Here is a 72,089-nt window from a genome sequence, read left to right as displayed (position 1 = left end):
GTGTGGCGATGACACAGACTGCACAACACCGCAGTGAGATGATCCAACCTGAACGACCAGACCTCACCTACCGGGCTGTGGCAGGACTCCAAGGGGAGAAGATCGGCACAGAAGGTAGATTCCTGGTGTCCGTGGCAGAACCTAAGGAGAAAAACATCACCGCAGCCTACCTCGCGGAGGGAGAGACGATGGCGCCCGCACAACGAGGTGAAGAATCTGGAATCAAGATGGCCATGATCAGACCACAAAGGGCAGTGTTGCGGGAGCAACACGTGTTACCGAGCGGCAAACCGGATTGGGATAAAGATTGCAAGGCCCTCTTAAAGGCGACCAGCAACCCAAGACAATTAAAGGGACAGTTCCACTCTAGGCACAGCGATGCCAGTGATATTAAAGATAAAAGTGCAGTAAATGAATGCAGGTATACAAATGTAATGTTAAATGGTGATGCCAGAAAAGCTAATGGGAAAAATGGAACGAATGCTTCTAAAAGTGATGTAAGTAACAAGTTTGTACCTTTTGAATAGTGGGAGACACCCAGGTCCAGCGGGCTACCTGATCATGCAGCCTGTGCTTTCGGGACCAATGTGATGCCCCAGGAAGGGCTCACACACACCCAGTGGGAGCAGACCCACTGCAGGGACAGCGGTCAATAGGCAGCACAGCCACCATCACTGGCAACCTGCCCCAGATCGGCCCTACCCCCCCCTGGCCACCAGGGCCAGTACCCTCCAGCTTTCTTGATGGAACCTGTGATGACCAGACTTCCACCACCAATGGAGGACAAGGAGCCCACACCGCCCTGTGGCCCTACCCACCACCAAACGCCACCACCTACCCATTGCACTAGCTTCACCAGTATGGAATCCTCCAACAGTGACACCCAGAGGGTCTTTGTACGGGGGGGAATGGATGAGTGCAGCCACGAGCACAGGGATCACACCTGGCACCCACACAACCCTCACCACAACCTCCCACAGCCCACTACTGATCACCTCCTCATCTCATGGCAATAAGGACTTGGGAAAGGCTGTTGTACTGTAACACTAAACCTGAATGTACCTTCACCCTGTATATACCATACCTGTACACCAGAGGGTGCTGCTGCTGGAGACCTAAGGGTCACCTGTACACTGCAGGTAACCAAGTATAAAAGGGAGCTCACCCCTTGGTGTCCTCACTCTAGGTGCTACAATAAAGGACTACAGTCTGTACAGTTCAAGTGCCATACCCCTGCCTCGTGGAGTCAATAAGAGAGTGCTTGCATACACAATACCTAGGGCCATTTACAATGATCATCTGGGAAGAGGGCTTTTTGGGATGATTGCATCCTCTTCAATTAATGTGCTGAACATTATGTTCAACACTTACATGCCTTTTAAGTGAGTTATTGGGTGATACAATGCCACTATTGTAGGTTTTCCTGATAGGATGCTCAGTTTCACATTAAGGTAGCACTTCCTAGCACTAAGAATGCACAATACGTAAAGCTGTGTGCTCCTATAAGTGTATTGAAATGGAAATTTAATTTAATGCACCATTAGTGCGCAAAGAGTACGTTAATTCCCTAAGTAAGTTTAAGTAATAATTACTCTCCTACAATGTAATATACTCATATTGACTATTGACAGCAGTTCTAATGCCTAATTTAAAAATTGTTATGCACTTCTATCCAGAAATTAGACTGCTCACTACAACCTCAGCCATAAAACTGATCAACTTTTCTTATATGTAATTATCCTTTTGATTACAGACTGCACATGGTGAAGGGAGATGTAATAATTAAATATTTTATTTAAATAATGAAGGAAAAAGATGATTGATGGCTATATTAAAAATGCCTTGAACAGAGATTTAAATAATATAATTTAAAATGGATTAACAAATTTTGCTTCATTCATAGCCAATGTTTCAACATCTACAAATATTCCTTGAAGGATTATGATATATAGCATTCCAAAATGTGGATGGTGCAAATATTATTGCTGCCATTAACATTAGCAGCTTGTATTTACATTTCAGACTGAAATACAACACGCCTTTGAGCTAAAGCTATCCAGTAACTATGTAACATAATATATAAATTTGAATAACATGTGCAAAATACTTATGTCTCTTCCACAAGACATTGTGCAATACAATTATACATTGCCAATTTAAACATATGATTGCCCATCAGATGAATTTCTGTTCCCTGCTGTACCATCATGCTATAATTAATACACCAGATTTAGTGCATCTCCGAGCAGCAGCATCAAGAATAGTGTTGCATTTTCCTGTAAAAATGTTGTCCAGACAACCTTTACCCACTTAGGCCATAAATGGAACAGTCCAGTACAACTATGGACAGAGATAGATAACTAACCATAATTTCCTGCATAGGGTTAATTTTTATTAATATTTATGTTTCAACAAACTGGACATTTAAATTGTTATTAATATGTATAAGCTGTTAAATCAGAATGATTTTTTTCCTGTTATTGTTAGCACACTCACAGGAACACATAAATTGACTCACAGTACTCGGTTTTATTTTCCTGTTACCCAGTATGTTGTTCAGTGGTAAATAATTTCTGTCATTCAGTTTTTTGAAGGCAAATGTCTAAGTTCAAGAGTTATTATTGTCTTTATATTCAATTTTTCAAAATGAATGTTTTTTTAAAAATTCTTGTAACCAGGTATATATTAGGATGGACACACTGAATGGAGTCTTGTAGCTTGTGTAAAATTACTTTTTTATTCCACAATTTTACTTCTAACTTTTCCCAGAAGATATCGATTCATACTAGAGTGCAATTCCATGAACACCAATAGCCTCCTTGCACCTTACAGTAACCATTCTTCTTATGTGGGCATCAGCAATCACTGTCACTGTATTGTTACCATACCATTTTCTTACCAATTCAAAGTGATTTTGGAAGCATATTGATAATGAAGTGGCAGTCTAACTCAGGAGTCAGTTCAATACTCTGAATCTCAAGCAAACAAAAACCAAGCAATGCAAGATGAATGGAGGAACAAGAAATCTGACATTAATGATAGAAGAGAGTCCATACTACTACGTGTTCTCTCCTAGCATTAACATTTATATAGTGATGAGAGATTATTTGCAAAGATAAGGTTGTCTGTGGGAACATTATGGGTCTACTAGTTATGTGATCTTCAGGTCAGGGTCTTATAACTGTAGTTTAGTGCCACAATTGTAGGGATATTTAACCACAGCAGAAGACAGCAGAATTCCACTCAACCCCATCTGGACATGCCAAATTTATGCTATGAATATAGATTGGAATTTGATGTTAAGGAAGGTACTGGCAGAGCTATTTCTACCATATCAGGTCGCTACAACATATAACTGAAGCAGTGCCCATTTATATGAATAACCAAAGGTGCCAACAGAGATTGGGTTAAAATATACAACTTTCTCTTAATAGAAATTGATCAGTGGAGAATCAAAGCATTTTCTCTCATTTTTAGATCCACGGTGTCAGCTGTGGCACTCTCACCTCTGAGTCAGAAGGATGTGGGTTCAAGTCCCACTCCAGAGACTTGAGTACAAATATCTAGGCTGACACTTCGGTGCAAAAAAACTCTCTGCTTCCCATGGCAGTTGGTAATTATTTCGCCATTCACACCCTATCTAGACTCATCTTTTTCTAACTTCTGCCATTACCATCTCAAGTTGGCCCATCATCCCTTTTGCCTCTCAAATCTGCCCTGTCTTCCACCCTATCACAGACCTTCCCTTATATTCTTTCCTCCCCTCCCCCTTTCAGTGCTCCTTAAGAATCTGTTAATTTCGGACGTTTCCTCTTCTGATGAAGGGTCACAGACCCGAAACATTAACTCTGTTTCTCTCCACAGATGCTGCCTGACCCGCTGAGATTCCCAGCATTTTCTGTTTTTATTTCAGATTCCAGCCTCCATAGTTTGTTGCTTTTGTACATTGCCTTATGTAGCCTCCACCCACTTTCCCCTTTGCCGCCTCGCATAAACCCACAGAAACAGCTATGAATACTGTATTTCACAAATATCACTAATTTATGAATGGAGATGATAAGACGATGTGATAAGAATGCGTCTGCATAATCATAAATATCTTAATAATTGATCCCCAGAACCTTCCATTCAAGTATTTTCACGAGACAGTTGGATTTACAATATAAACTCAATGTCAAAGCAAACGAAAGTTCCATTTCCCAACAAACTGCTTTGCCATTTAATTTGCTTACATTTTTCTAACAATTTTGTAAAACAAAATGCAAAAATCGTTTAATTCCTGCCATAATTAACAGGTTTTGCCGGAACGCAATAAATACCACGCTTTCTGCACTTGGTCTATGCGAAATTTCAGGCGGCGGGAAAACATTTTTTGTATTTTCATTTATACAATAAACCCCAGATAAATGCCAGATATTGATGTAAATCAATGTAAAGGCCCTGCTTTTGCTTTCAAATCTAGGGTAGCAATTAAAACATTACTGAACTTCTATACTGTAAACTATTTTTTGGAGGAGCGAATATACTGACATTTATTTGCGGTCTGTGCTGACCATCTTAGCCACCAGCCTAAATTACAGATTCAATCCGTCAAAGAATTTGCGCTTGATAAAAATTGCCACGTTAGCCTTACGTGGTCAGTAATGGAGACATTTGATGAGGACTGGATTATCGGCTTAATAATTCCACTCAAAACTACTGACATTGCTTCTCTAATTTTATCCTGATGTGAGAACACGAGAGTTAACGCAATAAGCAAATCTGCTCGTCAGGCTTTTGAAATACCAAATAGGGACTGGACCTGCTACGCGGGCAAAAATTCCGTGTATATAGGTTGTCCCACAGCCCCTCGGACGCTTTCTAGCGTCCAACCATCGAGTCTCTTCGTTATTGATTTTCTTCACGGTAATTAGGGTATTAATGATAGTATAGTAACTCTCTGAATTATATTTATGATATTGTGGATTAGTTATTCAGACATCCCACCGTCTTTAACATGTTGGAACGTTATTGTTTTATATTTGTAATTATAGACTGGAATGTAACAAACCATTATTGTTTTGAGACTGACTTGCATAAAATGAAATGATTTTGTATACGGTATTTCTAAAGACCGCCTTTCACTCTCAGTAATGATATACGGAAAGTTCACCTATCTTTTTTTCTTTTGTTACAGTTGCTGTACACATCTTTTTCGTTGGGCAGAATCAATCAAGGTAAGGGATGCTAATTCAGCCGATCCTAAACTACATTGCTTAAAGAGAAAACAAACTTTAATAGATCACCTTAAAATTAAATTTGATCGAAAATGCTAACTATTTAACATAAGAAGTAAAGCTCAACTGCATGTTAATTAGTCATTATTGACTGGCACACTGGTTATCATCCAAGATCTTACCACAAGCAGCTGGTTCAGAAACGATGTGCCGAAACCTCCCTTGGGAGCCGGCGCCTCACAACTTGAGCCGCCTCGGGGAAATCCCTTCCGTGCCTTTCAGTTCTGCGTGGAGGGGTTTCCTGTATGGGCTGCTCTTGCATAGTCTCCACCTTGCCATCCTCGTCTGCCGTCCGGACACGTCATGGTGCACCATCTTGCCATCCGGAGGAGGCGGGGGTCCCTGATGGAGTGCACTCTACGCGGAAGTCCTCCCACTATTTATCGGGGACTTGGCCTGGAGGGTGGTGCACGGAGCAATCCCGTGCAATAAATTTTTAAGCCGGTACACGGGCTCCCAGGCCGCCTGCAATTTCTGCGGTCTGGAGGAGTCTGTGTTCCATGTTTTTATGGAATGTGCGAGGTTGCAACCCCTATTCCACTATTTAAAGGGGCTTCTACTCAAATTCTGGTTGCACTTCAGTCCCACACTCTTGATCTTTGGGCACCCTGTGCGGAAGGGAGCGGGTAGGTCCGAAGGCCTCCTCGTAGGACTGCTCCTGGGCACGGCGAAGGGTGCCATCAGCCGGTCCAGGCAGTGGGGGGTTAAGGGGGTCATTCAGCCCGACTGCCTGCTTCTCTTCCGCGCTTACATCCGAGCCAGGGTGTCCCTGGAGATGGAGCACGCGGTGTCCACCGGTACGCTCGCGGCCTTCCGTGCGAGTTGGGCACCGGAGCGGCTGGAGTGCATCACCACCCCCGGCAACCAAATTTTAATTTGATTTTACATGTTTTAAAGTTTAATTTGTTTTTTATTGCCAGTTTTAGTGTCCCCCAGTCAGGTGCACTTGTATAATTTGCCTCACAGTGCCCTAAAAAAAAACACAAAAAAACCCACAGTATCATATATCAATTTCAGTGACATCTGATCACGACACAGTTATGTATCCAGCTGCTCGAGGTTTTCCTACATTTACATTGATGCAGAAGTTGCAGTGTAATGGACGCACGAATCACTTCCCTGTTCCGAAAAGTCTTAAAATTACATCAATATTTAAATACGTTAGTCAAGGAATGATTACATTGAAAGTTAGTGTTAACACGATATTCTCCGCCCCACCGCGTTTTTTGTTGCGTTTGCAACATTATTAAAGCAAACTATTATACAGTACACAATTGTATGGATTTTCCAAATTTAAAATCATGTTCCACTTTGTAGTTAATTAGTTAATAGAAAAGAATGGGGGCGAGTAAAGCTGCACCGCTTTATAAAAATCAGGAGTATAGACAAAGGGAACACAGTGGATGTGCTGTATATTTGAAAGTTCTAAAAGTATTTTATAAAGTAGTACACAAGTTATCTGTGATGATTAAGGCCCACAGCATTAAAGATATTTGGCAGCATGGGCAGTGGGACTGATAAAGCATTAAAGAACAGATGGTAAGAGTAAACATGTTTAACAGATTGGCAAGATGTTAAGTGATGCGCACTAGGCTTTTATGTAGGGATTTTCCAAACACATAAATAATGTTGGCATAATTATGGAGGGATTAACAATGATGAAGACTATAAATGAGTGGATCCTGACAAATGGTGAGGGAGAATGCAGAAGACCGCAGAGGAACAGGGACATGTTAAAATAATTAACAGATATGTCACAAATACACTACCAATATAGACAAAAGTGAAGTACAGTAGTACATATTAGGGAGGTGAGGGAGACAGATAATGGAATTATAACCTAAGGATTAAAATTCTGAATGGAGTTATAGATCTTTAAAAGCTGGGTTGTCGAAAGAGAAACCATAAAATGAACAAATGGGTAGTTTGGTTTTGTATATGGAGCATTGTAATAATGAAATGACAAATCTCTATGGGCCATTGATTAGGCCCCAATTATTTGCAGTATTGAATATTAGAGCCCTGGGAAATATGCAACATAATTTACTAGAATGATTGCAGGGATTAGAGATATAATTATGAGGAGAAATATAAAAATCTGGGACAGGTACTCATTCGAACAGAAAAGGTTAAGAGGGATCTAATGAAAGTCTTTGAGGGTTTGACAGGGTTTGAGAAGCTAATAGTGAAAAATTATTTCCACTGGTCTGTGATTGAGTAATAAGGAGGCATACATTTTGAATGAATACTAACAGTATAAAGGGAGAGGTTAGAAAAATATTTTTTCCACAATTTAAAAACATATAGAACACATTATAGCAGGTCAATCAGAACATTTAAGATGGAATTAGATAAACACTTGATGAGAAAAAAACTAAAGGATGCTAAAGCAAAGAGTGAGGAAATTGAATTACAGAAGATAGCTCCCAGTGCAGAGCTGACACTAGCATTGGCACTATTTGAGCTGAATGAATCTTTGTACTGAAATTTCTATGATTCTAAACCAAAGCCATAGGGTTTCAGAAGTGGTAGAGTTTGGGACAGCTGTAGCATTTCTGGAAGTCTAATAAGGTGAGACTAGAATGTTAGAACCAACAATTGGATGCTAAGATTTACAACTGAGGTGGCTCCAGAGTTATTTATCAATGACACATGAAATTGTTCTATCTGAATGTGAAAAAAATGAACTTGTGTTGCTAGATGTAAGAAATTGACACCAAATGTCACACAAAACAGCCGCGATTTCGCCAACCGTGGCAAGTCCGGGACGGCTGAGGTCTTTAGCGAGGTTCCTGCCCGCTGTTGGCTGTAGCCCGCTCTCTTCAAGCAATTTTACGATATGGGGCTTGTTAAGCCTGCCCAGCGAGGTTACCGGCCAATTAAAAGGAAGCAGATCTGATGACATCATTTGATGGCGCGTCATTAGCTGGATTCCTTAAAAACTGACAAACACGGCATAGTGGTGCGTGGCTACACCCAGGCTCTCCCATGACTCCCTTCAGATGCTTAATCAAGGGAGTCACAGCATGCAAGAAGTTCTCTTCCCTTAATGGGCGGAAGAGACCATCGCAGCCTGGTTTCACATTACACAGGAGGACACACGCAGGGATGTGGTCAGGAGGACCAGTCTGGAGTGACACAAACCTTTTAACGATCTCAGTAGACTACGAAATGGTACTGCAAAGCCACACTCAAACTCATCCTGCTGTGCCACTCATCACATTCCCATTACTCTGCCTTCCTTACCCTACTCCTGCACATGCTTACTCACACCAACTTACCTTGCAACTCCACCAACCCTTTCTCTCTATCTACATTGTCACTTCCCCATTTCACTAGTCACTCCTCACACTCACCCTCATCCTAGTCCAATCATACCAACAAACAACACACAAGGGTAGGGACTTTGGTCTTTTAGCCAATATTCATGTAAAGTTTCTGTTAATGTGTTGTCAAACATTGAAATCTTTATTTTCACCACTTTGACTTCCTAGACAGATCTGTGTGCACTTCTAGAAATGGCTTAGTGAGTTGTAGTGAATGGGGAGACATAAGGGTATCCCCGCAATGAAGATTGTGAAAGGAATGGTTTGGGCATTGCAGGGATGCATTTTGGTGCTGGTGTGGGGTGGTGCTAACCTGACGTATCATGTGGCAGCCAGGGTATACAGCATCAACTGAAGTAAATTTGTCCATGGTGATGCCATCCCTGGCCTCCTGGGCAGCACAGTGGTCAGGTGCTGATGTCCTGTGTCCTGTGCAGCATCAGATGATTGTGGAGAAGGTTGGTGTTGTTGTTGGTGCTGCTGGTGTGCCTGGTGATGTTGGTGTGCCTGGTGATGTTGGTGTTGGGGCTGATCGTGATGGGATTGTGAGCACCAAGGTGAGACTTTTTCAAGGGCACAATGCTGATGGAATATATGGCAGCTGAAGTCAAGATGACAGAAGTGACCTGACAAGGAGGTGACAGGGCATAGAGAGTTTACCCCAAATACTTCCAACCTGCATAAAGCTCAGAAGTGTATTCAAAATCCTTAAGGCTCCAGCTCCTAAGATTGGGCCCGGCCCCTGGGAAACTAATGTGGAGGCGGGTCGACAGCGGGCTCCCAACCCGCTGTCAATCATTTCCATTTTGACAGCTGACCCGCCTCCAAACTCGCCCTCTCAGCACCGGTAACATTCCGGTACACATCTTTTCAACAGTAAAGCTATCAGTTCCAAACAGATGAGTTGCCTGGATAGAACTCCATAAGGCACAAGTATTTTTGTGGCCCATACAGTGGTTGTCTGAAGTGTTCATTGGGTAATCAAACCGGGGCAAACATCTTTGCCATTGTCAAAGATTACCTACATTCAATATTGATGAATGGCTATTTAATTTAATGTTGGTTTGTTAGATAAGGCATTCTATTTTGTGATAGCTGTGTTGGTGGTCCATGCTACCCTGGAGAAGGATTGACGTGTAGGCTCCAACTTAATGTAGTGGCTTTAATAGACATCTGTTTCTTAAATCTTTGAGGAGTAGACAGGGTCATTGATTGCGTGGAATCCTTGATGATTGATAGCTCAGTAGTCTGGGAATTTTTCTTGCAGAATATTATTAGGGGCTAGTTGTCAGCCTGCCATCAGTTTTCAGTCTCAGAGCCAAAAGCTACAGATCTGCGTGTTTTTTCAGTACAAAGCAAAGGTGGGACATTAGATTCACATTGCAGTAAGTTAATCTTTGTTGATAGTCTATGTCTAGGGAAAAAATGAGTTCAAAATCCGTGTCTCAATTTGATAAAAGTGCACCCAGTCGGTCTTTGAAGGAGCGGAGAATCATGGGGTGGCACATGATACATTCCAGGAGCCATAGTACTGCGTAAGGGTTCTTTGTTATGATCATTGAGTCTCGCTATTATTTAACTATTATTAGGCAGAAAAATGGGCACTCCTGATTGTATGGGATGTAAGGAATTTTACAGGACTGGCCAGTAATGGTGAACCTGAGAAAATATGTAGAGTAAAATCTCAAATATGGGACAAGGGACTTGAAAGTGTTTGTATAACTGTACCATAACAATACAGTCCTGTTTCCCTGTAGTCTGCAGTGAAATCTTAAATGTTTTATAATTTCGATTTTCCTGCAAATAGTGTTCCTTCTAGTGTTAGCTGTTAGAATTTAAAAAATATCCTCATATTTTCCTTCTTTCTTTTGCTAATTTTTCAGAATGGTAATGCAATTTTTATGCATGTATTTATGGTATCACAACAAAGAACAAACAGCAGATCCTTTTGGCTACAGTGTTCAAATTGATCATTATGAATGTATCTCCTGAACATTGTGTTTTACATGGAATATTGAAATCGAGACTGCCAGACTAATATTAATTCATTCTGAATTTGATGTGGCTAGAAATGAAAGTTAACTGTAAAATGAGTGGTGCACTATTTTTCATTCATAGTCACAAATCTTTAGAGTAAATATTTTTTTTATTCCGATACGGTGCACTACTAACTCCAATGATTATCAATTAATTAGCCTTGATGATTACGACCAATAGTATTTACCATGTTGAGAAATTGAAATTGAAATTGACTATCATAATTTGTATGTTTTATTGGTAGAACTTGTGCATTCTTAAATATACACATGATTAATCAATCATAATCAGTAACTTATTCCAAAATAAGACATATAAGCCAAAGAATTATGTGACAGGATTTTGTTGCCAAAATAATAGTGAGGCTAACAGTGCTCATTATTATAGAAATATAAATCGGCCTGCAACTTCCAGCAGCCACACATGCATATTAAGTGCATATATTCGGAAGTTGCTGTTCGAGATGCCCTGCCTCTCCAAAAACTACACTATAATGGTATCTCACCATTGAAATACATGAAATGGCATCAAGTTGCTGTACTTATCTGATATATACAAACTAAACTTGCTAGAAAAAGTGAGGACATATACAGTCCAATGTAAGTACCTTTAAACAGCATGATGTGTTTTAATTACTGTCAAAAAAAACCTTTCTGGCATTGAAAATTAACTAAGAAGTGTAGAGTCTTATTCCTTCAAATTTTTATTATTGTTGAAGATTAAAAAAAGACTTTTAAATAAGAACTATTTTTACTTTTTCTTTCTGTCTCTTGTATCTATCTCTCTTAATCCAATCTTTATTTTGTTTTCTGTACCAGATTTGACAATGAATTAAATATTCTAACTGACACTTCCTGGTTCAGAATCTGTGCTGCTTATTAACGATTCTTCAATCTGATTGGTTAACGAGTTACATAGTTGCTTTCCCTGTTCAGACAAGTTCCATTCATTCAATGCTGAACATAAAATCTGGCCCAATTACATAAATGATGAATGTTATCAATATATGAACATTATATACAGTGTCAATAACTGCCCCCCACCCACCACCTCCCCCCTCACCAAAAGTTAGAGCTGGTGCATTCCGGTATAAGAGAATTTTTAATGGCGCAATAAATCTTAAATACTGCCAGACAACCTCTCTGGCACTGAAAATGTAATTTCACAAGTGTGGAGTCTCATTCCTTCAGAATTTAATTATTGTTGGAGATTTTCTTTTTAATTAAAATAATGTTATTTTTACTTTTTCTGTCTGTCTCTTTTATCTCTCTCTCTCTTAATAACATCTTTCTTTCCCTCACTATATTTTGCTTTGTGTACATGATTTTACATTGAATTAAGTATTCTAATTTATACTTTCTGGTTTAGATTCTGCATGTTTCAGTGAGGATTCTTCTCTCTGATTGGTTGAAGAGACACGCTATTGCTTGCGCTGCTCACACATGCCGCTGTAACCCTATAGAGGACACTGTGCTGAAAAGAGTCTCTAGTAATCTAAGTTGCCACTAATTTTATTTATTATAAATCTTTTTTAACATGAATTGATAAATTCATAGACTGAGCAATGTTTATTTAATAGGCCTAATTATGTTCCCAATGGCGAACAAATAGAGTTTTGCACTGGAACTTACTGCAGAGAGCCAAAAAGCATAACACCCGATATCGGCCTTCTGGTACCTGTGTTCAAAAGGGCAAGCAACTGTATATCTCCTTAACCAATCAGCTTCAAGAATCATTAACGAGTAGCAAAGAATCTGAACCAGAAGTGTAAATTGGAATATTGAATTCAATGTCAAATCAGGTAGAGAAGTCAAAATAAAGAGAAGGAAAGAACAATTGGATTAAGAGAGGGAGATAAAAGAGACAGAATGAAAAAGTTATTTATTTAAATTTATCTGCAACAGTAATTAAAATATGAATGAAAGACTCCACACTTAAAAATGTAAATTTTTAGTACGAGAGAGGCTGTTTGGCAGTATTTAAGACTTACTACGTCGCTACGACATATCCTGAAATGGACAACCCCTCATATTTACTTGCAAGTTTAGTTCAAAGCTATGAGATAAGTACAACAACCTCAAGCCATTCAATATATTTGAAGCTTTTGGAGGAACAGGACATCTCATACATCAACCTTTTGATTTTCCACATTCAACTGTGTATGTGCGGTCACAGGAATTTGTTGTCTGATTTCCACATAAAATACAATGAGCGCAGTTAGCCTCACTGTTATTTCTGCAACAAAATCAGGCCCAAGGTGCTTAGAATTATTAATAAGTGTGGACTCTATTGACTGCCTATCTACACATGGTAAATGCTCAGTTGATGGTTATGGAACCTATCATGTTTATGCATCGAGTATGAGTATCAAAAATGTTCAAAAATATGAGTAGATGTTCAACTCTTAAAAATAAATAATGGAACTGATTATTGCAGACCCATATTCCATGTATGAGAGTTGAAGCAATACACAAATTTATTTAGTTTTTTCTGCTTTTACCCTTTAATAAGAGTGCAGAATTCCTTTGTGACACCACTGAGTCCGCCAATGAGTTGGAGGCGGGGTAGGACTTATGGCAGTATTTACAGCAGTCTATTTACTCAGCAAACAGCAAACTGAATCTAGTTAAAGTGTACACTACAATCATCTATTTCAACAAAATCTCTATTAACTACAGCAAACTGAACTTATGACCCAACCTACAGCAAAATTTTCCAATAAAAGATATCTCTCGAGCAAAATGCAATGAGTGGAGGATAGACGAACAATACAAATTATGTGTGTAAAATCAATCCCACCCACTTATAGGAGTGCGGTCACCAGGCGTAATTGACTGGGGAATTATCTCCATTTTGGCCAGCACATGTGAAAACTTACACTGTAACAGACAAGCCCTAAGTTTTTCTGGCAACTTTAATGGGTATATATCAGGTAAGTACAGCAACTTCATGCCATTGCATCTATATCAATGCCGAGTCCCTCGGCAAGTTACCATAATCGTGTAGCTTCTGGAGGAGCAGGGCAACTCAGACAGCAATTTCTGGAGTTCTGTGTTTAATTTCGCCCGTGCAAGCACCGGAAGTGTTGTCCAATTTACAGTTTAATAATAGTGTGCGCTGTTAACTTCACTGTTATTTCTACAGCAAAATCTGGCCCAATATGTATTACTTTTGTCTATTAGAAATAATATTTGCTAATTTTTCACTGCACTCGGAAAATCTTATGTGAAAATTTTCCTTAACCGAAAGGAATTCCACTCCCTCAGTGTGCATCTGGTGTGTGACTACAGGCAGCTTAGGTGAATTCTCGTTATTCTGGCAGTGGCCAGGAAGTGGAGGAACATGAAATGGAAGGGAGGCCAGAATGTAGACAGCCCCTTTCTGCCCGGGCTGTATGTGATCAAATAATGCATGAGTGATACAAGTAACCTCAACCACACCTCCCCATTCACCAACAATTCCACCCTCCTTACCTTTCCGCTATCACTGACCATTATATCATCCGAGTTCTGACACACAAAAATAAAAAACATCAAAGTGCAAATTCTAATCCAATCCAATTTTAGAAATTCAATCATGACATAATGCTTACTCAATAAACTAATCACCCTTGTGCATTCCCTTGTGCCTTCAATGTGCCTTTGCCTATCCTAGTGCTCCTACGAGGTGCTTCCCCAGTGGCTGTAGCATGGTTGATGGAAGGCTGCTGACCTTCAATTGAGAAAATTGCAGATGGCCTTGGAGGGCGACATCAAGCAGCTCTGGGCCTAGAAGGCCCAGCTTCAGTCTGCACCATCTTAGCATGGGCTGCAGCAATCTGGGCTGGTTGGCTGACAGGCAACAGCAAGTGCACTGGCAGAGTAGTGGGGTGAGAGTGGGAATACAATCATCCTGAGAGAGGACAGGAGGTTCGTGGTCCATGGAGCTACTGCCACTCTCCCAGGGCAACGCCTCAGCCATCCCACTGATCTGTTGGAGAACACATTGATGGACTACTCCCACTACAGCACTCAGACCTTTAATGGAAGCTGTTTGCGCTGCAGTGGAAGCTGTGACATCGGCCATCAGATGCTGCATTATGGTACGTTCCACAGGTGTGCTGATAGAGGTGACCACTCATTCCAGTTGGGCTCTAACTTCTGTGCAAAGCCCCGTGCCAAGTTGGTACTGGGCAACCCCATGCTCCTTGACATTGAGTACAGGCTTTCTGGCATACTTTCCAGAACACCAAGTATTTGGTTATGTACGCCCATCAGCCTTTGTCTGTAGCCTGGCCCATCAAAGTCCTCATCTGACTCCTCTGCAGCAGAACTAGTGTGCAAAATTGCCCCCTGATGGGCTGGCACCTTTACACTTGTGCCTGGTGTCTCACCACGTGCCGATCCCTCCTCTATCTTAGCCTCTGAAATATTTGTAATATCAGTCTCTGAGCTGCTAGCTACGAGTGTAAGATTGAGCGATGGTGTCTCTTCATCTTCACTGTCATCTTCATCTTCCTCCACTGACAGGTGTTCTGGAAAGCATGCCAGAAGGCCTGTACTCAATGTCAAGGGCATTCTGGGGGGAGAGGGTGAACAGCCAGAGGTCATGTCCACATCGGCACCAATGACCTAGTTAGGCTAGAGGGATGAGGTCCTGCAGGCAAAGTTTAGGGAGCTAGGAGAGAGATTAAAAAGCAGGACCTCAAAGGTAGTAATCTCTGGATTACTCCCAGTGCCACAAGCTAATGAGTACAAAAATAGGAGGATAGAGCAGATGAATACGTGGCTGGAGAGATGGCGCAGGCGGGAGGGCTTTAGTTTCCTGAGGCATTGGAACCACTTCTGGGGGAGGTGGGACCTGAACAAGCCAGACGGATTGCACCTCAACAGAGCCCGGACCAATATCTTCACGGGGGGGCTTGCTAGTGCTGTTGGGGATGGTTTAAACTAGCTTGGCAGGGGGATGGGAACCTGAAACTAGATTCAGTAGGAAGGGGAATAAAGCTGGAAATAGAAAACAAAAATAAAGAAAGTGAATTTGAAGGAGAGAGGAAACAAGCAGGAAAAAAGGGAAAAAAAAACTTAAAGGCATTTTGTCTAAATGCACGTAGCATTTGTAACAACATAGATGAGTTGATGTCACAAATTGAGACAAATGGATATGATCAGATAGCCATTAGAGATGTGATTGCACGGTGACCAGGACTGGGAATTAAATATTCAGGGGTACTTGACAATCTGGAAGGACAGACAGAAAGGAACAGGAGGTGGGGTAGCTCTATTGATAAAGGATGGAATCACTGCAATAGTAAGAAACGATATGGACTCAAATGATAAGGGTGTTCAAACAGTTTGGGTGGAGATAAGGAAAAATAAGGGGAAAAAGTCACTGGTGGCCGTAGTTTATAGGCCCCCTAACAGTAGCAACTCTGTTGCTCGGAGTATAAACCAGGAAATAGTGGGGGCTTGTAAAAAGGAACAGCAATAATCATGGGTGATTTTAACCTCCATATTGATTGGACAAATCAAATTGGTCAGGGTAGCCTTGAGGAGGAGTTCATAGAGTGTGTAAGGGATGGGTTCCTTGAGCAGTACATAACGGAACCAACCAGGGGGCAGGCTATCTTACATCTGGTCCTGTGTAATGAGACAGGATTAATAAACAATCTCCTAGTAAAGGATCCCCTCGGAATGAGTGATCATAGCATGATTGAATTTCAAATTCAGATGGAGGGTGAGAAAGTTGGATCTCTAACCAGCGGATTAAGCTTAAATGAAGGTATGAGGGCAGAGTTGGGTAAAGTGGACTGGGAAAATAGATTAAAGTGTAGGATGGTTGATGAACAATGGTGTACATGTAAGGAGATATTTCACAACTCTCAAGAAAAATATATTCCATGGAGGAGAAAAGGGTGTAAGAGAAAAGATAGCCACCCGTGGCTAACTGAAGAAATAAAGGATGGTATCCAATTAAACACAAGGGCATACAAAGTAACCAAAATTCATGGGAGGACAGAAGACTGAGAAGCTTTTAGAAGCCAGCAACGAACGACTAAAAAAATGATTAAGAAAGGGAAGATAGACTATGAAAGTAAACTAGCGCAAAATATAAAAACAGATAGCAAGAGTTTCTATAGGTATATAAAAAGGAAAAGGGTGGCTAAAGTAAATGTTGGTCCCTTAGAGGACGAGACCGGGGAATTAGTAATGGGGAACATGGAGATGGCAGAAACTCTGAACAAATATTTTGTATCAGTCTTTACGGTAGAGGACACTAACAATATTCCGACAGTGGATAGTCTAGGAGCTATTGGGGGGGGGGGGTGGGGGGGGGCGGGTGCGGGGGGAGGAACTGGACACAATCACAATCACCTAAGGAGGTAGTACTCAGTAAGATAATGGGACTAAAGGCAGATAAATGCCCTGGACCTGATGGCTTGCATCCTAGGGTCTTAAGAGAAGTAACGGCAGGGATTGTGGATGCTTTGGTTGTAATTTACCAAAATTCCCTGGATTCTGGGGAGGTCTCAGCAGATTGAAAAACTGCAAATGTAACACCCCTATTTATAAAAGGAGGCAGACAAAAAGCAGGAAACTATAGACCAGTTAGCCTAACATCTGTGGTTGGGAAAATGTTGGAGTCCATTATTAAAGAAGCAGTAGCAGGACATTTGGAAAAGCAAAATTCGGTCAGGCAGAGTCAGCATGGATTTATGAAGGGGAAGTCATGTTTGACAAATTTGCTGGAGTTCTTTGAGGATGTAACGAGCAGGGTGGATAAAGGGGAACCAGTGGATGTGGTGTATTTGGACTTCCAGAAGGCATTTGACAAGGTGCCACATAAAAGGTTACTGCACAAGATAAAATTTCACGGGGTTGAGGGTAATATATTAGCATGGATAGAGGATTGGCTAACTAACAGAGAACAGAGAGTCGTGATAAATGGTTCATTCTCTGGTTCGCAACCAGTAACTAGTGAGGTGCCATAGGGATCAGTGCTGGGACCCCAACTATTTACAATCTATACGAAGAAGGGACTGAGTGTAACATAGCCAAGTTTGCTGATGATACAAAGATGGGAGGAAAAGCAACGTGTGAGGAGGACACAAAAAATCTGCAAAAGGACATAGGCTAAGTGAGTGGGCAAAAATTTTGCAGATGGTGTATAATGCTGGAAAGTGTGAGGTCATGCACTTTGGCAGAAAAAAATCAAAGAGCAAGTTATTGTTTAAATGGAGAAAGATTGCAAAGTGCCGCAGTACAGCGAGACCTGGGGGTACTTGTGCATGAAACACAAAAGGATAGTATGCAGGTACAGCAAGTGGTCAGGAAGGCCAATGGTATCTTGGCCTTTATTGCAAAGGGGATGGATTTTAAAAGCAGGGAAGTCTTGCTGCAGCAGTATTGGTGAGGCCACATCTGGAATACTGCATGCAGTTTTGGTTTCCATATTTACGAAAGGATATACTTGCTTTGGAGGTAGTTCAGAGAAGGTTCACTAGGTTGATTCTGGGAATGAGTGGGTTGACTAATGAGAAAAGTTTGAGTAGGTTGGGCCTCTATTCATTGGAATTCAGAAGAATGAGAGGTGATGTTATCGAAACATATAAGATTATGAGAGGGCTTGACAAGGTGGATGCAGAGAGGATGTTTCCACTAATGGGGGAGACTAGAACTAGAGAGCATGATCTTAGAAAAGGGTCTGCCCATTTAAAACAGAGATGAGGAGAAATTTCTTCTCTGAGGGTTGTAAATCTGTGGAATTCACTGCCACAGAGAACTGTGGGGAGCTGGGACATTGAATAAAGTTAAGACAGAAATAGACAGTTTCTTAAACGAAAAGGGGTTAAGGGGTTATGGGGAGCAGGCGGGGAAGTGGAGCTGAGTCCATGATCGGATCAGCCATGATATTGAATGGCGGAGCAGGCTCGAGTGGCCGATTGGCTCCTCCTGTTTCTATTTCTTACGTTCGTATGTTCTTATGACTGATAAGTGCTATATATGTGGACTTGTATTTACTCTATACAGCCACCAGAGGGCTCATTCCCTGGAGTCCCTTGGGAGTACAGGTATTTAAGAAGGCTTCACAGTTTGGAGAGGCACTCTGGAGACCTGCAATAAAAGACTAAGGTCACACTTTACTTTGAGCTCACAGTGTTCAGTCTGACTCTTTCTCCATACACAACTGGCAACGAGATACAGATAGCGAACCCAAAGATGCAGAGAACAGTGGGCATCCTGAAGAAATTTTCAGAGGGAGATGATTGGGAAACTTTTGTGGAGCAACTCGACCAATATTTTGTGGCCAATGAGCTAGATGGGAAAGAGAGCGCTGCCAAATGTAGAGTGATCCTCCTCACCGTCTGTGGAGCATCAATATATGACCTCATGAAGAATCTACTCACTCCAGCGAAACCCACGGAGAAATCGTATGCCAATTTGTGCACACTGGTCCGAGAGCATTTGAACCCAAAGGAAAGCGCTCTGATGGCGAGGTACCAGTTCTACACCTACAAAAGGTCTGAAGGCCAGGAAGTGTCGAGTTATGTCGCCGAGCTGAGACGCCTTGCAGGACATTGCGAATTTGAAGGACATTTGGAGCACATGCTCAGAGATCTTTTCGTACTTGGCATTGGCCACTAAACCATACTTCACAAGCTTTTGACTGTAGAGACCCCAACCTTGAGTAAGGCCATAGCAATAGCCCAGGTGTTCATGCCACCAGTGACAATACTAAGCAAATCTCTCAGCACACAAGTACTGCTACAAGTACTGTGAACAAAGTGATGTTGTTTTCGAATCATAACGTACAGGGCAGGTCACACATACCTGCAGCTACACATCCGCAGATTTCTCAGAGTCCAACATCAAGGGTAATGAATGCAAGGCCATTAACACCTTATTGGCACTGTGGGAGTGATCATCATTTCCATTCATGCCGATTCAAAGGATACATTTGCAAGGGCTGTGGAACAATGGGACACCTCCAACGAGTGTGCAGGCGAGCTGCGAAGCCTGTTAAACCTGCAAACCACCACGTTGCAGAGGAGGACAGATCCACAGAGAATCACTATGAACCAGAGCCTCAGATAGAGGAGGCAGAGGTACATTGGGTGTACACATTCACCTCAAATTGTCCCCCGATAATGCTGAATGTTTAACGAAATGGAGCTGGATACGGACGCGAGCCAGTCCATCATGGACAAAAAGACTTTCGAAAGGTTGTGGTACAACAAGGCCTCAAGGCCAGTCTTAACTCCAGTTCGCACGAGACTAAGAACTTACACTAAAGAACTGATTCCTGTAATCGGCAGTGCTATCGTAAAGGTCTCCTATGATGGAGCGGTGCACAAGCTACCACTCTGGATGGTATCGGGCGATGGTCCCATGCCGCTTGGCAGGAGTTGGCTGGGAAATATACGCTGGAACTGGGATGACGTCCGAGCACTATCGCCCACTGACGACACTTCGTGTGCCCAGGTCTTAAACGAATTCCCTATGCTGTTCAAACCAGGCATCGGGAAATTCCAAGGGGAAAAAGTGCAGATCCAGCTAATTCCGGGTGCGCAACCCATCCATCACAAGGCGAGAGCAGTACCGTACATAATGAGAGAATAGGTAGAGATCGAGCTAGACCGGCTGCAACGAGAGGGCATCATTTTACCGATCGAGTTCAGCGAGTGGGCCAGTCCTATTGGCCCAGTCCTCAAGGGAGATGGCACCGTCAGAATCTGTGGCGATTACAAAGTAACTATCAATCGTTTCTCCCTGCAGGACCAATACCCACTACCAAAAGCCGACGACCTCTTTGCAACGCTGGCGGGAGAAGACATTCACGAAGCTGGATCTGACTTCAACCTACATGACGCAAGAACTGGAGGAATCAGCGAAGAACCTCACCTGCATCGACACGCACAAATGTCTTTTTGTTTATAACAGATGCCCATTTGGAATCCAATCAGCGGCAGCGATATTCCAGAGAAACATGGAAAGTTTACTGAAGTCGGTCCCGCACACCGTGGTCTTCCAGGACGACATCTTGGTCACAGGTCGGAACACAGTCAAGCACCTGAAGAACCTGGAGGAGGTTCTTAGTCAATTCAACCGCGTGGGGCTCAGGTTAAAACGCTCGAAGTGCGTTTTCCTGGCACCTGAAGTGGAGTTCCTGGGAAGGAGGATTGCGACGGATGGCATCAGGCCCACCAATGCGAAGACGGAGGCAATCGAGAATGCACCGAAGCCACAGAACGTGACGGAGCTGTGGTTGTTTCTGGGACTCTTGAACTACTTTGGTAACTTCACACCGGGTCTCAGCACCCTGCTAGAGCCACTACATGTCTTACTGCGCAAAAGGGGCGAATGGGTTTGGGGCAAAAGCCAAGAAAATGCCTTTGTAAAAGCGAGAAAATTGTTATGCTCAAACAAATTGCTTATGTTGTATGATCTATGTAAGCGTTTGGTACTAGCATGTGCTGCATTGTCATATGGCTTCGGGTGGGTATTGCAACAAGCTAATGCTTTCGGGAAACTGCAACCGGTTGCTTATGCATCCAGGAGTCTGACTAAGGCTGAAAAAGTCTACAGCATGATTGAAAAAGAAGTGTTAGCGTGTGTATATGGGGTAAAGAAAATGCATCAATACCTGTTTGGGCTAAAATTCGAATTGGAAACTGACCATAAGGCACTTATATCCCTGTTTTCCGAGAGTAAAGGGATAAATACCAACGTATTGGCCCGCATCCAGAGATGGGCACTCACGTTGTCCTCATACAACTACGCCATCCGCCACAGGCCAGGCACAGAAAACTGCACCGATGCCTTCAGTAGGCTGTCATTGCCCACCACGGGGGTGGAAATGGCACAGCCCGCAGATCTAGCCATGGTTATGGAAGCATTTGCGAGTGAACAATCACCCGTCACTGCCCGGTAGATCAAAATCTGGACAATCCAGGATCCCTTATTATCTCTAGTCAAAAGCTATGTGCTTCGCGGGAGCTGGTCCAATGTCCCAGTGGAAATACAGGATGAGATTAAGCCATTCCAGCGGCGCAAAGATGAAATGTCTATACAGGCAGACTGCCTTCTATGGGGCAATCGAGTAGTGGTCCTCAAGAAAGACAATGACCTCCACAGTACACACCCAGGCATCGTAATGATTAAAGCGATAGCCAGATCCCACGTGTGGTGGCCCGGTATCGATGCGGACTTAGAGTCTTGCATTCACAGATGTAATACATGCTCGCAGTTAAGCTCCTCTAAGTTTATGGTCTTGCCCCTCCAAACCGTGGTCTAGGATACATGTCAACTATGCAGGCCGTTCTTGGGCAAAATGTTCCTTGTGGTTGTAGACGAGTACTCCAAGTGCATTGAATGTGAGATAATGTCGGCTAGCACATTCGCTGCCACCCCTGAAAGCCTGCGGGCCATGCCACACACGGCTTACCCAATGTCCTGGTGAGCGACAATGGGCCATGTTTTACCAGTGCTGAGTTCAAAGAATTCATGTCCCGTAACGGGATCAGACATGTCACATCTGCCCCATTTAAACCAGCATCCAATGGTCAGGCAGAGAGAGCAGTGCAAATCATCAAGCAAGGCTTAAAGAGGGTAACTCAAGGCTCACTGCAGACTCGCCTATCCCAAGTCCTGCTTAGCTACCGCATGAGACCACACTCACTCACTGGGATCCCACCTGCTGAACTGCTCATGAAAAGAGCACTTAAGACAAGGCTCTCGTTAGTTCACCCTAATCTACATGAACAGGTAGAGAGCAGCCGGCATCAACAAAGTGCCTGCCATGATAGCGCAAATGTATCATGCGAGATTGAAGTCAATGATCCTGTATTTGTATTAAATTATGGACACGGTCCCAAGTGGCTTCCTGGCACTGTCGTGACTAAAGAGGGGAGCAAGGTGTTTCGGGTCAAACTTTCAAATGGACTCATTCATGGAAACACTTGGACCAAATCAAACTCAGATTCATGGACTATCCTGAGCAATCCACCTTGGACCCTACCTTTTTTGATCCCCCAACACACACACCAGTGGCAACCGACACCACGGTTGACCATGAAGCAGAACCCATCATCCACAGCAGTCCTGCAGGGCCCAACACATCAGGCAGCCCAGCAAAGCCAGCTGCATTGCAGCCCAGCGAGGGGCCCACAAATGATTCAACAACACCAGCTTTCACACCGAGACGATCAACCAGGGCAAGAAGGGCTCCAGATCGACTCACATTGTAAATAGTTACACTATTGACTTTGGTGGGGAATGTTGTTATATATGTGGGCTTGTATTTACTCTGTACAGCCACCAGAGGACTCATTCCCCGGAGTCCCAAGGGATTCCATAATCCCTTGGGAGCACAAGTGTTTATGAAGGCTTCACCGGTTGGAGAGGCACTCTGGAGACTTGCAATAAAAGACAAAGGTCACACTTTACTTTGAGCTCACATGCTCAGTCTGACTCTTTCTTCATACACAACAATAAGGATCCAGTTCTTGGCATATTAATTGAAAAAGGGACAAGGTTTGGGGTGTGGTGAGGGGAGTGGAGAAAGTAAGAATTGCGTGCTTACACCATCTACAGCTTGTGAATCAGAAGAGATTGTGGAATGAGGAAAAAGTGGAATGAGAGAAGGAGGATTAGGTATGCAGATACCCTCATCATCAATCCCTGCAGCCCCGCCATTGGCCACAGCCGAAATGATGCCTCTTCCCATGATGACCAGCAATGTCTCCTCCATGGGGGTTAAAACATGCAGGCGTGCTCTTCCTCCTCCAGTTCTTTCCTGCTGCCTGCTGTTATGCGCCACTTTCTCCTGCAAGAAAGAGGGAAGTGCATCAGTGAGTGTTCTGCAATGTGTTTGGGTGATGTGGTTGTCATGGTTGAATAGCTGCCAGTGTGTGGAAACTGTGAATTGTGTAAGGCTCACAACAGTGCTAAATGTGTGAATTGAAACTCCTACACAGCAAGTGAGCCCCAGGTGGGCAGAGGAAACATTTCAAGGACTACTCAAAGCCTCCTTGATAAAATGCAACATCCCCACCGACCCCTGGGAGTCCCTGGCCAAAGTGGAGGAAGAGCATCCGGGAATACACTACATAGGATAAAAAGTACAGAAATGGGACATTCAGCCCAACCAGTTCATGCCGGTGTTTAAGCTCCACTCGAGCCTCCTCCCGTCTTTCCTCATCCCTTCTCCCTCTTATGCTTGTCTAGCCTCCCCTTAACGCATCTATACTATTCGCTTCAACCACTCCCTGTGGTAGCGAGTTCCACATTCTCCACACTCTTCAGGTAAATAATTTTCTTCTGTATTCCCTTTTGGAATTCTTGGTGACTATCTTATATTGATGGCCTTTTGTTATGCTCTTCCCCACAAGTGGAAATATTCTCTCTGTATCCGCTCTATCAAAACCTTTCATAATTTTAAAGACATGTTAGGTCACCCCTCAACCACCTTTATTCAAGAGGAAAGAGCCCCAGCCTGTTTATCCTTTCCTGATATGTATACCCTCGCATTTCTGGTATCATCCTTGTAAATCTTCTCTGAAGATGCAAAATTCGATGCAGGTTTAGCATAACTTCCCTACTTTTCAATTCTATACCTTTAGAAATAAACCCTAGTGCTTGGTTTGCTTTTTTTAATGGCCTTGCTAACTTGTGTCGCTAACTTGTAACCTTTAGCGATTTGTGTATTTGTAATCCGAGATTCCTTTGTTTCTCTACCCCACCTAAACTCGCACCCTCCAAGTAATAAGTGACCTTTTTTATTCTTTTTATCAAAATGTAATAGCTATTTATCGGTGTTGAACTTTCTTTGCCAATTATATGCCCTTTCTGCAAGTTTAATAATGTCCTCCTGTAATTTGTTGCAATCCTCCTCAGTATTGACTCTTGCCCCCAATTTGGTGTCATCCACAAATTTAGAAATTGTGTTTTTGATTCGTTAATATAAATTGTGAACAGTGGTCCCAGCACTGATCCTTGTGGAATACCAGTACCCACCTTCTACTACTGTGAATAGTTACATTTTACCCCATTTCTACTTTCTGAATTCAAGCCAGCTAGCTATCCATTCTGCTACTTGTCCTCTTATGGCTTTATTCATCCATGGAGTCTCATTAGTGTTTAGTTTGTTCTTTCCTTTTAGTGGAATATATTGTTCCTGCACTCTGTTGAACTCTGTTTTAAATATTTCCCATTGCTGCTTTGCATCATTTTTTTGCCCACACACACCCAGCGTGTTACCCAGCCCAATTAGCTGGAGCGGGTCTGGTGACATAATTCATAGAAACATAGAAAATAGGTGCAGGAGTAGGCCATTCGGCCCTTCGAGCCTGCACCGCCATTCAATAAGATCATGGCTGATCATTCCTTCAATACCCCTTTCCTGCTTTCTCTCCATACCCCTTGATCCCCTTAACCGTAAGGGCCATATTTAACTCCCTCTTGAATATATCCAATGAACTGGCATCAACAACTCTCTGCGGCAGGGAATTCCACAGGTCAACAACTCTCTGATTGAAGAAGTTTCTCCTCATATCAGTCCTAAATGGCCTACCCCTTATCCTAAGACTATGTCCCCTGGCTCTGGACTTCCCCAACATCGAGAACCTTCTTCCCGCATCTAACCGATCCAGTCCCGTCAGAATCTTATATGTTTCTATGAGATCTCCTCTCATCCTTCTAAACACCAGTGAATAAAGGCCCAGTTGATCCAGTCTCTCCTCATATGACAGCCCAGCCATCCCTGGAATCAGTCTGGTGAACCTTCGCTGCACTCCCTCAATAGCAAGAACGTCCTTCCTCAGATTAGGAGACCAAAACTGAACACACTATTCCAGGTGAGGCCTCACTAAGGTACCCTGTACAACTGCAGTAAGACCTCCCTGCTCCTATATTCAAATCCCCTAGCTATGAAGGCCAACATACCATTTGCCTTCTTTACCGCCTGCTGTACCTGCGTGCCCACTTTCAGGGACTGATGAACCATGACACCCAGGTCTTGTTGCACCTCCCCTTTTTCTAGTCTGCCGCCATTCAGATAATATTCTGCCTTCGTGTTTTTGCCACCAAAATGGATAACCTCACATTTATCCACATTATACTGCATCTGCCATGTATTTGCCCACTCACCTAATCTGTCCAAGGCACCCTGCAGCCTCTTAGCGGCCTCCTCACAGCTCACACCGCCACCCAGTTTAGTGTCATCTGCAAACTTGGAGATATTACACTCTCTTCCTTCATCCAAATCGTTAATGTATATTGTAAAGAGCTGGGGTCCCAGCACTGAGCCCTGCGGCACCCCACTAGTAACTGCCTGCCATTCTGAAAAGGACCAGCTTATCCCGACTCTCTGCTTGCTGTCTGCCAACCAGTTCTCTATCCATATCAGTACATTACCCCCAATACCATGCGCTTTGATTTTGTACACCAATCTCTTGTGCGGGATCTTGTCAAAAGCCTTTTGAAAGTCCAAATACACCACATCCACTGGTTCTCCCTTGTCCACTCTACTAGTTACATCCTCAAAAAATTCCAGAAGATTCGTCAAGCATGATTTCCCTTTCATAAATCCATGCTGACTCGGTCCGATCCTGTCACTGCTTTCCAAATGGGCTGCTACTTCATCCTTAATGATTGATTCCAACATTTTGCCCACTACTGATGTCAGGCTAACCGATCTATAATTACCCACTTTCTCTCCCTCCTTTTTTAAAAAGTGGTGTTACATTAGCTACCCTCCAGTCCATAGGAACTGATCCAGAGTCGATAGATTGTTGGAATCTACATGTTTTAGAATCATGACATGTTTTAAGCTGGAATCTTTATAAATTTTAAGTTCAATCTAACATAGTGTGTGTTGAATCTTTACTGTAGAATAATTTCATAAAAGTTATATATGAGTGACAATTAAATATTGAAATAAAATTATCATTAAGTAATATGACTTCATCGACAAATGCGATCAAGAACATAATTTTAAAAGTACATTAATTATGAAGTTATTGGTGTGTAAGTCACAAACCATGGCTAGATTTTCCACTTTTGTGCTTATCGCCCAAAAATGGGCGTTATTTCCAGCGTGAGCGGTAAAAAAGGGGGCCTGGCTTCAGCGTCAGCCTGATTGTCTGGGCCGATGTCAGCATCCGCCTCCTCGTCCTCCTCTTCCTCTCTCTGGTGAGGTGGACTGTCAGACTCATCAGGCAATTCTTGTCCCCTCCTGATAGCCAAGTTGTGCAGCATGGAGCACACAACCACGAATTGAGCTAGCTGATCAGGGTGGTATTGGAGCTCGCCTCCTGAGTGGTCCACGCTGCTTAAGCACTCCAATGGTTTTCTCCACGATATTGCAAGTGGCTCTGTGGCTCTCATTGTATCACCTCTCGGTTTTAGTGTGGTGTCACGCAAGGGGGTCATCGACCAAATGGTGAGGGTATATCCTTTGTCACCAAGCATCCAGCATTGACCTTGTGGCTGATTGTTAAACAAGTCAGATACAGTGCTCTCACGCAGGATGTGAGCATCATGGATGCTGCCCAGAAATTGAACATTCACTGCCAGGATAATTTGCTGGTGGTCGAAAACCAGTTCGACATTCAGGGAGTGGAATCCCTTGTGGTTCCTGAAAACTCTGCATCCTGAAAAGGTGCCCGCATCGCGATGTGCATGCAGTTTATTGCACCCTGCACCTTGGGGAAGTTTGCAATTCTGGAGAATCCTAGAGCCCTCTCATTCTGTGCCTCCCTGGTCATAGGGAAGCTGAGCAAGTTCCTCCTGTGTGCGTACAGGGTTTCAGTGACCTGTCTAATGCAGCAATATGTGGCATGCTGAGAAAGTCCGCAAATGTCGCCAGTCCTGAAAAGAACCCGAGGCAAAGAATTACAGTGCCGCGGTGATTTTGACCTCGACAGACAATGCAGTACTGATGGTGCTGGCAGGCTGCAGATCTCCCCTTATCAGTTGGCATACCTCAGTGATAACCTCTTTGTGGAAGCGCAGTCTCCGAAGGCAGGTGGTGTTGGGCAAGTCGAGGTAAGACTGCTTCTCCCTGTACTTGCGGGGGGGGTGTAACGTCTGGTTCTCCTCATCAGTTTGGCACATCTTACATTGGGCACATAATGCTGTAGAGCCTACTTTTGGTGATCTCCAGACTGCTGCCTGTAATTAGTCATCAAGAGAGGGTGAGAAAGGACAGGCCCCATTGCAGTAGCTCTCTGTTTTCCACCGATTAGTCACAAACAATGAATGTTCTGACAAAGACACCTATTCAATTCCAATCGGTCACAGTATGGTCAAGATGTTTGTACAGATGTTCACATCAACTCCAACGACCTCCAGAGTACTTCCGAACTCCCCCGAGGTTGAAGCACAGCAACCTTTTAAAGGATGCGACGTGATGTAGAACATGGAGCACATAACGCCGTGATTAGTTCCGGTTAGTTTCACTTTTTCTGGGCGTTTTTTCAGGCAAGCGATATTGTGGCCGATATGTGTGCGAAGTGGTGAAAGTGACGCTGGACGATTTCATGGCCACTAGAATCGGTAAATATGCTCTTTACGACAAAAAAAAACTGGGCAGGCGGTATTATTGAATCTCGGCGTTAAATCAGTGCGGAAATTAACGCTAAGCGATATTATGGGCGTTGATTTTGCCCATTCTAATGATTCCGCCCAAAAAAAGTGGGCGGGCGGTATTATTTTTTCCTGCCGTTAAGCACATGGGGAAAGTAACGCTCGGTAATAAGTTTCCATTTTGTGGCTAAATGGGCGTTATCTGGGCGTTATATGTTATTTTTGCGGTAATATGGGAGTTAAGTGGACATTTAGCATGCAAAAAAATTGAAGGTTCTAGTCCATAGACTTTTATATCAGTAATTGTTACAAATAAAAGATGTATGTGTATAGATAATACATAAAAGTAATCATAATTTAAATGTAATTGTAATTGGTGGATTTACAATCTTATATAAGTTCAGCGGAAGAGCTGCGGAATCCCTGACTAACAGTGTAAGGGGTGCTTACAATGTGTTTCTGGGATTTATGCAGCTCTTCTGCTGAAGTTAACAATGGACATTTTTTATAGTGCAGATCAATTCACTGCAATTACTGTTGAGTTGGAAGGCAACAGTGAGAATGGCCGATGAAAAGTTAACATTTATCAGTAGCTTTTCAAGTAGTACAGAATCTCCATTAATCTGTTAGCTGATGTAATCAATGTGTTTTTATTTGGTTTGTTTTCCATGCTGTCAAGTAATCAGATGGCGCAATGGCTACGGAACTCACGCCTCAGGTTGACAGATGTGGTTCCCATGCTGCGTGAATCCCATGGCCATGCAGGGAAATTTAAAAGGTAGGGGGGGAAAGGCTCTTAAGTGCCTGTAAAGTATCTCATAATGATTTCAATTGGGTCCCCCTCCACTGCAGGTCGGGGCGGCTCTATGCTGACAGATGTGCCTGTGGGAAAGGCACGTGGGAGCGAATTGACACCGACTTCCCGATGCTCTGTCAAAAACTAACGTTTCCACCAAATGTGCCACCGATCACGCCCGCTGCCACCATGAAAAATTGAGCCCTGCATGTCTCACTGAGGATTCTTCAATCTGATTGATTGGAGAGCCTCACTGCTGCAATTCCTGCTCACATTTTCCACAGATTCCCTGTAGAGGGCACCTCACTGGATCAGATACCCGATGACAGCAAATCTCTGCTCTAATGCCCACAAAAACTCTATGAGCAGCTGTCAAATAGTAAACGGCAAGTGCCACTGCTGCCCACAAAATCAGGGCCATGTTCTTGGAGCAACACTTATTCCATTGACCTCTGTCATTACTTGTTAGCACTAGCTACTGAGCATGTGTCTGGAGGGTTTTTGGCCCCATCTGTCGATACACGACGTCTCTCTTTCCACCTTTTCTACCAAGACCTGAAGTACATTATCTGAAAACCTTGGTGCTTGCTTTCTCGCATGTTCAACTTGCTCAAAGTATCACAGCCCAGACTGACTTTTGATGAAACTCCCACCACTTCTTGCAGCCAGAATGCACCTCCCCTTTAAGAGGTACAGGCTGCCTTTAAGTAACTCACGATATTGGGACCCCTGCTGATGCGTGCAGCCAATAATCAGCCAGGGAGCACTAGCTGCATGCAGCAATCATTTAAAAGAGCATGCAGCACCAATATAACATGCTATCTGCAACGCAATGGGCTTAATTAATTGATCCCCTCGCCTGATTTTGCGAGTTACCCAATTTCTTCCCTCAGATACTTGAGCCCAAAATCTAGGCTGGCAATCCAGTGTAATACTGATGAAGTGCTGCCCTATCGGAGGTGCCATTTTTCTAATGAAATGTTAAACTGAGGCTACGTCTGCCCTCATGGTGGATGTAAAGGATTCCATGGCATTATTTTGAAGAAGAGTAGGGGAGTTTTCCAATGGCCAATATTTATCCCTCAACCAACATCACTAAAAATAACAGATTATCTGATCATTACCACATTACTGTTTGTGGAAGCTTGCTGTGTGCAAATTGGCTGCCGCATTTTTTATAGTGACTACTCTTCAAAAGTACTTAATTAGCTGTAAAATACTATGAGACAACCTGAGATCATGAAAGGTGCTACAGGTTGGACCTCCTTTATCCGGGACTCCCTTATCCGGCACCACCCCAAGTCCGGCATGATTCTGGCGGCTGGGGGCATATGCACAGAACGCGGCTGACATCCATCCCAACTTTGGGGCCGCGTCGGCACTTGGCCCGCTGGGGCCGTGCCAACACCCGCTGGGCCCACGCTGACACACGGCCCACCGAAACGTTGGACCCGCCCGGGGTGCCAACTTCCTCACCCCCGCCCCCGCCCACCCCCTTGGGCTATTGACCTCCTCACATCCGGAAAAATCCCGTATTCAGCATAGGCCAGGTCCTGAGGGTGCTGGATAAGGGAGATTCAACCTGTATATCAATACTAGTTTTTCTTTCAACAACGCTAAACTGAGTGCAAATTTGATGTGAAGGCCTGAATTGACTCCATTTTTTTCCAATGTCAAGTTGCACCCTGATCCAGTTATCAGTGTAAACAAATAAAAGAAAGATAGTTGCTATAACTATTTAGAATCATTGCAAAATATAAAGATTCCATGTTGAACATTGACATTGTTTAAACTTTCATTTGTTACATATGTAGCCTGCCAGAAACAACCCCTTCAACATAACTGTTCCTTTTTCAGAAAAAGTTTCTAAATTTACTCTTTACCTTGTTTTTGATGTTTCATTCAAAACAAAACTCCAGTTACTTTCTCTTTCCTAAAATGGCTGTCTTCGGGGTTTTTCTCAGTAATTTTCCATTGAAGCAGTGAGGTTTAAAAACTAGCTGGGCTTTTCCATTTCTGCACTTGCCCTTGATAATCACCCAATTCAATTAAATAAAGAGGAACATTTTGGGCTTAAGATTGCTGAAGTGGAAAAGCCCGATCAATAAGTCTTGGCATATTTTGTGAATGGCCAGAATTGCTGTTAATTATAATATATTTAATTATGCATGCTGGATGCTGCATCATACTAGCTTGTGTCTTTCAGATAATAGTAATAGATCTGAAAAGCTGCATGCCTTAAAGGCTTATGGTTTTCACAAATAAGCAGGTCCTGTGTTTCCTACATCTTCAGTTCTGATTTTTTTCTACTTATTAAATTTGAAATGCACACGTATATACATGTGATAGCAAAATAATCACTAGATCCAATGTTTTTGTACACATGCTAATTGATTTTGAGGGTTTTGCTGTAAGGATGTCATAGGACTTGGTATTTTTCAGTAAATAGATCTTCTGTGAAATTGCTCCTGATAAAGGACTAGATAGATTTTTGAAGAAAGATACTGCTTCTGACTCTGTGTTGAATTTTTAACTTGTATTTTGTGTAACTAGAAACAGGATCTGAGGGGTCAACGCACAAGTTCATAGACTTTCTATTGATGAAGTATTTTATATCAGCTCAGAGTGCAGACAGTTGGCTGGGAGAGCTTTATAAAATGCAAAGTGTTCAGGCAAAGAACAATATCGGAATTTTCCATTTGAAATGAGTGCGGATTTGCGAGCGGGTTGGTAGTTAAAAGCGCTGAAAATAACAGTGCATCGGGAAGCCGCCTTCATCCCGCTGACTTCCACCTTTAACTTGATGTGTTTCTCAGCATGCAGAGACCCGCTCAGGAGTGGCGGGCGACCTAATTCAAGTGTTTAAGAGCTCGTTAACTGACTATTAAAAGGCTGCAACATCACATTAAAAAGCATCATGGGTTTCCTGAACTTCATCTGTGAAAGCAAGGTGAGAGCTGATGTGCCATTGCGTGAGTTGAACATTGACAGTTGAAATAATCACATATATATTTACACTTGATACCTGTTTCATTGCTTAAGGGAAAGGTTCTTGCTGACACCATTTGCCCAGAGAATTTGTTTTCAGGAGTGTGCAGGTGATTTCTACAACCTCGGAAGCCACTCTCACTACTTTGTAACTTATGCATACTGCATTGGAGGATTGTGCCTCTGATCTCCACTTTGTCTGGCATTTATCAGATCAGCATGGATGCCGCTTATGCTGATTCACCTTGGAGCTCAGATTCGGACCAAGATAAGCCCCAGCAGCAACAACACCAGCAGCAGTAGCCTTCTCCTCACCGACCTGCTGCTCCACAGGAGAGAGGGGATGAGCACAGGGATGCACCTCACCAGGGGTGCTATCCACAAAACAGGATATATAGGCAGAGGATGAGCATCCTGAACATGACTCAACAGCAGTGCCTCAGGAGGCTCAGGCTATCGCATTAGGTCATGGCAGACATTTGTAGTTTGCTGGAAAAAAATCTACTGCCAATTGGACCTGATGAACATGCCTTACCAGTAACTGTCAAAGTCACCAATGCCCTCAACTTTTTTGCTTCAGGTTCCTTCCAGGAATCTGCAGCAGCCATTTCCAAGATCTTGCAATCAGCTGCACACAGATGCATCACCCAGGTGACCAATGCCATGTTTCACAAGTCAGACACTTATGTACATTTTGCCACTGATGAAACCAGTGTGACTGAACGAGCGCTCGGCTTTGCGGCTCTGGCTAGCTTCCCACATGTGCAGGGCATCATCGACTGCACACATGTGCCCAATAAGGCACCTTCAGATCACACAGGAGTATTTGTGAACTGGAAGGGCTTCCACTCCTTCAATGTGCAGCTTGTCTGCAACCACAAAAAGGTCATTTGCATGTGTATGCCCGGTTGCCAGGGAGCTATAATGACTCTTTTGTCCTGTGCCAATCCACCCTCCTTCAGCTTTTCTCACCTCTCACCAGACTAACCAACTGGTTGCTTGGAAACAAGGGCTATCAACTGAAGACATGGCTGTTGACACCATTGAGGAGGTCAAGCAGTGAGATCGAGGAGCTCTATACTCAGAGCCACATAATGACCAAATGTGTAATAGTGCATGCAGTTGGGATGTTGAAGATGTGCTTCAGATGCCTGGACAGATCTGGAGGAGCCCTTCAGTATGCACCAATCAGGATCTCCAGAATGATCGTTGTATACTGCACAACATAGCACAGCAGCAAGGATTGGAGCTGCAAGAGAAGCAAGGGGCAGAGCACAGAACCTCTTTGGAGGAGGAGGAGGAGCATGTGGAACATGAGGAGGAGGAGGAGGAAGGACCTGATGCGGAGATGGCACCAACAGCAGTGCACATTGCTGCCCAGGAGGCTTGGGATGGACTCATAATGGCATGATTTAGTTAAGTTGCACCAGTGCACCATACGACACCCAGATGCAAATTCACCCCACCTCCTAAAACCACAAAGCAATCCTAAAATGACCAAACTATCCCTGTCACACACACACACACACCCATTGCTCTAGTTTAAGTAATGTCTTACCATTCACCCCAACTGACAAGGCTACTTTCCAAGCAGCAGGTAAAAATGTCTATATATCCCATTGCAGCCTTCCTCACAGCTTACTTTCCCCTTGGCTTTGTATCATCAGCAAACTTGAATACAATACATTCAATCCCCTCATCTAAGATGTTGATATAGATTTTAAATAGCTGAGGCCCAAGCATTGACCTTGCAGTAGCCTGCCAATCCGAAACTGACCCATTTATTCCTACTCTGTTTTCTGTCTGTTAACCAATCCTCAATCCATGATAATATATTACTTCCAATCTCATGAGCTTTAATTTTGTGTAATAACCTCTTGTGTGGCACCTTATTGAATGCTTTTGGAAAATCCAAAATACACTACATCCATTGATCCCCCTCTATCTACCCTACTAGTTACAACCTCAGAAAACTCGAACAGATTTGTCAAACACAATTTCCCTTTCATAAATCCGTATTGACTCTGTCCAATCATATTATGATTTTCTAAGTGCCCTGTTACCGTGTCCCTAATAATAGCTTCTAACATTTTGCATACTACTGATGTCAGGCTAACTGACTTATATTTCCCTGTTTTCTCTTTCCCTCCTTTCTTGAATAGAGGGGTTACTTTTGCTACTTTCCAATCCACGTGGATCATTCTAAAATTTAGGGAATTCTGGAAGATCAAAACCCATCCATTATCTCTGTAGCCATGTCTTTTAAAACCTTAGGATATAGGCCATCAGTTCCAGGGAATTTGTTGGCTTTTAATCCTATTAATTTCTTCAATAATTTTTCTTTACTAATATTAATTACTGTAATGTCTTCATTCTCGCTAGATCCTTGGTTCTCCATTATTTCTGGAATTTTTTTGTGTCTTCTACCGTGAAGTCAGGTATAAAATATTAATTTAATGCCTCGCCCATTTTCTTATTCCCCATTATCATCTCTCCTGTCCCAGCCCATAAGGGACGCACATTTAATTTTGCTATTCTCTTCCTTTTTACATACCTGTAGAAGCTTTTACAATCTCCTTTTCTGTCTCTTTCTAGTTTATTCTCATTCTATTTTCTCTCGTTATCAATTATCCAACTGCAGCATGGCATGTCCAAGAAAACTAATGAAGGCGCTGAAACTATGCAAATCAGAGCACCAAGAAAATGCCGAGTATGTTGTAATAAAAATAAGAATTTGGTTTAGTACTGTATTTTGAGTGAGCTAATATCTTAAGTTATTTCAACAACTTTGGCTTCTGCACTTTGCAGGAACAAATCTTGTTTAGCATCTCAGGATGCAGCAGAGCACACTGAGGCTATGAATTCCAAATGCACTTCACTCGAAAAGACAAAACTGAGACAATGGGTTGAAGTGGTTGATCTTATGATCGATGTGGGCAAGTCTAATTCAGTTGCAGCAGAACTCTTGGCAAAAATACAGTGGGATTTTGAGAAAGTAATAGTACACATCTGTTTTCTAATAATACCAAAAGGGTCTTGCAAGGGTCTTGACTTTAAAACACCTGCCAATTTGAAAGGACATACTCCGGCAAATAAAAAGGCAGTGGATAATGACAGGGGCACCAGATTATCTGGCAAAAAAAATAGAAAATGAAGAAATGACTGAAAATAGTTTAAACTGGAAGCAACAAAACCTTCTGATACAACCTTGCATCTATCCTAACTATGCCATGTTAGATGGAGGGAATGTACCTATGACAATCTTTACTAATCTTGACTTTTTGTGAAAAAAGTTATCTTAACGATGTTTTGTTCTCCAAAGCTAACTTTGCTTAATGTTTCCAAGATAGTCATTAATGCAATTAATGTGTGTTCAGATTGTTAATAATGTTGCATCGCAAGCCTCCTGTATGATGGTTGCTTCTTTTTATTTGGCCATGTTCTCTCCATCGTGCAGTTATTGAATATAATGCCTTAAGCAGTGCTTTAAGCTGCTATATTATTTTCTATCACCATTATGACAATCAAGAATGAGTAATCCTTAATGTTTTTCATGCAAAGTATGTCTAATAATGGATACCGAGGATTGTACTTAATGAATTAATGCTACTCAATCACAAAAAATAAAACTGACAGCTTACCTAGAGAATATTCAGTGAAATATTCAAGCAAGTGGTTCAAATAGCAGCTTATATTTAACAGCCAAACCCTGAGTATAACATATATCTTAAATTTACAGCTGTTTAATTTTATTTATAATACAGTATATTGAAAATAGTGATGTTATTTAAAGGATCTCCAGGTAACTTTTCCCCCTTTTTATGATTTTTCACTGCTATGGCTGGGTGTCCAAGCCTGAAAAACCCAACAAGTTTGCTTTGGGCTCCCAACTTGATTAACCTCAGATGAGAATCTGAATGGGACTCAAATCTGCATCCATCCAAACTCTGCTACTGGTAGAACACTAAAACAGTGCATTCACCTTGAACTTTTAATAAATAGCATTGATGGAAGCTGGTTCCTTTAATGCTATCAATGTCTTCATTGAAGTAGTGCCACATGACATCGGATACTACACAGTACTGTGGTGTATCCTGTATAACTTGCAAGGTCTTGAGACAAAACATCAAAGTCATCTGCGTGTTATAACTTAGTTATGTTACTAAAAGCAAGCTTGTTGTTGAAGATAAAAATAACTCTGAGGAATCTTGCTGAATATCCAATGGTTCTGATTTCGTTGTTAATGTTCCTTATTCCGTTTTCACCATCAGAATCAGATTAACTCGTCACCTCTGTGGGATTTTGCTGTAAATAAACTGACTGCCATATTTGCCTCCATAACAGAATCTGCATTTTAAATCAATTAATTATGTGATGCACTTTCAGATGTTTCTGAGGTATATGATAAGGTGTTATATAAATTCATCTTTCTCTTCTGGCTTCATACTCTGAGGATATTGCTGGACGATCAAGTAAGTTCAGCTGAGGTTCACTGTTGAATATTTGTTTAAGCCATGCCTGAGTGGGTAGTACTCTCAACTCTGAGTCAGAAGGTTGTGTGTTCATAGTCCCAGTCTACACACTTGAGCACAAAAATCTAGCTGACACTCCAGTGCAGTACTGAGGGACTGCTGCACTGTCGAGGTGCCATCTTTTGGATGTGACGCTAAACCGTGGCCCCCTCTGCTCTCTCAGGTGGATGTAAAAAATCCCACGGCGCTATTTTGAAGAAAAGCAGGGTAGTTATCTTCGGTGCCTGGCCTATAGGTATCCCTCAATCAACATCACTTACAAAAACAGGTTAATTGATCATTACTGTTTGTGGGAGCTTGCTGTGCACAAATTGGCTGCCGCATCTCCTACATTCAACAGTGATTACACTTCAAAAAGTACTTCATTCATTGTAAAGTGCTTTGGGTCGTCCGGTGGTCGTGAAAGTCTTTCTTTCTTTCTATAATACATTTGCAATTGGACAGTAAAAGTTCTGACAGCATAGAAGCAGAAATTCAAGGAAAAACAGGCTAAACTAGAAGGAACTCAGAAAGAAGCCTGCACTCTGAGTCTTGAGATTGTTATATTGAAAACAAAATTTTACAGCGAATTTCTTAATTAACTTGAATCAATAGAGAACAAGAATCAGCCTTGTGTGTCTTTAACATTTCTGGTCATTTTAAAATTTGGTACTAAATGATTGCTGCAGTATATCTGTGCAATGCAGATATCATTGATAAAACAGAGATCTCTAATCTCAGCCTTTATATGTAGGTGACAAGTCTTAAAGAAGGCAGCTGAGCGGGACGAGAGTGAAATGCAGTCTGCTTTGGTGGAGGTAAAATTAATAATTATTTTTGGAGTAGATATTAAAAATTGTAAATTAGAACAATGAACACTTTTGTCGATACAAAGGGCTCAATTTTCCCCAATGCCGTTTTTTAGCATATTTCAAGAGTTACGCCCAATTTTTGGGGCCCGACTAATCCAAAAAAAATGTTAAAGTTTCCCTGTTCTAATTTTTTTAATTGGCGCCGCGCAGCATGTTCTTTAGCTTCGGGGGGGTGGAGACTAATGTCTGCGCCGAAAAAAGGATGCCCCCACTTCTGCGCATGCACGAAAATAAACACTTTTTTACGTGACTGCTATGGGCACACATGCCCAGTACATCTCCCCATCTGCATTCAGCCATTTTTAAAAGTTGTGTGTGAGAACTTTGAGTGGTGTGTGAAAACTTTAATTCTGAGTGGAAAAAATCAGAGCTGCAACATGCAACACGGCTCAAGGACCAAGAATTTCTCACAGGACAAAGTGACGGCCCTGGTTATTGTAATTGAGGCCAGATGGCATGAACTGGACACCAGTAAATGTCAAATAAAAGTTTCACCAAAAGAAATGTTGAAGAAACGCTGGAATCAACTTTCACAAGATTACTGTGCAATGGTGACCACCCCGTAGGTGGAGGCCAGTGCAAAAAGAAGTGGCCGGTCCTTGGTCAAGTAGTTACTGTAAGTAATATTTTTATTTATTCACTGGAATTGCAATTGTAAATGTGACCACCTGTATGTCCCACTCAGCAGAAAAACACCCTCTCCAAAAACTTTTATTTTCATCCTAGCAGAGGAAGGTGGCACATAACAAAAGGAAAAAAACTCGAACAGGAGGAGACCCGACAAATCTGCACCCACTGACACCCTTGGAAGACAGGGTCGCTGCTTTGATGGGTCCTGCCTGGAGAAAAGCAACCACCCCTGCACAAGCTGGGTCCACATTCGAGGGAGAGGGTAATTCCTGCAAATTTCAGAGTCTGGCTTGCTGAAAGTTAAGTACTAGCCATGCTTCGATTCATGGGGTTGTCACCGTCAGCTATGCTTCGGTTGATGCAATGTTCTATCATTCATCGTGGACCGTCAAATGAGCTTGCTGCCCGCGCTGTGTGAGCCGACTCATGCCACCCTGCCCCCTCCTCTGCTGCTAACCATTTGTCTGTTCTGTTATATGTTGCAGAACTTGAGGCCAACACTGACGAGGCTGAAGCCGATGCAGAAGAAAATTCACATGGGGGTGAGGGCGAGGGGCAGGGGGAAGTGGAGGATGAAGCCTCCACTGTTGTACTCACTCTGGAGGAGTGCCACCCATTAAGCTGCCAGCCCCTTTCCTGAGTGGTATGAGTGTTGGGACATTTCATGGTTTCACACAGTCCGAGGCTGGGTTCCAGTGGGGTGCAGTAAGCCACACCCAGGACCCCACCGTCTGACGCTGCGGGTCCCAGTGGGATGCAGCGAGCCACACTCAGGGTGACGAGGGGAAGGAGAGCTCGACAAAGCACTCCTGAGGTGCAGGATGTAACAGATGTGGTTCAGCTGATGGCAATGAGTGGGGAGAGCATTGACCTTACGCGATCACTCCTGGACACCATCAGTGGGGTGAATAATGAGGTATCAGGAGAAGTAACAACACTCTCACACTGTCCAGGCACATTAGGGATGGAATGTCGCGGGTAGCTGATACACTGTCGGTGAATATGAAGGAAGGAATGTTGCAGGTAGTTGAGACGCTGTCAGGGCACATGTGGGAGGTAGGTCAGAGGTAGCTGTTGCAATAAGGGAACATGCCCATTGACAGAATCAACTGCCACTCCCACTCCAATCCCCAGACCAATGTCTGAAGAGGCCCAAGCCAGGCCTTCCACATTACCGCCTGCCATGTCCCCCCTTCAAGAAGTGCACATTACCCAAGATGCTCGAAAGAATAAGCTTGGTACCAACCTGAGAAACGCTGCACCACCGCCTGTGGGCCATACCCTTTGTCACCCAGCAGCCAGCTCTGCCCTTCTGGCTGCTGCTGAAACATGGCAGATATAGTGCTCTCGTGTAAGATGAACACATCATGGGTGCTCCCAGGGTATCTCGCATCAACTGCCATGATGCGATACATGCCATCACGGACAAGCTGCACATTCATGGAGTGGAAGTCTTTTCTGTTCCTGTACATCTCGGAATCCTCCACAGATGCTCACAAAGTGATGTGGGTATCAATGCAGCCCTGTACCTTTGGGAAGCCAGCAATCCTGGAGAAGCCCACAGCCCTGTCACGCATTGCCTGGGCAGTCATGGGGAGCTTTATGTAGTCATTCCTCTGGGCATATAGTGCAACTGTCACCTGCCGAATGCAGATATGTGTTACATGTTGAGAATGGCGCACACATCCCCAGTTGTGGTCCAGATGCATAAAATGAAAGTGCAGCTGTAACTTTTACTTCAACTGACAAAGCAGTCCTCCTGATGCTTGTAGGGTGCAGGTCTGCTTTTACTAACTCACAGATCTCGTTTACAACTTCTTTGTGGAAACGCAGCCTTCTCACACAGTCTGCATCACTCAGTGCAGGTATGAATGCCTGTCTCGATATACCCGATGTGGGTAAGGCCTCCTGCCCATCATCCTACATGCTCTGAGGTTCCTCAGGTGATGTTGTCTAATCAATCTTCTCCTCTGCAGCACCATCATGCAGAAGGTTAGCACGAGGTATGGCATTGTCAATATTGCCCCCATAATTTAATTGCAGCTTTGCAAGAAGCTCAAAATAGCAGGACAAAGTACTCACACTCTTTCCTCTCTCTCTCTCTCTCTCTCTCTCTCTCTCTCCAAGGTGCACGCCCTAGTATGGACCACATCCTGGTCTGCGCATGCACAATAGGCTTGCTTAGAACAGGACGCGAGAGGCATTCAATTAAGACATTTGAGGCAACGAAGTCTAATGCAATTTTTAAATTTTTGGTGTTTTTCAAAGTACCACCTCACCACCGAACGTCTCCTCACCGGGCTCGAGGGTCGGAGCATCGGCTGGCAGAATTGCTCCCTCATCCGGACACAGGCTCAGCTTCAACCCCTCCCATTCCCCGGCTTCTTTTGAAGCTGCCATATAGCCTAAGGGTTCTCATCCCTTATATAAGTGGCTGGTAGTTCAGTTCGGCTTCCACACCACCAACCCCCACCCTCCCGGGCTTCTTTTGAAGCCGAGCCCCGAGCCCGTGTCTGGGCAAGGAAGCGATTCTACCAGCCGACGCTCTGACCCTTGAGCCTGGTGAGGAGACGTTCGGTGGTGGCATAGTACTTCGTAAAATATCAAAAATTAAAGAATTGCATTAGATTTCCATTTTCTCCCTTATGACTTTGAAGCAATTAAGATTTATGATGCATATTCTTTGCCTTCTTGACTCCCTCCAAAACTTCGTCTAAAAACAATGGCGTCTTTCTGTGCCGATTTTTTAATGTGCGCTGCTTTTTATTAAGTGCCCAGAAGGTTTTTTGGGAATAGTCACATAAGCCATCCTAGGAAAAATGTAAGTTGTCCAAACTTGCTTACATTTTTTTTTTAAGTGCCGCAGACATCAGGTTACAATGACGCAAAAAAAATCATAACCTAAAAAAATCGTACCTAACTGAATTACGCTGACACAGAAACATTGGGGAAACTTGGAGATTTTAATTTACTCCAAAAACAATGGTGCACACTAAAAAAACGGTGCAGATAATTGGGGAAAATTGAGCCCATAGTCAATAAGCAATCTAAGTATTAGAGTTAACCTGCCTGCAAAAATAGTTCCATGTGTTGTTTTTTTTAGTTCAATTTGTTCGACCTGAAAAGAATCAGTTCAAAATTACATTTACATCTGTTTTGCTTTAGAACAACAGATATATTTGTCGATTATATGGTCTGCTTGGTCACACATTTCAGTTTTGAGCCAGGTAAACCGCTGATAGTTTTGCAGTAGAAAATTATAAACTTTCATCACCTTTTTTCTCAAACATTCTCATGTCCTGAAGCCAACATTAGGATGTATTGATGATTGGGAAGAGCAGATGGTTTGATGTATGAAGTTCTCCTTGGCTACAGACAATGCTTTGACATTTCTTTGCATGTTCTTGAGTTTAATATGCCATAAATGAAGTTAAATAAAAGTGCTTAAAAGTCGGTGCAAATTGCTTGAAGTTGAATAATAAAGTTAAATAATAAATTGCTTAAACTGTTAAAGGATATTTCCAGACTTTTCAAACCCAATGTTATTTCACTGAAGAACCCAATCAAGTTAGACAGACATGATTTGCCTTTAACAAATCATGTTGGCTGTTATTTATCAACCCATGTATTTCCAAGTGACAATTATGTCTAGAAGTTTCACCACAACTGGTATTAGGCTGACTGACTTCTAGTTACCTGGTTTATCTCTATCCCCATTTTTAAACAGTAGTGTAACATTTGCAACACTCCAGTCCTCTGGCACCACTTCCATATCAAAGTAGGATTGAAAGAATGTGGCTATAACCTTCATTATTTCCACCATCACTTCCCTCAGCTTCCTGGGATGAATCCCATCTGGACGGGGTGATGTTTCTACTTTGAACACTGCCAACCATTTTAGTGTTTCCTCCTTATCTATTTTTATCCTATCCAATTGCTCCAACACCTCCTGCTTTACTGTAACACTGACAGTGCCCTCTTCTTTAGTGAAGACCAATGCAAAGTACTCATTAAATGCCTCAGCCATGCCACATTTGCCTCCACAAACCGATTTCCTTTTAGGTCCTTAATCTGTGCCAATTTTTCATTGACTATCCCTTTACTCTTTATATGTTTATTAAAGACTTAAGGATTCTCTTTTATGTTACCCACAATGAATGCGGCGGCCTATCCGGCAAAATTCAGCACCTCTGGGATTCTTTTCCAGCGGGGCGGAAGTGGATCATCATGGGGGCGAAAATGGGAGCGGACGCAGTGGCCGTCATTAATGGGGCGGAAGTGGGGGCGGGACAGAATGTCTGCAGCTGTCACCAATCAGCGCCGCGCTGATGACATCATCGCGCTGGCATGTCACTATGTCTCTCCCCTTCAGTTAGAGGTGAGAGCCACTGCGAACTCTGCATATATTTTAGTTAGATCCACTGGGCTATCAGGGAGGGGTTCAGCCGGGCCAGCACCCAAGAGAGGGTGCCAGGTGGTCTGTTGGCAGCCCGACCAAACCCGGGGGCATAATTTTTGGGTCGACCTGGCAGTCGTCCGACAAAAAATAACATAACGGCTATGGCAGTGTGCCCTCCCCTTCACATAGAGTTCACCGACAGCAAGAGCTGTTGGGGCACTGGCCAGCGACGGGGCAATTTCGCAAGGGCAATTGCGCAACCGAGTCCCAGCCAGACGGTAAGGAGCAGGCTGCAGCGGGGAAATGGGCAGAGCGATCCCGGACACCGCTCCGCTCCTAAGCTAAGGCCATTTCTAAAATGACGGCCCCTCCACGGAGAGTCGGCGGCCATTCCGCGCTGCCCCATGGCCACCACTTTCCGGTGGCCAGAGACCTCTCAGGAAGGGCAATTTCAGCCCCAAGATGTTATCTATCGATCTCTGTCTTGATTATACTCACCTCCACTGCCCTCTGGGGTAGAGAATTCCAAAGATTCACTACCCTCTCAGTGAAGAAGTTTCTCCCCACCTCAGTCCTAAATGGCCGATCATTTATTCTGATCCTGTGCCCCCTGGTTCTAGACTCCTCAGCCTGGGGAACATCAGGGCCATGATGTCCTTGCAATCATCCATGATAAGCTCAGGGATGGCAAGGGCCTTGTTCGCAAGCAAACGGACATTCTGCAAAGAGATGCGGAGAGGATCGGTAATGGCAGATCCATTGCCAGCATCCACAGTGTCAGTGCTTGGAGGGATGAGTTGGCCGGGGAAGAGATTAGCAACATTAACCCTCCATGGGCAAGCTGGGTGGCAAGGTCGGTGGGGCAGTAGGCGTTAGCTCTCTTGCACATATGAACGAGGGGCACAATGCATGTTTTAGATCCCCTCACTGAAATTTTGGAAGTGATGAGCGAGGAAGGAATTAGACCTGCCTTGGTCAAGCTTCTTCAACGGTCGCCGCAAAAGTTTTTTTCTTCATTATGATTTTAAAAACCTTCCCCTGGAGCCAGGAGGAGCTGGAGTGCCGCTCTGACTCAAAAGTTTATGTAATCTGTTGCCTTCTCCAACCCCGTACCTGAGAATATCTTTCGGGCTGCTACTGGCGAGGTCAGCGACCAACAACAGCATCTTCAAATCTGTAAGCTGCCAGTGGAAGCAACACAAATGCGGCAACTCACACAATAAAATGTTAATAAGGCCTGAGGCCCACAGATTCTTGATTAACAAGATTTCATATGCACCGTTGTAATAGTTTCTCCTTTTTATAGTCACATTAAGCTATTGTTCGCAATGTAACTTTGTTTTTCGGTGCACCTGAAAGTTAACATGCAGGTACAGCAAGCAGTTAAGAAACCAAATGGTATGTTGGCCTTTATTACAAGAGGATTTGAGTATAAGAGTCTTACTGCAATTATTTAGATTCTTGGTGAGACCGCACCTGGAGCATTATGTACAGTTTTGGTACAGGGTAGATGCAGGGAGGATGTTTCCCCTGGCTGAGGAGTCTAGAACCAGGGGCCACAGTATCAGAATAAGGGATCGGCCATTTAGGACTGAGATGGGGAGAAACTTTTTCACTGAGAGAGTGGTGAATCTTTGGAATTCTCTACCCCAAAGGGCAGTGGAGGCGTACATAATCAAGACAAAGATCGATAGATTTTTGGATACTAAGCGAATCGAGCGTTATGGGGATAGTGCAGGAAAGTGGAGTTGAGGCAGAAGATCAGCCATGAGCTCATTGACTAGCGGAGCAGGCTCAAGGGGCTGAATGGCCTACTCCTGCTCCTAATTCTTATGTTTTTACCACTTTTCTCCGAGCATGATTATCATTATAAAAGCATAAGATAACAAAGAAACATTTTTCAGAATTGCACTTTTATTTCTATTGTCAGCACTATATTTGTAAAACTATGTTACAATGAAATACACATTTTGTGGATTTCTTCTTTGGACCATGTCATCTACTCTTCGGTGGCCTAATAAAAAGAAAATGCAAATGTATAAGTAATGAAAAGACTGCTTTTAAAATATTATTTATATTCTGATTAACAATGTAAATCTTTACCAATAATTTTAGTTATTGTCAGTGTTTCTTGAGCTGTATTATTGATGTAATTTTAAAATCAGTTGCATGTACTGTACCTTGACATTTATGTCACGGCTTTTAGTTCTAAGTTTGCTGACTTGAGACTCTGCAATGTCAGCACGTTCCTCAGCTTCCTCCAGTTCATGCTGGACCTTCCTGAACTTGGACAGGTGAACATTGGCCTGCTCCTCCTAAAGGGAATACAGTAAAATAAATGATCAGATTGCAGGCTAGAATATTGACCACAGGAGAATGTAAACTGTCATTAGAATAGTAAAAGTACATATTGTTCAAAAGATTTTGGGGTCAAAATTCCCCCTTTTTTTAAGGCCTGTTACCGCCTTTCTGCCCTTCCACCCAGGCGCAGGCGGCGGGTGTGAAGCGTCCACAATTCTCCCCGACCTCGTCTTTCCTGCCCCGCCCGGCGTGCCGAACCCTTACCCCCTTACCACGCGGCTCCGACCACCTTTCTGTCCCGTGGGGGTGCGATCGGGGCCAGTTGGCGCCCCTGATAGCTTTGCGTCACTTTCTGAGCTGCCGGAACACTTATTGTCCCTTATTCGCATATACAAAAGACCTAATACCTGCTTTTGGGAGCAATTTTCAGGCATCCTTGGTCCATTGGTATGTTGGTCCCTGAAAATGGGCTACCCTACATCCGCTTTATCAGGTATAATTTCTACTCCAAAGTGTACACTGCACCCGTTTTACCCCAACTTGTCTACAGGCTAGATGGAAGACAACATATTCCTTAATGAAATGAGAGAGGAAATAGGTGAGACTTCATAAATATCTTCTCAAGTTCCATAAACACTGCATTTGGATTTTGGATGAGACAAAATATAATCCTGCTATTTAAAGAAGGAGTGAGACACGAATCTGGTAATTATAATCTGACATCAGTACTGGGAAAACTGCTTGTAACATTACACAGGATGCTTCCAGTGCTACGCTGAAAAACAAGAGATATTCAGACCCCACCTGTTGCTAGAATTATTTGGAAATGTAGTGGATAAAGTCCACCCAGTGGATATACTTTATTTTGATTCTTAGAAAGGATTTTAGGAACCATATGTGAGTCTTTTAAATCAGCCAATTCCCATGAAAAATAACACATTCAAGGGTTAGACTGAAAATTTCCTTGGCAGTAGAAAATGGAAGATGAAAAGAAATGGAAGAGCTATGTTACTTATGATTGGGGTTCTGAACACCATATTCTACGGTCTTTCCTGGTCACAATTGTCTTAAATAATGTTAATAAGCTTTGTAATCAGATGACAAATATAAGGGAGATTAAAAGCATTCACAAACATCTAGACCAAGTAGTTCCTCAGTTACTTACAGTCTCCTCAGATTGTCTCTTGTAGGCCTTAACCTTCATCTGCAGCTTGTCAACTAAGTCCTGTAGTCTCAGCACATTTTTTTTGTCTTCGTCTGACTGTAAACAATGCAAAAGAGGCAACATTTATATTGATATTTTGTAAAAATGATTGCTATTAGTTCCTACAATGGTGTGCCACTCCAGGTAATGAGCTTATAAACTGTACAATACCTGGTAGGACAGTTCCTTGACTCTTCTTTCATATTTGCGAACACCTTTGACGGCATCAGCACCTCGTTTCTGCTCAGCTTCCAGTTCATTTTCCAGCTCACGCACCTAAACCAGTCACCAATTGGTATTAATTGTTTTACATCCACACAAGTTTCATGTTGTCTTTTAAATTATGTTCTTAATTTTGATGCTAAATCCTCAACATATTCACAAGCTTCAGTATGCAGCATATAATAACACAATCTTGACGCTTACCCTAGACTCCAGTTTCTGGAGCTGTTTCTTTCCTCCTTTCATTGCCAGTTGCTCAGCCTCATCCAGACGATGCTGCAGGTCCTTCACTGTCTGCTCGAGGTTCTTCTTCATTCGTTCAAGGTGAGCACTGGTATCCTGTTCCTTCTTCAGCTCTTCCGCCATCATGGCAGCCTTATAACGGTGAGGTATTTGGACAAATCATTATTAAAGCTCAAGCTCGTAATAATATCAACAAAGCACTCGAACTGAGACAATCAGTAATTGTAATAATTTGAATAAATAGTTAAAATAACTTCTGACTTACATCTGTGATAGCCTTCTTTGCTTTATCTTCAGCATTTCTTGATTCCTGAATTGTTTCTTCCATTTCAGATTGGAGATGATTCAGGTCAGAATCCAGCTTCTTCTTCGTGTTAATGAGACTTGTGTTCTGCAGGAATCAATTTGCAAGAAGTTGTTTTGTAGAATGTGTACACTCCAAAATAAAAAGACTGCAGCCTCGATATTAACTCCACAGTGGCATGTGGAAGCCCAATTAAACATTTACTGTTGCTGCTTGGGTGTCCCAGAGGTCGGAAACTCAGCAGTGAAAGGGGAACAGGAGCTGCTAGCTCCTGTCTTGTGCCTTGTGAATGAGAATTTGCAGAAGTGCTTCCCCCCATCCCTCAAGGAAGCCTTTGGCTGCCCCTCGCACCTAAAATTGGCCTGCCCTACCCCACTCCATTTAGCCCCCATTGCCAGCCTCTCCCCAGCTCTCCTGACCGGTGGCCTCTCCCCCCAGCCATGTTGTCAACTGCTCTTGGCCCGGATTGCCAACCTCTTCCCTTTCCTGATCAGGGCCCTCTCCCCCCTTCCGATTGCAGGCTTCTGCCCCTTCCAGGTCACAGGCCTCTCCTTCCCGGGCCTCTCCCCACTATTGATGGGGACCTCCCCTTACTACTAGCCAGCCAAGCTATCCATTTTGTTGGCTGCTGGGCAGGAAATGGAGTGAAGATGTGCTAATGAGGTTCTTCCATTAAGTTCGGCAGAATCTCCGTGTCCCCAACATTGGGGGTTCTTTGTTGTCTTCAGCCTTATCCACATCTTCTCAGCCTCCCTGTAGATGTACCCTGCACATTTGTTTGGACCAAATTGACATTGGTGTGTGAACAAACCTGAGAGTGCAGCAGCTGTACTCTCTCCGTGACATCAATAAGCTCTTGTTCAGCAATTTTGCGAGCTCTATCTGTCTGTTCCAGTGCTGCTCTCATTTCTTCAATCTCAGCCTGCTGCAGACCACTTCTGCGCTCAACCATGGCCAATTGCTCCTTCAAGTCTTCCTGGCTTCTGCAAGCATCATCCAGCTGTAACTGGGTATCCTATTTAGAATGTAGAAATATTTTTAAGGAAATATTATAGTAAACTCTAATAGCGATATCATATTAGCCTATATTAGAATAATAAAATGTTTAGTGAAATCTTAAGTAGATTGAATAATCTAAAACTGCTGACCAATTATAATTCCTGCACTTTTCTATTCAGATATGTCACAAAAAAGTACATTTACATAATTAACAAATGATACACAATATTTGAGCTTATTTAAAATTAACTGTAAATCAGAAACAAATGCACTATTATACAGACCTTTAATTGACCCTGTAGGTTCCTGAGATGTTTCTGAGCTTCTGAAGCCTGACGATTAGCATGTCCCAACTGAATCTCCATTTCATTTAGATCGCCCTCCATTTTCTTTTTGATTCTTAAAGCATCATTTCTGCTCCTGACTTCAGACTCCAAGGCACTTTGCATTGTATCTACAACCCTCTGTTGGTTCCTCTTCAGCTGATCAATTTCCTCATCTTTCTCAGCAATTTTCCTGTCAACTTCAGATTTTACTTGGTTCAGTTCTAGCTGAATACGGAGGATCTTGCTCTCCTCATGTTCCAGAGAGGCCTAAATAGGGCATCAAACAAGGAATTATTTTTTTCTGCTGTGCTCTTCTTCTACTTCCAGCCTTTGCCCTGTACAATTTGTTCAAACAACAGCTTCGGGAGGCTGCCCAGTTGCTCCAGCCAACCCCTTTAAGAAGTTTCAGTGAATGAAATGCTGCAGCAGTTGATTTCCCTTCCACTCAGAGCACACTCGCAGTGAGGAGTGATATAAATCTTGGGAAGTCACTGTGAATATATAATTAACCCCATCCCAGGAAAATGGAAAAGATTCACAGTGGTGATGGACCAGGAGACAGAAATACCACCTCGCCCCAATTTTTGCGGGATCCCAGAAGACATGGACCATCTAGGCCATCATACAGAAATATGATGTTAAAGATGAGGCCAGGAAGTTCATTTATTTTGAGGTCTTGATATAAAGTCAGTAATTGTGCAAAAATACCAGCATCCAATCAGTACCTGGACATTCATCCCATTGTTGTTTTTACAACACTGCTGGTGCCAATTGCTTGCATAATAAGTTGTTGCACTCTAAAATGTAATTCATTGTGTTAATCACTTTGTGACATTTTCATAATGTAATACACTGTTGTGTTTCTGAAAATATTATTAATGTTAGTAGCCAGAAAACATTTGAAACTTCACAACCATCTATCTCTGCCACTTCAGGGCTGCATTCTAATATTGACCTCCTAATGTGAATATGGAAGAAACAGAGTTGTAACTTTTGAGTTGTAAAACCTTATCATTTTGAATGCAAAAATAGTAATTAATTTACCTGGTTCAAAGCTATGCTAACCAGTCATAAATGACAATATATAAATCAAGGGTTTGTTTGCTATTCCAAAGTAAGGAAACTATGCTGAGGAAAGATCATCCATAAATTACTCTCACTGGATATCATTTAGTGAATTTCTTTGGAACTGATGCCTTTTAGACCTTTCAATCAATTTTTAACACTGCACTAGACTATTGTTGCAAATGCGTTGCACTATTTGACAAATATTATTGATCTAAATTTTGATTTCTAATGTGTGCTACTAAAATAATTATTAGTTTTACCTCTGCCTCCTCCAGAGCCGCCTGAATTTCACCCTTCTCCTGCTCAGCTGTCTTCTTTGCCTTTTCTAGTTCGTGCAGGGCCTTGCTGCTTTCACCCAGCTGCTCAGTCAGATCAGAGATCTCCTCTGTTTTATGAAGAAAATTGCAAATTTAGTAATGATGAAACTAAGATTATAAAAGAAATATAAGGGTGCAATGATACTACTGATGTGAGACTGATTCCTGGAGAGTATGAAGCACAGTGGGCAAGAATGGAATTTTACTATGGGTTTTAACTCCAAAGTAAACACATACCAATTTAATAATATCAACATTTTAAAATATTTAAATGACAAGAAAGGATTAAGACTTACGCTGCAGATTCTTGTTCTCTCGTTTAAGAGTTTCAAGTTGATCGAGAGATTCCTCATATGCATTCTTTATTTTGAAGATCTCGGTACTGAGACCACGGGATTCCTTCTGAGCTGCTTCCAGTTCAGTCTGGCTTTCCTCAAATTTCTGCTTCCAATCTGCCAGAACCTTTATTGTACAATTGCAAAAGTTACAAATGAAGTATGTGGATGCAGTTATGCCTTAATACCATGTGATGATAGCTGGAGAGTATGAATTGCAGATTTCAGCTTGAAGACTGAAATTACACTTTGGGCTGCAACTCATACTCTGCCTATCATGATAGAATGTTTAATTGGATGCACAAAGGTCTGCTTCCCAATGATTATATTTTGTTAGGAAAGAGCAGGGGATAGCATTTGCTTTCTTATACTAAAAAGGTTCAGTACTAAATTTTAAAGTGCCTCAGTTATCCAATGCACAATCTGAGTACATTTTCAACTTGTTTTCACACATAGGAAGGGGAGTAGGCTATTCAGCCCCTGGAGTTTGTTTTGCCATTCTATTAGATCATGGCTATTCTGTAGCTCAATTCCATTTATCTGCCTTTTCTCCATATCCCTTCATAACTTCACCCAACAAAAAGCTACTGATCTCAGTATTGAGAATTTCAATTGACCCAGCATCCACAACCTTTAGGGGGAGAGAGAATTACTCTCCACTCATTGTGAAACTTAAATGTTATTAGATAGGTTCCTGCAGGGGCTTAATTGGCTTTAGCACATTCAAAAATTGGGTCTAATTATCCAGAGCTGAAATTATTTAATATCAAAATGAAAGTGGTAATGTAACTGTCTTTAAAATGACAGAGAAAGGGAAACATTGAGACAACATACCTTGTCAAAGTTCCTCTGTTTTTTGTCAAGAGCTGCTGCTGCTGAATTTGCCCTCTCCACATCTATCATAAGATCCTCCACTTCACCCTGCAATCTCTGTTTTGTCTTTTCCAATGAAGCACATTTAGAGTTCACAGCCTCAATGTGCTCTTCTGCATCCTGCAAACGCTGAGCAAGTTTTTTCCTGAGAAGGAGAAAACCAAAGATGTTGTACTAACGTCATCTCACTGAACATGTTGTATGAAGCAAAATTCTTATTTTATTATCACATACTTGGCCTCCTCCAGTTCCTCTGTGCGCTGGATTGCGTCAGTTTCATATTTTGATCTCCACTGAGCTACTTCGCTGTTGGCCTTGGACATGCCACGCTGGAGCTCAGCCTTTGCCTCCTGTTCCTCTTCATATTGCTCACGGAGCAGATCACAGTCATGGCGGGCAGATTGAAGAGCATGTGCCAAGGCACCCTTAGCCTGAAATAATTACCAAGTTGGATGATGAAATAATTGTTAATATTTCTATGATTATCATCACGCTGCTGAACTGTGATACTTTGCTTATAGTCATGATGAATTTAAATAGCCCCACTTCCAAAGGTAGCATCTTAAGTTAATTACTGCACACCCACGTGACAAAATATTATATTTTACATTTTTGTAATTTGAAGAAATTAAATTGTTGCAGAAAGTAAATTATCAAACACATAGAAATGATTTTATATTATTGTAAACATTTTCTTCTAAAACTAATAGGAACGATTTACTTAAATTATTCTGGTACCTTTGTTTCTTCCTCCAGCTGCCTCTTGAGCTCCTCAAGCTGTTGAGTATATCCTTGTTTACCTCTTGTCAGCTGAGATACCAAGGCTTCCTTCTCCTCTACCTGGCGATTCAGTTCACCTGCAAATCAGAAGAGGTTGCGCGCAAAAAGGTTACAAAATTGCGTAGTATTTTCTGGACATTGAACATTAAATAGTTCAGGAATTGAGCAATACCGTTTTCTGTTCCAAGACGAGCTTTATGAGTTGATAAATCATTGATCAAACGTTGATGCTCATCGTGTTTGGCTTTCAGTTCGCCGACCTGGTCCTCAAAAGTCCGCGACACCTTCTCAAGGTTCGCCTGAAACCAAAATGCTCAACTCTCAAAATATGTGAAACCAAATGGACAACAATTATTCATTAAAAATAATTATGTGAAGGACTGTGGTTCAACAATATTCAGAACTGCACCTTAGCTTTAGACACAGACTCCATGTTGCTAGCAAGGTCATCGATTTCCATCTTCAGCTCACTCTTTTCCTTCTCAAGTTTCTGTTTCACACGTTGCAGGTTATCGATTTGTTCCCCAAGTTCTGCAACGGTATCAGCCTGCTTCTTACGAAGAGCAGCAGCTGTGGCTTCATGCTGCAGGGTAGATTCTTCCAGATCGCGGCGCATTTTCTGAAATTCTGCTTCACGTTTTTTGTTCATTTCAATCTGTGCTGAAGTTGCACCTCCAGCTTCTTCTAGTCGCTCACTGATCTCTTCAAGTTCCCGAGCAAGATCAGCTCTCTGTTTCTCAGTCTTAGCACGAGAGGCACGTTCAGCTTCAATTTCTTCTTCAAGCTCCTCAATGCGAGCCTTAAAATAAATGAAAGTGTTGATTATGATCTTAAAACAGGTAACATTAGATCATGCATGTAACATTTAGAAAGGTAGTATCGATAATTTCACTGGATCTATACATCACCTGTAATTCTTTAATCTTTTTCTGTAGTTGGGAAGCCAAAGCCTGCTCATCTTCAACTTTGCTTTGAAGCTGGCTGATTTCAAATTCCTTCCTTTAATAATAAGTGAAAAACTAAGTTGAACTACTCAATTACCAAATTTCTGTATTATTAATGCACTTACATAAAAATGTGTTTATTTTCACAGAAAAGCTGAGGCAATAAATTATCTGATAGCTGCAGGATATTTAAAATAGAACCTTAATTACTGAGTTAACACCTTACTACTAGCTAAAAGATGTGATCTTGTATTAGTTCAATCACAGAAGTTCTACAAGATGACATGCTCAAATTAAGGAAAATCCGCTGACTGAAGAGTCAATGTCTACTATAACAAGGTCTGTATGCTAATCAACAGGACAGGTGGATTAAAAGTTCAAGCAAAGGGATGTGAATAAAGAATAAGATGACTGACTTTTTTAGCTTCTCATCCAATTGCTGCTTATCATTCTCCAAATCCATTGTGACTTCTTGCGACAGCTTCAGGTCACCTTCAAGCTTCCTCTTGGAGCGTTCAAGATCCATGCGAAGTTTCTTCTCCTGTTCTAGAGAACCTTCAAGCTTTTAAGGAAAATAAATATTTTATCACAATTTGCTTCAAAAATTACCATATTCACAAACCCATTTGACCTTGTTGTATTTAAGAATACTAACATCATCAACTTGTTGTTCCAACTTAGTCTTTGTTTTGGTTAGAGTGTTGACTTTGTCTTCCTCGGCCTGGAGATCATCCAAAGTCTGCTGATGGGCCTCTTGGAGGGCTTTCTTTTCCTTTGTTACTTTAGCGATGTTTTCATCGAGACTAGCCATCTCTTCAGTGAGGTTTTTAACCTATGTTCACCAAAAACAAAACGTATAGATGAATGTCATGAAGTGTAATCACCAGGTATGAAAATCCTTTCATGAATTGCATATTTATTGTACATAAAAATCACCAATTCGTACCTTGTTCTCAGTGGCATGTTTTTCTTTTTCAACTTTGGCTAAAGTGAGCTCCAAGTCATCAATATCCTTCTTCAGTTCAGAACACTCATCCTCCAGTTTTCTCTTCTTAGCTGTGAGTTCAGCGTTTATCTCCTCTTCATCTTCCAATCTTTCATTAGCTTCCTTCACTTTAGCCTCCAATTGAATTTTATTTTTAATCAGTCCCTCACATCTTTCTTCCGCATCTGCCAGAGTTTCACCTTCCTGCAAAAAGTGAGACAATGAATTGTACCAGACTATGGTTTTTATAAGTTGTACACAGAATTTACTATATTAATACAGCAAACATTGATACCGATTGGACTTGGAGTAGGAGATCATTCTTTTCCTGTACAAAAGTCACCATTTTCTCTTCTAATTCCTTCCTTCGTGTTTCAGATTTGATAAGCGCCTCCTTAGTTTTCTCAAACTCATCTTTCATATTTGCCATTTCCTTTTCAGTTTCAGCACTCTTCAGAAGAGGTTTGATCTTGAAATATAATTGCATCCATGGCCAGTGTTTAACGTTTGTGAATGAACGGATGTTGTACTGTAGAGTGAACAGTGCTTCCCTAAAAGATGCAGTTAGACAGGAGAACACAGTTGATAACAATTCTTCTATAACTTTTGTGAAAGAGTAAAATGATACATTATATACAATATCTTTTGCTGGCAAATATATTTTTGGATGTTCATATGTCATGATATTTACCTTCTTTCCATCATTCTCTTAAATTCAACCCTCATTAAATATCCACGGCAAAGAGCCTGGGTGCCGGTAACGAGTTGTGCCAACTTTTCATCTCTCATCTCTTCAAGTGCACCCAAGAGTCCAGCCTTGAAGAATACCTTAAATAAATTATAGTAAGTGTTCACATTTTATGTTCAATTCACAAAATATAATAAATTGTAAAAACATGACTCAATTTATTTTTGCACTGTTGAATTGATAGCAGAAACCTTGGCTGCGATTTCACCTACCGAGGCGGGAGCAAGGCGGTCAACATCTGTAGCATATGCCCAGGCTACTGCCGGCTCCATCCTGCACTGTACAAGTGATTTTTATGGTGATTGGGCATGCTAAGCCTGTCCAGCGAGATTCCCGGCCAATTAAAAGGAAGCGGATCTGATGACATCATTTCATGACACGTATTCTGCCAGTTTCCTTAAAGGGACCATGCCCACATTGATTTTGGCAGTTGTGCTGTCAGTGTTCTAGAGCATTGAGGTGCTGCAATCACCGACAATCACTGCACAAAGGTGCGCGGCTGCTCCCAGGCCCCTCCCCCAGATTCCCTCAATATGCTTATGGAGCGAGTCACAGCATGCAGGGAGGTTCTCGTCCCTTCCAGTGGGTGGAAGAGAACGCTCCAGGACACTAACACAGGCTGGGTGTACATTGCACAGGAGGGCACAAGCAGGGATGTCATCAGGAGGACCAGACTGCAGTGGTGCAAACCTTTCAATGATCTGATTAGGTCACGAAATATTACTGCAAAGCCACACTCAAACTCATCCTCGTATGCCACACATCACATCCCCATCCTTCTGCCTTCTTACGCCTCCACAGCCTTACTCACACCAACTTACCTTGTACCTCCACCCATCACTCTCTCTCTATCTACATTATCACTTCCCCATCTCACTAGCCACCCCTCACACTCACGTTCATCCTCGTCCAATCATACTAACTAACAACACACAAACATAGACACGTGGGTGTTTTATGCAATGTTCATGTAAAGTTTCTGTTAATGTGTTGTCAACCATTGAAATATTTAATTTCAACACTTTGTGTTCTTGGACAGATTTGTGTGCACCTTTGGAAGTGGCTTAGTGAGTTGCAGTGAATGGAGAAACATAAGGGTACCTCCTCCAATGGTGATGAGTGTGAAAGGAATGGCTTGGGTATTGTAGGGATGCTTTCTGGTGTTGGTGTGGGATGGTGCCAACTGGGTACATCATATGGCAGCCAGGTTGTACAGCGTCAACTGAAGTGAATCTGGCCATAGTGAGGCCATCTCTGGCATCCCAATCAACAATGTGGTCAGCTGCTGATGTCCTCTGTCATATGCAACATTAGTTGCTTGATTGCGGAGAAGGTTGGTGTTGTTGTTGGTGCTACTGGTGTTCCTGGTGTTGCTGGTTTTGGGACTGATTGTGGTGGGATTCTGAGGACCAAGGTGAGATTTTTTTTAAGGACACTGATGCTGATAGAATAGCTGGCAGATGAGGTTGAGATGACAGAAGCAATCTGTCAATGATAAGAGATGTTGTTCCAATGAGGTGACACTAGATAGAGAGTTTGCTCCAAAACACGTGCTAGCTGCATAAAGCTCAATCTGTCTTCCAAATACAGTAAGCAACAGCTTCTAACCTTGGAAAGTGAACACATATAAAATGGGAGATTTTACTGATCATTTGCAGCTGTCAAGTTAGTAAATCATCCCATGGTGATACAGCACCCGAACTTCTTATCTGAAATGATCCCCAAGCAGCAGTGAGCCATTGGCGAACTATAAAAATCTAATGGTGAGCTTCCATTAGTTTTTGTCTTAACAAGCTCTTAATAACCGAAATTGCCTCCCCGCCACTTGGTGTCAGGTCTGTTCAGCACTGAGGTGGGTTGACAATGGGGTCCCGACCTGCTGTCAATCATTTCAAATTTGAAAGCTGAACTGACGCCGATCCCATCCTCTCAGCGCTCGTAAATTCCAGCCTTTGTGTGGCATTTGCACATTGTGCACTTCGGTTGTTCCACCGAGCAGTGTGTAGTGGGATATATTTAGTTCCATCATAACACAGAAGCAGTAAGGCAATTCTGATGCTTCTCAAGTTACACTTAAAACTATATTCACAGGTTCATCAGCCTATTATTTCACAGTGAGAAACTTAGGTTTTAAATATAATTACCTTAGTGTGTCCAAATTTGTACTGGGTGTGATCTACATCAATGGATCCCAATAGCTTCTCTGAAGCCTTCTTGCTATCAATGAACTGACCTTCTGGAATGGCACTTGCATTAAGAACCCTGTATCTGTTGTATTAAAGATTTAATCAGGTTACTGTTTTTTCTCATGAGAACAGAATATACTCAACAATTTCATAGTAGAATTTGAGCTTCATTACCTTTGCTTGAAGTCACCATAGATGATTCTGCTTGGGAATCCCTTTCTGCAGATTCTGATACCTTCAAGCACACCATTGCACCTCAGCTGGTGTATAACAAGGTGGTTTTCCATAATACCTGTTGGATGCAACATAAACATTAAAATACAACACATCAAATGATTTTTTTCCTGTCCTTTCAAATTAAAAATAGAGGACTGCATCCATTACTGATTGTGCTTTTAATTTATTTCCTCAGAAATGTAATGTATAGAAAAGGAATCATAATTACCTGGTGTCTTTGTCTCGTTGGGGATTAAACAACGCACAAAATGTGGATGCGTAGTTCTCAGGTTAGCCATCAGCTTGCCTAAGTTTTCCTGTGAGGTGAACAAGAAAGTAATATAGATCCTTCCCATGGTATTTGTAACAATAATACAAGACTGATCTATTTATTAATCATATTTGGCGAACTTCTATCAATGTTTTGCTAACCTACTGATATTTATTAAACCTTAGTTCACGACAGATTGAGAAATCCACATGTAAGAGAAAATCATACCCTGAACAGAGCAGACACTGTCTGGAAGGAACCACCCTTCTTTTTGCCAGCTTTCTTGCCAGCGGATTCAGCTACAAAAAAACAACACATTTGTTTGGTCTAAACTGATTAGGAAAGGGAAGAATACAATGTTAACAAAAAGGAATATTAATATTTGAGTGTGATAGAGTTTTACCTTCAGCACTTGCAGCATAGAGAACACCCAAAAGTTTTACTGATGATTTCTGGAACAGTCCAATTACAGTTTCATTCAAGGGGTCCTTGTTCTTATCCAGCCAGCCAGTAATGTTGTAGTCCACATTGCCAGCATAATGAGCCAGTGAGAAGTGAGCTTCAGGCCTTCCTTTGACAGGCTTCGGTTTAAGGAAGTTGTTTGACTTTCCAAGATGCTGGTCATACAGTTTATTCTTGAAAGAAACGTCTGAGGCCTTGGGGAACATGCACTCCTCTTCCAGGATTGAGAAGATACCCATGGGCTGTGGCAATAACAATGTTTATTGACATTGAGACATTGCAATTAATAAATTGATGCCTATATAAATCTATTTCAATTCATATTAATGTCATACATGATCTGACTTACCTTTTCAATGAGTTCAATGCAAGCAGCCAGATCCATACCAAAGTCAATGAATTCCCAATCAATTCCTTCCTTCTTGTACTCTTCTTGTTCCAGAACGAACATGTGGTGGTTGAAGAACTGCTGCAGTTTCTCATTCGTGAAGTTGATACATAACTGTTCCAAGCTGTTGTACTGAAGTATAGAGCAATTTAAGTGTTATTTAATCATTGGATTGCCTTTTTAGTGCTGTTCATTTTAAGTAATTTATTTTGTTGACATTTATGTTTCTGATTCTTACATCAAAAATTTCGAACCCAGCAATATCCAGCACACCAATGAAAAACTGTCTGGCCTGTTTTGTGTCCAATTGCTGATTGATACGGATAACCATCCACAAGAACATTTTCTCAAAAACTGATTTGGCAAGGGCACCAACTGAGTTGTAGACCTGAAAGAATACAATATACAGTTTAACCAAAAGCAGCAGCCTAAATTAAATATTTTAAAATTTACACGTGTTATTTTGCTAAAATTCTTGGAAACTGTACCTGCTGAACAGTCTGACCTTTGGTCACAAATTCATTGCCAACCTTTACTCGTGGATAGCATAAAGCCTTTAGCAAATCTGCAGAGTTGAGGCCAGTCAGGTAGGCAACCTTGTCGGCGTCTAACAAAAAATATAGTGCAATTGAGTATATTTGTGTATAGCATCTATTTTTGTATTTAGAATACTGTTGTGCAATAAACATTGAGAAGTTAATTGTCTTTTGTTAAATTGAAATGCCTTACATATATGTTAACCTTTAGACTGATACCCATATATTTTCAATATAATATTCAGAACAATGATGTTGTACAGATGTCAGCGGGACAAAAGCAAGAGTTTTGTTTCTGTTTCAAATAGTGAAAGTTACTGTGTTACGTATTTTTTTATTAGACATTAGATAGACAGAGTAAAATAAAAACAGGACTTGCATACAAACAATAGCTTATCATGTCCTCAGATTGTCACAAATGCTTTACAACCAAAGGGTTACTTTTGAAATGCAGCTGTTATCTTTCTAATTTTTCAGGGTAAATGTGATTTAAAAATGGTTTCACTTTGATACATCTTGAAAAGGATTCCTTCTGTCATTTGTCAGGGGTCAGCTAAATTATAAGCTGTCATGATTGATCCAGATTTTCCAATAGAGTCTGGTGGTTTCTTCTCTTGGTGCCAAATCATGTATGCAGAAACCAATTAGATTAATTGCTGCAGGCAACAGCTAAAAGTGTTGTGAGAAACACCAAGCCATAGTAGTTATCTTTCATGTAACACTATCTCTCTCTCTCTAATATATATATGCAGCTTTGAAATAACAGGGTCGGAATACCAAAGAGAAGTCTCAAAGCCTTCAGCTTGCAGAAACAGCTGATTTGCTGGCTAACAGTGCTCAGTGTGTCCTGCTGGTTAAAGGGACAGTAGTCTCTATCTCTGCAATATAATTAGTCTAAGAGACCCCAATACTGTGCCACAAACATACAGACACAGGAGATGTGGCAATACCTTCCAAATTTAATATTAATTCCATATAAAATATTGTTCCAAAATATTAAAATACAACTTCAATACTGTTTAGACTGAAAATTGAAATTAACTATGCATTAGATTTCAAATATTGGCTCTGAAATTATGGTGTCTTCGACATCAAATGCTCAGCATATATTATCGTAACCCTTCTGAAAAGCTCCGCAACTTCCGCATGCGCGAAAACCCGGAACTTGCGATCTGTCAAAGTATGCTTTGACAGATCATACAAACTGAAAGTAAAATCAGTTTCACTAGCATACAATTGGGCTATGTGCATAACAATTGCCCAGCAATTGTCCACGAAACTCTTACGGCTGGTAAAAGCAAGCTTAGGCCCTGCTTTCATCAGCATAAGGGTTATTATAAATCTTAAATTTGTCATTTAAATCTAAAAATGACGCACAAACACTTAACATTAATTTATGCATATATTGGCCCAGATTAAAATGTTTAAAATTATTTTTTTTTATTTTTTTTTATTGCAGTTGGTGTAATGAAGGGAGCTATGAACAATAATGAAATTCAGAACATTTATATTTATTTGAGTTGTCTAAATTGTTTAATTATTTTGGAATTCCGTTCCAAAATGACTGCAATGGAATCCTCCTTTCTCATTGGAGATCTGGGCCCACATTATCCCAGGGATGCTTCTGAACCAGCTGCGTCCCTGGGATCTGTGAGTCTTTACGCTGCCATATGCATGGAGGCCCGAGACCCAAACTCTCTGCAGCTTGGATAACAGCAGGTAGGTGCAGAAATATTTCATGGGTCGGAGGCGTACTCCGGAGATACGCCTCCGACTGCAATTTCAGGGTTATTATTTTGAATATATAAATGTTAGTAAATACTGCAATGAAGTGAGACGTATGAAACTGTTACCTTCTGTGCCATCGGGCTCAGCCTGCTCTTCACGCTGTTTTTGCTTGAATTTCATGTTACCAAAGTGCATGACTGCACCAGTGAGTTTATAGATGCCCCATTTCTCATCAATTACGAAGCCCAAGATATCGATAGCAGTCTTTAAATCCAAACAATAGACTTAGAATCCAACAGCAAGACTATTATACTGAAACAGTTTTACCTATTTCGTTGTTGAAACTTTTGAAATTTACTTAAAACGTTTCGATGCTGGGACTTTAACCTCGAAAATTTTAAAATATTATTTTCTTTGCTGACAGTGTGGATAAACACTGCTAGTATCACCTTTCTTAATTATCAATATTTACTTACATTCTAAAGCATCTTCTCTCTAGATGTGTGCATTTTAATTGGAAAAATGGATTAGGAGTGCTGGTTGCCTAAATATGTACATGTCTTATGATGCATGAGTCAGGGTAAGAAAATACAAATAAAGATGTACAGCCTCCCGTCCAATTCGCACCCCATCAGCCTACTCCCAATCATCAGCAAAGTGTGAAAGGGGTCATCAACAGCACTTACTCCCCAATAGGCTGCTCACTGATGTACAGTTTGGGTTCCACCAGAACTACTCGGCTCCAGACCTCATTGCAGCTTTGATCCAACTATGGATCCCAGAGATGAGATGAGAGAGACGGACCTTGAAATCAAGGCAGCATTTGACCAGGTATGGCATCAAGTAAAATTAAATTCAATGGGAACATGGTGAAATACTCTCTAGTGGTGGTAATCATACCAAGCACAAAGAAAGATGGTTGTGTTTGTTAGAGGCCATTCATTTCAATCCCAGGACATCGCTGTAAGAGTTCCACAGGCAGTGTCCTATGCCCAACCATCTTCAGCTGCTTCATCAATGATCTACCATTCATCATAAGGTCAGAGTGGAGATGTTCCCTGATGATTGCAGAGTGTTAATTTCCATTCACAACTACAGGTTGAACCTCGCTTATCTGGTACCCTCGGAACCTGACCTGTGGCAGACAAGGGATTTTTCCAGATGAGAGGAGGTCAGCGGCGTGAGGTCAGGGAGGTGGGTAGGAGGTCGGTGCCCGGGCGGCCAGAGTTGTCGGCGGGCCCTCAGTGGGCTGCGAACGAAGTATCGGCGTGCCCTTGGCGGGCCGCGAACCAATTGTCGGCGGGTCCTTGGCGGGCCGCGAACGAATTGTCGGCGGGCCCTCGGTGGGCTGCGACAAAGTATCGGCGGGCCCTTGGCGGGCCGTGAACCAATTGTCGGTGGGCCCTTGGCGGGCCGCGAACGAATTGTCGGCGGGCCCTCGGTGGGCTGCGAACGAAGTGGCAGCAGGCCCTTGGGCCGAGTGTCGGCATGCCCCAGCAGGCCGAGTGTCAGCACGCCCTCAAGCCAGGTGTCAGCGTGGCCCCAGTGGGCCGAGTGTCGGCATGACCGCAACGGGCTGAGTGTCAGTCAGACCTCGGGCCGAGTGTCAGCGTGGCTCCAGTGGGCCGTGTCGGCGTGGCCCCAGCAGGCCGAGTGTTGGCAGGCCCTCAGGCCAAGTGCAAGCGCGACCCCATCGGGTTGAGTGTCGGTGCGGCCCTAGTGAACATTGACGCGGGCCGGGTGTCGGCACAGGCCCAAAGTTGGTGGAGGTCGGCAGTGTTCTGCACATGCACCCCCGTCTGCCGGAATCATGCCGGACGAGGGGTAGTGCCAGATAAGGGAGTCCTGGATAAGGGACGTCCATCCTGTACTCAGTTAATGAAGCAGACTGTCCCTGCATGCAGCAAGACCTGCACAACATTCAGGCTTAGACTGATAAGTGGCAAATAACATTTGTACCACACAAATGCTATGCAATGACTGTCTTCAACAGGAGAGAATCTAACCACCTCCCCTTGGCATTCAACGGCATTGCCATTGTCAAATACCCCATCATCAACATCCTGGGGTCACTATTGACCAGAAATTTAACTGGGCCAGCCACATAAATACTGTAGCTACAAAAGCATGTCAGAGGCTGGGTATTCTGCCGCAAGTGATGCACCTCCTGATTCCACAAAGCCTTTCCACCATCTACAGGAACAAGTCAGGCGTGTGATGGAGAACTCTCCACTTGCCTGGATGAGTGCAGCTCCAAAAACACTCAAGAAGCTCGACACCATCCAGGAAAAAACAGCCTACTTGATTGGCACCACAACCACACCTTAAACATTCACTCCTTCCACCACCAGCACACCATGTCTACAGTGCGTACTATCTACAAGATGCACTGCAGCAACTTGCCAAGGTTTATTTGACAGCACCTACCAAACCCACAACCTCTAATACCTAGAAGGACAAGGGCAGCAGGAGCATGGGAACACCACCACCTCGAAGTTCCCTTCCAAGTCACACACCATGCTGACTTGAAAATATATCGTCGTTCCATATCAACACTGAGACAAAAATGGATTATTGATTACGGTTGCCAAAACCTGCGCATGCTTTACAATGCACAAGTTGGGTTAAGAAAATAAAAATCAAATTGTACAGCTGATACTCACATCAGTCGCCATCAATTCTTCTGTATCGTCAATACTCTTGACAGTAATCTCACCCTGGCTGATGAATGGATAATCATAGGGATTGGTGGTAATGAGACAAGATTCTGAGGAAAACAAAATAAATGTTTTGTAGAAAGACAGGTGATTAATGGAATGAAAGGGAGCATAAGTATCATCCAATTTTACAGTTAGATTTCCCCGCTTCCATTTAGCCAGTTTAATTCAACATTGCTCTGGTAGTTGCTATACTAAGATACCACTGAAAACATTTTAGATACATTCATAAAACGCAAATCAAATATAATTGAAAAGTATGAAAATAGTATAAGTTAATATGGGTGACATTAGGATTTTATTTCTATAGATCTATTGAAAGGCTGAGATAAAGGTATATTGTAAACATGAATGTATCATAATGGCCTGGATTTTGTGGTGGTAATGATGTCAAAACCGTTAGCATTGGATGATGTGCGGCCTCCTGCTCCACAAGTGGAAGATGAGGGATGACCAAAGTGTATCTGTGGACATGAGTGCCAGACCATGGAACACATCACATCACCCTGCCTACTAAGATCTGTTGCAGGAAGCACCTCATTTCTCCACTTGGCAACTCAGGAGGCCATTGAATGGATAGCCAAACTAGGCATCCCATTATAAGCTTCTCTTGACATTCAAAACAACAACTGCTCTGAAACTGCCCGTAAATTCGGGATTTAGACCATGCGTAGATAAACGTGGAAATCGTGAAGTTGCAGTCAGTCAGTCCCTGCTCCGCCACACGCTGTGCTGTCGAACTCCCCATACAATCAGTAAATTCACTTCAACTAAAGAAACTTCCCTTTTCTGCTCTAATATCACTGTCAAACACTCCAGAAAAAGTTATGCTTTGTAGGAAGAGGTGTAACTGGGGTTTTAATGGCATATTTGCTAAACAACCGTTCTGGTCCTGAAAAACTAAATTTATATTTGTGGAATGTCAAATTTTTCTTATCATAAAAGTTACTAGATCTAAAAAATAATAAAAACTATATGTTAGAAGTTTGGTTCTGATATTTCAGCTTCGACCTTAACCCCACGTGTAGGTCGCAATATTTATTTTGCTTTCTGTAAAAAAATTCGAAGGGAATGATAAAAGTTGCCTTTTATTTACTGGTTGGCTGCTTAGCTAGCTTGATGACACCACTGCTGCTGCACACTGGATGCCCTCCTTTGACAGCGCTACAATCAAATTAATATTGAGAAAGGTAAAGTTTGCGCCAGAGAAATAGCAAGACCATTATGGGCAGCTTTCTTCGAGGTCAGCAGAGATCACTGTCGCTTCTCCACTGATCGCAAATTCCAGGCTATTATGTTAGAACTAATGGGCCCAAGTTTCCACATGATTTGCGCCTGATTTTTAGGAGCAACTGGTGGAGAACGGACTATCTTAGAAATCGCAATTCTCCACATTTTTTTTTCTGTAGTTCTGGTCAGGTAGAACAGTTCCACTTTGGAACAGAATTTTTTCTTCAAAAGGGGGCGTGTCCGGCCACTGACGCCTGATTTGAAAGTTTCCACAGTGAAAACGTACTCCAAACTAAAGTAGAATAGAGCAAGTGAAGATTTTTGTAGAACTGAAAAAACCCGTTCTACACATTAAAAAATCAGGCGCAGGTTACAAATTAGGCGTCCAGAACGAGGTGGGGGGGGGGAGGGGGGGGAAGTGAACTCATTAAATTCGATAATAAATCCTTAGTTATACTTATACAAATATTATACAAATAAATCCAACCTGAATAAACATTTATAAGCAAAGAAAATATTAAATAAACCATCTTCCTACCTGTGTGAAAGTGCTTCAGGCAGGCCTTTCGGGACCGAAGGCTGAACCATCCTCAGCACCAGATTTACAGGTAGGTGGCGTTGGGTTGGGTCGGGTCAGGGAGGGGAGAGAGAGAGAGGGAGAGAGAGGGGGGGGAGAGAGAGGGAGAGGGGGAGAGAGAGGGAGAGGGGGAGAGAGAGGGAGGGAGGGGGGGGCGGAGGGAGAGAGAGAGAGGGGGGGCGGAGAGAGAGAGAGGGAGGGGCAGAGAGAGAGAGAGGGAGGCGGAGGATGGGAAGGGAGAGAGAGAGGGAGGAGAGGGAGGGAGGGAGGGGAGGAGAGGGAGGGAGGGAGGGGAGGTCAGGTCGGATCCAGTCCAGGAGCGGGAGTCGGGTCGGGTCCAGTCGGGGAGGCGGGGAGCGGGGACAGGAGCGCAGGTAGGGTCGCGTCGGGTCCAGTCGGGGGGGCGGGGAGCGGGAACAGGAGCGCGGGTCGAGTCGGGTCAGTCCGGGGGGGGAGGGGGGGGGCGCGGGTGTCGGGTCTGGTCCGGAGGCAGGGGGGTGCGGGGAGCGGGTGTCGGGTCTGGTCTGGTCCGGAGGCAGGGGGGGCGGAGCGGGTGTCGGGTCTGGTCCGGAGGCAGGGGCGGGGGGGAGCGGGGAGCGGGTGTCGGGTCTGGTCCGGAGGCAGGGGGGGCGGAGCGGGTGTCGGGTCTGGTCCGGAGGCAGGGGGGTGCGGGGAGCGGGTGTCGGGTCTGGTCTGGTCCGGAGGCAGGGGCGGGGGGGAGCGGGGAGCGGGTGTCGGGTCTGGTCCGGAGGCAGGGGGGGGGGGGAGCGGGTGTCGGGTCTGGTCTGGTCCGGAGGCAGGGGCGGGGGGGAGCGGGTGTCGGGTCTGGTCTGGTCCGGAGGCAGGGGGTGGGGGGAGCGGGTGTCGGGTCTGGTCTGGTCCGGAGGCAGGGGCGGGGGGGAGCGGGTGTCGGGTCTGGTCTGGTCCGGAGGCAGGGGGTGGGGGGAGCGGGTGTCAGGTCTGGTCCTGAGGCGGGGGGGGCGGGGAGCGGGTGTCGGGTCTGGTCTGGTCCGGAGGCACGGGGGGGGCGGGGTAGCGGGTGTCGGGTCTGGTCCGGAGGCGGGGGGGGGGGGCGGGGAGCGAGTGTCGGGTCTGGTCGGTGGGGGGGGGCGGTTGGGAGCAGGAGCTGGCCGTGGGAGGAGCCTTATTCACGCAGCCCCCGGTGAGGCCATTCAGCCAGGACTAGCGGTTGCGTGCTTCGGGCCCCTCCCACACAGTTCGGCGCCTGGAGCTACTGCACTTGCGTGCCCACTGTAGCGCGCATGTGCAGAGGTCCCGACACTGTTTTCAGCGCAGGGACCTGGCTCCGCCCCCCCACAGCTCGTGCTGGCTGCGCCGAGGGCCAGAGGACCTGCAAGTAGGTGGAGAATACCGAGGATTTTTTAGGCGCACTTTGTGGCGCGAAAAACGGGCATCCAGGTCGGGACTGCGCCGTTCTAGGCGTGTGTGGAAACTTGGGCCCAATGTTCCTGTGTGAGCAGAGAACAAAAAGAAAGTAGCAACATTATAAAATTTCTGTCCTTACCAACAATTTCTGGCTTATGGTTGGTCATCATCTGGTAGAAAATGTGGTAACTCCTTTCAGCTTTCAGCTGGAATGTTACTCTGGATTTTTCCAGTAGATCTGGAGAGACATATGCACATACAAATGTAGATTTACTGAAGAACTAGTCGACCTATCAAAAATTTGATTTACGACTGATATTTGCAAATCAATTGCGCTTACAAGTTTCAATATCAGCAGAAGCTAGTTTCCCGGTGGCACCGAAGTGAATTCTGATGAATTTACCCTTGAAATGTAAAGTTTATTCAAGTCAGAGATTTGCAACATGATTTCACAACACGTGCACAATATCATTGCGTTATTGAAAAATCTTGATTGTTACACTGGATTGTTAATCAATATCGTGCACATTATAGGGTGCAATAGATGCAACTGTAGGAAATAGTCAAGAAACTTACGAAGCGAGACGAGTTGTCATTTCTCACTGTCTTGGCATTACCAAAGGCTTCCAGCAACGGGTTAGCCTGGATGATTTGATCCTCCAGGGACCCCTGCAGAAATACTTTTGATTACTATGAGTTTGGAGCATTTACCACGTGAAGAAATGCATTACAGCTAAACAAGAAGTTACCACATTTTATTGTACCCTATATCAGTTTTGTCTTACCTGTATCTTCCCAACTGGTTGATCCTCCTTCTTCTTGTCAGAAGTGCATGCAACTGATGCAAAGTACTGGATGACACGTTTCGTGTTCACAGTCTTTCCAGCACCAGATTCTCCGCTGCAAGAGGTGGGAGTCGAAAATGAAGAAATCAACAATTACCGCCCGAATAACGCATTTAACAGACTGGAGTTGATTAGATTTCTATCAGATAAAAACCAACATCCAAGGGGATATATTAAACCAGCAACACTTACGTGATCAAGATGGACTGATTTTCACGATCTGTAAATAAGACGATCACAAGATCAACGTTCAGTTCAGACAACAGATAGAATGTTGCATAACTTTGTTCCGTGATTCTGGGTTCAACGAGAATCAAGAATAATTCAGACTAGACAGCAAAAAAAACTATAATTAAAACCTACATACTTACCGGTTGACATGGCCTGATAAGCATTGTCAGAGATGGAGAAGATGTGGGGAGGAGCCTCTTGACGCTTCTTGCCTCTGTAACCAGACACGACCTCGGGATCGTACACTGGCAACCACTTGTAGGGGTTTACAGTGACACAGAACAGCCCAGAGTAGGTCTAAAGTCGGAGAAAAGGAATTAAGAACTTTTAATTATTCAATTATCGTTTTCATTTTGCAATCTGAAGCTATTGTACTTACATAGATCATCCAGGCTGCGTAACGCTCTTTGAGGTTATACAACACAGTGGCTTCATTTAGGTGGGTCATCATGACCATGTCCTCGACTTTATCGAATTTTGGAGGGTTCATTGGGAGGACTAGGTCTTCTTTAACAGTTACGGTCTGAAAAATAATCGACAGACCTAACATGTTATTTAATGAAATGTGACTTTCATGAAGGCAACAAAACTTTTCAGAATGATTTATTTGTTTTTAAATTTTCAACTGACCCTCTTGTCCTCGGTTTCCACCGTGGCTTTGCCACCCTCCTTGCTCTTGACGATACCTTTAACGTACAATTCTTTATCGTCGGGGGCAAAGCAGGCAGTTTTTGCATCGAATGGTCGATTCTGAGCTTCCACTCTTTCCTTATCAGTCTTACGCAAAAACTGCGCCGCCTTTCCAAACACTGCCATTTCCGCGTCCCCCATGGCGTCGGTTTATTGCTGAAATATGTACATCCATAAAGTGATCCCGAACAAATCCAGCATATTTCAGGGCATTACTTCTTGACACGAATAAATAATTCCTTTGTTTATCAGAAAGCAAGATAGCTCATATTTGAACTTAATTTAATTAGCTATTGCTTTTAGGAAAAAAATCAATTAATTCCTGTCGATTTATTTCTAAATTGTGATGATGTCTTGTTTTATTTGATTTTTTTCTATGTCGCAGTCATTCATGACGTATAATTACTTCCATTGCATGTTATAAAAGGTTTTTGAATTTTCGAGGTCCACTAAATAGTATCCTTTATAATTTAGTGTTAAGTTTTTTAACTTTTTCAAATAGTTAATTTAGTTGCGATTTCACTGCACCTGATTGCAAAATATAGTTTATGTGATCAAGACGATAAAACTGTTTAAATAGCCTTGATGAACGATGTATTAGTATCACATTCCGATTAGTTGTTTCTCATATAAAAGATATTGTTGGAATTTTTCTGGTAGTCTGTTTATAAAAAGCTAGCAAAAACGTATCATACGAACATAAAAATTTGGAACAGGAGTAGGCCATCTAGCCTCTCGAGTCTGCTCCGCCATTCAACAAGATCATGGCTGATCTGGCCATGGACTCAGCTTCACTTACCCACCCGCTCCCCATAACCCTTAATTTCCTTATTGGTTAAAAATCTATCCATCTATGATTTGAATACATTCAATGAGCTAGCCTCAACTGCTTCCTTGGGCAGAGAATTCCACAGATTCACAACCCTCTGGGAGAAGAAATTCCTTCTCAACTCGGTTTTAAATTGGCTCCCCCGTATTTTGAGGCTGTGCCCCCTAGTTCTAGTCTCTCCGACCAGTGGAAACAACCTCTCTGTCTCTATCTTGTCTATCCCTTTCATTATTTTAAATGTTTCTATAAGATCACCCCTCATCCTTCTGAACTCCCAACAAGTAAAGACCCAGTCTACTCAATCTATCATCATAAGGTAACCCCCTCATCTCCGGAATCAGCCTCGTGAATCGTCTCTGTACCCCCTCCAAAGTTAGTATATCCTTCCTTAAGTAAGGTGACCAAAACTGCATGCAGTACTCCAGGTGCAGCCTCACCAATACCCTGTACAGTTGCAGCAGGACCTCCCTGCTTTTGTACTCCATCCCTCTCGCAATGAAGGCCAACATTCCATTCGCCTTCCTGATTACCTGCTGCACCTGCAAACTAACTTTTTGGGATTCATGCACAAGGACCCCCAGGTCCCTCTGCACCGCAGCATATTGTAATTTCTCCCCATTCAAATAATATTCCCTTTTACTGTTTTTTTTTCCAAGGTGGATGACCTCACATTTTCCGACATTGTATTCCATCTGCCAAACCTTAGCCCATTCGTTTAACCTATGTAAATCTCTTTGCAGGCTCTCTGTGTCCTCTACACAACCCGCTTTCCCACTAATCTTTGTGTCATCTGCAAATTTTGTTACACTGCACTGTCCCCTCTTCCAGGTCATCTATGTATATTGTAAACAGTTGTGGTCCCAGCACCGATCCCTGTGGCACACCACTAACCACCGATTTCCAACCCGAAAAGGACCCATTTATCCCGACTCTCTGCTTTCTGTTAGCCTGCCAATTCTCTATCCATGCTAATACATTTCCTCTGACTCCGCATACCTTTATCTTCTGCAGTAACCTTTTGTGTGGCACCTTATCGAATGCCTTTTGGAAATCTAAATACACCACATCCATCGGTACACCTCTATCCACCATGCTCGTTGTATCCTCAAAAAATTCCAGTAAATTAGTTAAACATGATTTCCCCTTCATGAATTCATGTTGCGTCTGCTTGATTGCACTATTCATATCTAGATGTCCCGCTATTTCTTCCTTAATGATAGTTTCAAGCATTTTCTCCACTACAGATGTTAAACTAACCTACCTATAGTTGCCTGCCTTTTGTCTGCCCCCTTTTTTAAACAGAGGCATTACATTAGCTGCTTTCCAATCCGCTGGTACCTCCCCAGAGTCTAGAGAATTTTGGTAGATTATAACGAATGCATCTGCTATAACTTCCGCCATCTCTTTTAATACCCTGGGATGCATTTCATCAGCACCAGGGGACTTGTCTACCTTGAGCCCCATTAGCCTGTCCAGCACTACCCCCCCAGTGATAGTGATTATCTCAAGGTCCTCCCTTCCCACATTCCCGTGACCAGCAATTTTTGGCATGGTTTTTGTATCTTCCACTTTGAAGACCGAAGCAAAATAATTGTTTAAGGTCTCAGCCATTTCCACATTTCCCATTATTAAATCCCCCATCTCATGTTCTAAGGGACCAACATTTATTTTAGTCACTCTTTTCCGTTTTATATATCGGTAAAAGCTTTTACAATCTGTTTTTATGTTTTTTTCTGTTTATCTGTTTTTATGATTACTTTCGTAATCTATCTTTCCTTTCTTTATTGCTTTCTTAGTCATTCTTTGCTATCGTTTAAAATTTTCCCAATCTTCTCGTTTCCCACTAAGCTTGGCCACCTTATATGCATTGGCTTTTAATTTGATACTCTCCTTTATTTCCTTCTTTATCCACGGCTGGTTATCCCTTCTCTTACTATCCTTCTTTTTCACTGGAATATATTTTTGTTGAGCACTATGAAAGAGCTCCTTAAAATCCTCCACTGTTCCTCAGTTGTGCCACCGTTTAGTCTGTGTTTCCAGTCTACTTTAGTCAACTCTGCCCTCATCCCACTGTAATCCCCTTTATTTAAGCATAGTACGCTCGTTTGAGACACTACTTCCTCACCCTCAATCTGTATTACAAATTCAACCATACTGTGATCACTCATTCCGAGAGGATCTTTTACTAGGAGATCGTTTATTATTCCTGTCTCATTACACAGGACCAGATCTAAGATAGCTTGCTCCCTTGTAGGTTCTGTAACATACTGTTCTAAGAAACAATCCCATATGCATTCTATGAATTTCTCCTCAAGGCTACCCCTTGCCTTTGGTCTTCCCCACCCAAATTACTCCCAAAAGGCCGAATGTGGCTTTCAGTATTCAAAACCAGAGCAATTGTACTGTTTTAATTTAATAGTGCTGCAAACAAGACTTCGAAAGTCCCATGTTAACATGTATTTTTGAATGTAATTTTAATTTGCCTGGCATGTTTAGAATGCCAATGTGATTTAAACAATGTAAAGTAAATTATATAGGCACATTACATAATATTTCTGTGTAACTGATGTTGAAATTATTGGAAATGAAGATCGTCCCGCCACTGTTTCATACAATGTGTGTGGAACTTTTATATGTCATTGAACTGCTCCGTAATGCTGTGTTTATCGAAGCTGACCCAGCTGCCTGTAGTGCGGTATTGGATAACAACCAGTGGAGCATCATTAAAGTCTAATTAACATGTAATTGAACTTAACGATCTGTGTCTGAAAGATAACCAACATTTACAATCAACTCAATTTCAAACAATGGTTTTAGACTTTTCTGATCAGTTTTCTATTTAAGAAATGTAGTTTACATTTGCTTGTCTTAACATCCGTTACCTTAATCAGTCCCAGGCAAGAAAAAATCCTCCACAGCAATTCTAGTAAAAGAAACAACATAATCGATAAATTAATTTTACTTCTTGCATCTGATTTAAATGTATCAATTACATTTATGTCCTTTGGCCTTTACTTATTTTGAGAGAATTTTCTGGATTGATTTCTTCTGTTATATAATATAATAGTTTGCCTAACTTGATGAGGTCCTCTCCCTCTGCTTCACTGAGAAAAAATATTAGTACCCCAATTAAGATGAAGAAAGTTAGTGAGAAACTTACCCTGATGGTGGGACACCAGCAGCTTTCTGTGTTCTCTGGACAACTTATATATGAGCTCATTTTTTGTGGGCACAGCAGCTCCAGTTTCTATATTTAGTGTACAAACGACTGATGATTGCATTAACTGGTATTCTCATGTCAAGATATAATTAGAGAAGCAACGTCAGTAATTTGGTTTTGAATTCTTTAACATTAATCTAGTTGTCACCATGTGTATCCATATAAGATGAGCATCTAAAACTGACACATGACAAGTCCAGTTTATAAAATCTTCATCCACTGAACCTGTAAAAGAGGCTTGTGCTCAACATGTGGCAAGTTCTTGGTAAGCACACGCTGCATTTATAATTTATAAATCCACTTACCAAAAAATACCTTGCTGTTTATACATCCATTCATTCCTTTGTTGCTAATATGGATTTTGGAAGTATGGCCACAACACCTCAATACATAACATTTAGCTGGGGTTTATTTTTGAATTAAAATGCAAAATGGCTGAGATGAATAATTTTTCTAAAATATTATACAGCAGAATACGGCATCTTTCCTACAAGCTCTTGCACAAATTGGCCCAGAAATTGCGGTAAAT

The 72,089-nt window shown here is 42.7% G+C and overlaps 1 protein-coding gene across 1 annotated transcript; it reads right to left on the bottom strand.

Annotated features, from left to right (window-relative positions):
• Positions 1 to 44,339: 44,339 nt before the first annotated feature.
• Positions 44,340 to 67,667, bottom strand: LOC139226643 (myosin-4-like). The gene is made up of 39 exons (XM_070857538.1): positions 67,452 to 67,667; positions 67,201 to 67,344; positions 66,962 to 67,118; positions 66,783 to 66,810; positions 66,531 to 66,645; positions 66,322 to 66,414; positions 66,086 to 66,149; positions 65,885 to 65,983; positions 62,499 to 62,602; positions 59,961 to 60,099; positions 58,060 to 58,178; positions 57,810 to 57,959; positions 57,533 to 57,703; positions 57,125 to 57,425; positions 56,950 to 57,020; positions 56,680 to 56,767; positions 56,409 to 56,526; positions 56,193 to 56,316; positions 53,992 to 54,128; positions 53,596 to 53,851; positions 53,262 to 53,504; positions 52,971 to 53,147; positions 52,732 to 52,877; positions 52,280 to 52,370; positions 51,781 to 52,170; positions 51,544 to 51,670; positions 51,330 to 51,448; positions 50,826 to 51,022; positions 50,553 to 50,736; positions 49,680 to 49,845; positions 49,327 to 49,451; positions 47,957 to 48,265; positions 47,485 to 47,688; positions 46,635 to 46,760; positions 46,331 to 46,501; positions 46,076 to 46,180; positions 45,866 to 45,961; positions 44,580 to 44,714; positions 44,340 to 44,413 (listed from the first exon to the last, which is right to left on the bottom strand). Exons 1-39 carry the CDS (start codon positions 67,650 to 67,652, stop codon positions 44,399 to 44,401), a joined length of 5,805 nt encoding a protein of 1,934 aa, XP_070713639.1. The 5' UTR covers positions 67,653 to 67,667; the 3' UTR covers positions 44,340 to 44,398.
• Positions 67,668 to 72,089: the final 4,422 nt, after the last annotated feature.

Source organism: Pristiophorus japonicus, chromosome 16, assembly GCF_044704955.1.
Source record: "Pristiophorus japonicus isolate sPriJap1 chromosome 16, sPriJap1.hap1, whole genome shotgun sequence".
NCBI classification, from domain to species: domain Eukaryota; kingdom Metazoa; phylum Chordata; class Chondrichthyes; family Pristiophoridae; genus Pristiophorus; species Pristiophorus japonicus.
The sequence above is the reverse complement of the archived record's forward strand: the minus strand, read 5'-3'. Positions and strand labels throughout refer to the sequence as shown.

Bases quoted from the DNA above. Each gene is read 5' to 3' on its own strand.
- LOC139226643 (XM_070857538.1), bottom strand. From the start codon at position 67,652: ATGGGGGACGCGGAAATGGCAGTGTTTGGAAAGGCGGCGCAGTTTTTG. The intron at 62,603-65,884 runs GTAAGGACAGAA...TGTTTTCCTCAG, and splicing joins CCATAAGCCAGAAATTGTTG to AATCTTGTCTCATTACCACC. The intron at 52,371-52,731 runs GTCAGTCATCTT...TTATTATTAAAG, and splicing joins TTGGATGAGAAGCTAAAAAA to GAAGGAATTTGAAATCAGCC.